Source organism: Camellia sinensis, chromosome 12 (assembly GCF_055761805.1).
Source record: "Camellia sinensis isolate YWXY chromosome 12, ASM5576180v1, whole genome shotgun sequence".
In the NCBI taxonomy this organism is placed as follows: domain Eukaryota; kingdom Viridiplantae; phylum Streptophyta; class Magnoliopsida; order Ericales; family Theaceae; genus Camellia; species Camellia sinensis.
In genome coordinates, this window is record NC_138972.1 from 132,573,631 (window position 1) to 132,645,719 (window position 72,089).

General features: G+C 37.2%; 2 pseudogenes; one reads left to right on the forward strand and one right to left on the reverse strand.

Annotated features, from left to right (window-relative positions):
* Positions 1-1,498: 1,498 nt before the first annotated feature.
* LOC114264811 (kinesin-like protein KIN-14I) lies at positions 1,499-10,221 on the reverse strand (annotated as a pseudogene).
* A 6,581-nt stretch (positions 10,222-16,802) lies between these two features.
* On the forward strand, positions 16,803-28,020 carry LOC114264838 (putative indole-3-acetic acid-amido synthetase GH3.1; annotated as a pseudogene).
* The last annotated feature ends 44,069 nt before the right edge of the window (positions 28,021-72,089 follow it).

Here is a 72,089-nt window from a genome sequence, read left to right on the forward strand (position 1 = left end):
GTTAAATATTTATTTATTTTTGTCCTTTTTATAATATTAATATAGTATTTCATAGTAACTAAGGTTTATTTTGATAATTAAAAAAAATAGCTTTGGTCCAGCCAACTCTTTATTCAAAACGACCTTTGGTCCAATTCAAACATATCAAACGGCCTCAAGCCCAATTCGAATATATCAGGCGTATCAAACGGCCTCAGGCCCATTCTCTTTATATTCATATCCATGCGTATTTCATATTCATGATCACGATCCCTTTCATTCAAACGGCCCTTGGCCCATCACGGTATTCAAACATATCAAATGACATATTCAAACGGCCTTTAGCCCATCTTTGCATTCAGGTTTAACGGCCTTTGGCCCAATCGTTCATATCCGACGGCCGTTGGCCCAATCATTCATGTCAAACGGCCTTAGGCCCAATTCAAATATATCAAGCATATCAATGGCAAATGGCAAACTGTCTTATACAAAATTGCACATATAGAATACTCATTCATATTTCAAATCAACAAATCCATGAAGCTTATACAGAAGTAGCATTCGGAAAGTAACATACTTGAAAATATCTTTACTAAGATATTACTCACAATGATCTGACGGTGGATTTGCTCTCGTGCTTGACCCTACACATTTCATGAACATAATGGGTCACAAACGATTCAATCCGTTCTTAATTCATACATCCCTCTTAGGCTTCTTTCTTCTTCTTTTAACTCATTTACAACGCTTAATATATGCCTAAGAGTACTTAGAAATGAAAGAGAACGGAAAATGAAACACAAAACATCCTTACAAATTTTCTGAAATAGGGCTCCCCGCTCGAGTGTGGATTTCGCCGCTCGAGCGGACCCCCATGGTCTGCAAAAGTACTGGTTGCCTTATTTTCACGCTCGAGCTTGAATTCGGGGCTCGAGCTAAAAATCACACTACATGGCTCCCCGCTCGAGCGTGAATCTCCCTGCTCGAGCGGACATCCATGTCTACAAAAGTTCTGGGAACTAGCATTTCACGCTCGAGCGGCGCTTTCCCCGCTCGAGCGGACATGACAATTTCTGGGTTTTCCAGAATCGTTCTTCAAGTGCAACCTTGATATTCAAAGGTCCAGCATTCATGTTTTTGGTCCAAAAACGTGGAAACACAATATATAGCATAAGGATGCAAGCAATATGAGGCCAATTATTCAGAATCCATAATCATACTCTCAAATTAATCAACATTTCTCTTGTATGGTTGAAACCCATGCATTCAAACTTCATATAATCTTCATATCTCCATTAATCAAACATGCATGTCAATTTTAACTCCAATTCTAGTACAAATGGCACTTATAATCATGAAACTCATGTAGATTATGCATGCATGAGAGATTTGATGCCCAATTCTCCTTGTTTAACATGATTCATGCTCAAATATGCAAATTCATAGCAATTCTTTGCATGCATGTACATAAAAGCTTCCAATTCTTCAATTTCATCTCAATTTATGTTCTTGACCACCATCAAACCTTGAATTCACAATATTACAAAATTAATTCATAAATCTTTGCTCAAATACTCACCTATGAGCTTTAATTCTTCCAAATTATAGCAAATTCTTGAGCCTAGCCTCTCAAAACTTGAGCTCCTTATCAAGATCTTCAAGATTTGCCCTTCTCTCTCTCTAAACTCGGTTCTCTCTCTCTCTCTCTTAGGTGTGATTTCAGCCAAATGAGTTCAAAGAGAGGAACTAAGTGTATATAAGCCTATTTATAGGCTCTCTTAATCACACTTCATTAACACTAATTAATTGAGCACCATTTCATCAATTTAATCTAATTAATCTGATCCAAATCAATTTTCAATTAAATTTCACCGTAAGCTCTAAAAATTACGCTAATCACAATGGCGTAATCAATTTCGGATTCTGTGGCCGATAGGGCCTTCAATTTAAATTCTAAAGCAGATAATCAAACAGATTTTCCTACGGTGAATAGATAGAAATTCAAAATCACATATATTCATATAAATGGCACTCAAAATCATATCAAACACATAATCACAATCATAATCAAGATTAATTAGCATAACATGGACCAGGGTTATCACAGAAGGTTGTGGTAAATGCATTTGTCTAGGCTTATCAAGTGAGTCTTGGAGCAATTGTGTGAGTTTACTGTTCCTGTAAGGGACGTGTGAATTCTTCTGAGCAAGGGAAGAGATCACATCACCCAAAGTAGAAAGAGATTTGTTTATATGTTGCGCCTCTTTTAGTCTGTCTCCTGTATCTTCAGATTTGTCTACCCTCTCACTTCCTACCAAATCAACTAAATGCATACAGCCACGACGAATAGTTCCAGATGTCAAGTCCCTTCCTTGGACATGAACACTCAAGCAACTGCAAATTGATTAGCAGTAAAAGTCAGCAATATCAAAAGAGATATGCTTAGAGACATGCATAAGAGGAATTAATCCATACACACCTATGAAAGCGACTACTACGATCATTGAGGGCTGTTACACCCACCGCATGATTCTTTTGTCCTCATCAAATCAATAACATCAGATGTTGATGTCACTCGAAAAAAGCTTGCATCTGGTAAATTGAGTCTAGTTTGAGAACTGTTGCGGATTTTTAATGTGTTAATACATTAAGTAAATCCTATGAGGTGCAGACAATGGTGTGGAAAGACTAAAAGAAAATCCGAGTCTTAAATGCTAGTTAATTTTTTTAATATCAATAGTTTATTTTAAAGGATATCTTTTGTCAAGATTCATACGTTTGAATGACAATCTAAAAATGCATAGAACAAAACCAATATTAAAGGATATCTTTTGTTAAGACCATCAGTAATGAGTAGATCTCTAACTTGCTCATTATATCTCTCAATCATCTGAACAGAAACATCATAGCTAACGATGTTCTTTCTTTGTTCTACCAGAAGAAACAAATCGCCTAATGTCCTATAATTTACACCTTGATTTTGCTCTGTAAGATATGTGGGTCCACTCTGTGTATTAAAAAAAGAAACCATCAATTATTTGTTTCGCTACACAAATATCTCATGATATAGATGTTTCAGAAATAATTGTTAGCATATCTTACCATTGTGTAAGTTTTTCCTAATCCAATTTGGCAATATGCAAATATACATACATTATATCCATCAAGAACAGATCGAATCAGTGGTTCGGTACCTGAAAAAACCTCCACTGAAATACAAGGCAAAGGGATAGAGTTAAAGAAATTCTAAAAAGTAAGGATCTATAAAAGCCCAAAGTCAAAACCTCACAAACCTTGGGCTGCAGATGGCCCAAAAACTTTGTTAAAGTTGAAAGACCTATGCTCTTTTCTGTACTTTGATGGTGTAGTAACAGTAATTGTTCTCTCTTTTATATGTTCCACAGTACTTAAATTGTAGCACTTGGGAAGTGTATTTGAATCTTTTATTTTGTCTTAGAAATCCTTGGTATAACGATCCCGGGTTTACCCTTGTTGTACAGTGATCCGGACATGTGTCCGTGGATGTTGGCAGTTGATTAGTATCTTATTTACATCATTTTTACTTCGTATTTGAGTTATAGGATGTGTTGGGCAGGGTTGTTACAGGTTGGTTAGGCCTTGGTTTCAATTCCTTGTCGTCCAGTTTTTAGGCGTTCCGCTCGAGCGGGTCTTCTTGCGCTCGAGCGGGTATTGCACACCTCCAGTATTTCGGGTTTCTGCAAAACTTCTGCAGACGTGATTTCTGCGCTCGAGCGGGTTTGTTTACGCTCGAGCGGTGGCGCTCGAGCGGGTCATTTGGCGCTCGAGCGGGTAGTACTTTCTGGGTGTAAGTTCTGGGAGGTGGAAATCTGCGCTCGAGCGGACTGGTTTTCGCGCTCGAGCGGAAGTGCTTTATTCTTGTGTCTTGGCGCTCGAGTAGGCCTTATTGCGCTCGAGCTTGTCCAGAGTTTTGTTCTTGGCGCTCGAGCGTCGTGTTCTCCGCTCGAGCGGGCCATACGTATATGAGTTATCCGCTGGGTGATTTTAAATCACTTTTTACATTTTTTTCTCTCTCTTACTTTTTCTAAAAGCTATTTTGAGAGCTCCTCTCTCTAAGATCTTGCCTTCTCTCTAGATTTTGATCTAGCTAGGGTGAGTTCCTCACCTTCGGTCTTTGTAATAGTTGTGTTGATCGTCGAGGGCGTCGTTTTAATCTGAAAATTTCAGAATTTGGAGCATTTTGGTTTTGGTCTTCATCTCCATTCGAGCTCTAACTTTGAGGTAGGGATATCCTACTCCTCTCTATGGATCTTGTCTTTAAATTTTGGTATTTTGAGATGTTGGGGTTGGTTTGGTAATTTTGTGAAAGTTTGGGGGCCTTCGGGTAATTTTACAAAAGTTGGGTTTTTATTTACAATAAACCTAGATGCATGTTTGGCATGGAGAAATGAAATAAATGTTAAATCATTGATGAAAATGGGACCTTAAGGGTTGTAATGTTAATTATGGAAAATACCCTAATTACATTGTTTGATTAATTGGGTTAATTAATCGTGAGAAATGAAGAAATGAAATGGAATTGTTGAGAATGGGAATGTATGGGGTTAAAGGGTGTAGTTGAATTACTTATCACTCACCGAAATGAAATGTTGATTGAATATCCATTTGTGCATTTATTTTCTGTTTAGAAATAACTGCTTTGGGCTATCGGTAGAGGATAGTCGTGATTGTTGTAGACAATGCATGATGATTAGGTAAACGAAAACTAATCAATGGAATGTGTCATGGAATTTGACGGTTGATAGAATACATTAACTGCATGTATTGGATGACTGTATATAGGACCAATGTGTTTGTATACGTTGTGTGTAGAGGAGGAGATGGGGGATGTACTCCGCGGTTTAGGGGAAGATGGGGGATGTACCTCTAAACCGGATAGTGTTGGGAGAAGATAGGGGATGAACTCCGTAGACACAGCTCATATGCTTGTCTAGAGAAATGAAGATAGAGCTCATATGCTTATCTTTGAGAAGTGTAGATACAGCTCTTATGCTTGTCTAGAGAAGTGGAGATAGGGCTAATATGCTTGTCTTTGTGAAATGTGGATGTAGCTTATAGGCTTATCTATGAATGTGGGATATAGTTGTTATACATATCTGTTGAAATGATGATAGAGCTATTATGCTCATCTAATGAGAAAGGGAAAATGAAAAGTAACTTGGACTCATAAGTCGTATGACATAAAACGTGATTTATGTGGATGTATCAGTGTTGGCCATCTATCAATTGCTAATCTTTTAGTCATTGTTCATGGTTGGTTTAGTATATTTCTACTGGGCTGTGGCTCACCCTATATGGGAATATCATTTTCAGGTGCAGGTAGCATGCCACCTCCAAGGACGTAGCTTGGGAGGCTAGAGGCAGGCGGATTCTTTTGTTGTTTTAATTTTGATGTATTACATGTAATCTCAAGCCAAGGGCTTAAACTGTAAATGAGTTAGTACTCTTTTGTTGTAACCAAGTGTTGACTTGGAAAGCTGTAAGCCCGTAGGGCATTTGCTTTTGTTGTTAACATGTAATACTTTTGTAAGGAACTACTCTGATGAATAGAAGAACGTTTATCTTTATTGCCAATTCATGTCTTTATTGATGAGTTTAATGTTATTATTTTGGGGGCGTTACACTTGGTATTGTTGTATCTTGATTTTGGAGGTGTACAAATTGATTTAAACTTGTTGGGATTGCTCGTTCACGCTTGTTCGTATTGAAAAGTTGTTTGGAAACTTGAAAATCATGTTCTGGGGTCGACACCGGTCTTGGTGTTGTCGACACCTTCTCTTTTAGTTGGTCGCAAGGGTCAACACCAATCTGGAAAGGGTCGACCCTTGTTCTGAAATTGTTCACTGCATTTTGGGGTCGACACCAGTCTTGAAGGTGTCGACACCTTTCTTTTGTTGTTGGCCACAAGGGTCGACACCAGTCTAGGAAGGGTTGACCCTTGTCCAGAAGTTGCTTGCTGTTTTTTGGTGTTGACACCAGCTTGGGGAAGGGTCGACACCTGCTGTGTTATTATACTTAGTGTTCCAGCTTTTCTTCATAAGGGTCGACACCTGTGTTGCAGGGGGTCGACACCTGCGATGTTTTTCCAGATTTTTTTGTCGGTTTGGGCCTACTTTTTGGGGGTTTTGACCAGATATTTTGGGTTGACTTTGGGGCTTATTTCTAACTTTACCTAGTGCTATAAATAGGCTCTCACTTAACCCTTTTCTTTATTTCTTCCTCTTTTTTCTCCCTCTAAACCGTGGGTCTCTCTCTCTCCCTCTCCAAAACCACTTTTTTGCTCAAAGATCTTTAGATCTACTCACTTGGAAGCATCTCCTTGCCTAGCTCCTTTGAGAAAGGTTGTAGATCTCATCAAGAGCTTCATCTTGATCCAAGTAGTTCGTGGTTTCGTCGCCAGTGATTTTTGGGTTGTTTTCTCCTCTTCTCTCTTGATGTAGGGATTTCTTAAGTTATATATATATATATATATATATATATGTTTTGCTATCTAAATGTTGATTTTAAAAGTGTTTTGAGACTATTGTGTTGAGTTTGATTTTTGCTACAAATGTAAATAGAGTTTTGAAAATAGGGGTTTATATCTCAACCCTTTTGCTAACCCTAGAGGGTTTCCTCTTTATTTAACTCAAGGAATATGATTTGGGTGGGTTTCACCATGAAATGGGAAACATGAGGTTTTTGATTAAAACCCTAGAAATTGGGGATTTTTGGGAAAATGTGGAAATGTTCATGGAACCTTCTTTTCTTTTGATAAAAAGATGAGAGAGCATTGATTTCATAATGTGCTTTGCAAAATATGGAAAGTTTTTGACATATTGAAATGGGTGTTTTGTTTTAAAAAACTATTGTTGAATAAATAATGGTATATAGTTGTGGAATGACAATTGTTGTGCACCATGGATAATGATTGTAGCTATGTATTAATGGCTCATGGTGATCTTGTAAAAGAACAGTGAAGAGGGGAAATGGAAATTGTGAATGTTGACATTATTGTGGAGACATTGAAAATGGAGAAATGTTATGAGACATTATGTATTGCATCATGTTCTCATTTGATTTATTATCATTGTTACACATATTGAAATGAATTGGAAAACGTTTACTTTGAAAAATATTAAGTTGTAATGAGAATTGTGAAAATGTGTTATGGGGTAAATATGGTGGTAAGTCCGGATAAGGGGTGTAGATGAGTTTGATAAGTTGGCCTGAGTGTTCATGGTGAAAGACCAGAAAACTGCGCGGATAGGTGTCGAGCCTTCCGGTTAATACCGGTAAAAATGATAGTTTGGTAGTACTCGCAGAGTCTACTTGCAAACACCAGCCTAGGGATTACCAGTGTCGTATTTACCGCCTCTATTGATTAAAATTGGAAGTTTGGAAATTAATGAGATTGCATTACATTTTTGGGAACATAGTGATTTTCAAGAAAAGCATGAGATGAAGTTTTCTTTAAAAGTGCATTGCATGGCATTGGCATTTGCATTTTACATTGAGAGCTAGCATAATTGTATATACTTTGTAAGAAATTCTCTACTGGGCTTTATGCTCACCTCTATGAGATTTGGTGTAGGTAAAGATGTGGTGACCCCGTCAAATTGAGAATGTGGTTGTGTTCTTGTGAAGAGTAGATTACTCTTTATTTTGTTGTGACTTTTTTGTAAAGCCAAGGGCTATTTTTGTATGGGTCCGAGAGGCCATTTTTGTGTAACCGGGCTTGAGCCTTGGAAGATATAAGCCCGTAAGGGCATTTTATTTATTTTGGGACTTGATGCTCTACATGCTATGGATTCATGTGTTTCTATATCCTTGAATGTATACATCGCATGTGGGACTTTTGTATAAACCTTGGAATTTATGAAGTAAAGGTTGAGGATTTGCAATGATTATGTAGCGAATGTTGATTGATGGGTTATATCTGTGTTGGATTATTTTGGGGCGTTACATAAGTACTTTGATTGCCCACCCAAGAAGGGTCTAACTCGACAATAAACCCTAATACTTCCTAAGTAATTAAAAACAAAGATGTATTCAATCCATTTGATGACTTGGATAGAATTTAAAAGTGAGTGTGATTGCTAGACTTTTAGGAAACTAGTAAAGTTACCCTTAAGGTCCTGCACTTGATTATATAGTTTGCGGTTTTCCTCAAGAACTTTGTGATATCCAAAAGCTGCATAGGCAAGGCCGTAAATGTGCAGACCTATGAATGCAAGAAATTAAAATGAGATAAAAAAAAATCCTCTGAATGTTGAAGAAACCCAACTCCACCCCTCATAAAATAAATAAATAAATAGCTAATAATCTATTAAAACCAGCGACGATCACAAGAATCAAACTAAATTCCTACCAACATTGTGGCGTGAAACTTCATTTGCATGAACTGCATACCAACTTTTGTAGTGTGAAGAGTTTGCTTTAGCTCCTACAGAAAAGCAAATTAACATTAATGCACATATATAAAAGACAATAAACAAAAACTAGTGGAAAATACAATGCAGCTAGGTCATACTATAATATCTATGTTCTGTTGTTCAAATATCATCTTCTGTTTCAGAAATTGTTTTTCTGATTCCTCATCAAGGACATGGTTTCTATGAAAGCATTCCTCTTTCTTTACTCGCATGAAACTTTTCTCTTCTACCTACAACATTCCAGAAACGAGAGAAAAAAAATCATACTATAAATTGAATTTTAATTAAAAAAATGTTAAAGAAATGCATCAAATATGTGCCCGAACAAAATAGCTAAATTTTCCGCATAAATCTGGCGATCAACAAACCTGGACATCACCAGAACCATGCTTCAAGAGGGATTTGTTGCCCAGAGAAACTATCACATCTTTTGAAGTTTTTTTCTTCTGTTAAAATACATTATACAAAAATAAATAACTAATAAATTTAATAATTAGCTAGAATTTTTTTATTTAAAACATGCTTCTAAATGGTTCTTACACACATCAATTCTATATCAATTGTTTAATGTCAATGCACAGTGTGAACATTCTTTAGAGCTGATAAACATCTCCATGAGCACTTCAATATCTTCTTTAAAACTAAAACAAGTGGTACTAATAACAACATACCAACTCGGTTTCGCTTGCAATGTGATACTCAAACTCTTCCACAACCTTACATAGCACAGACTCCACCAACTGTTGTAAGAAAAAGAGCGTTATTGTAATTTATGTGGATTGGACACTCGGCATCCCATGATGGAGCACCATAGTATAGATTATAGAAGACTATAGATAGTTGCCCCACCTCCCCAAGCCTGATTACATGATTGATTTTCTCATTAAATAATCTAATTAAGGCACTGAAGACATTAACAACTTACTGTTGGCACTTCTTCAGGCTTCTTATCTAACAGAATTGCTCGAACAAGCATACTCACAGAAGAACTACACTAAAAATAAGCACATACAAAAATAAGTCAATTCTTTTCGCTCAAACATAACAAAATAATCATGGATATATATCACTATCATCAATTCCTAACCTTATTATTAGAATTGAGGTCAGCGATTGTAGCATTCAAAGATTTTTCGCCCATTGACAAGTTCCTTGTCAAGGAACCTGTGAATGGTTATGAATTCTTTCGCATAAAATGCTTTTCAGATGTCACGGTTTTTAAATTTCCCTCAAATTTCCATACTCCATTTGCACCTGTCTGTTTCCAGTCACTATAGGATTTTAGTGGTAGAACACAAATCACAACCCTTGCAGATTTCCCTCACTGAAAAAATTAATAGAGGATATATTAATGACCAATTTCTAAGTTGTGAGATTGTTTCTTAAAACAACTATTCATGCAAGATCATAATCGCATCACTCTGATAGATAAGACACCTACTTGTTCCAGATCAAATGCCTCAAAAGTAGGAAGCCCCAACTCTTACGCAGCTACAAGAAAATTTCTTACATTTTCAAAATATTGATATGCAGACAAAGGTGCTCCATCAGGTATTAGAGTCGAATCCCAATGACTCTCATCCACCTAAATCAATTATGCAAATATAAATATAAAAGAAATTATAAAATAGGACAATTACAAAAATGCTAATTGAAACAAATTTAAAAGAGAATTAAAGATCACCTTTGGCACAGCTCCAGGTTGAACTTTACTGAGAACATTGCAAAGAATCAGACCGCTTCTCAAATCAAGCCTGAACTCTTCCTCAGAAGGGTCAAATCGAGCCATTGATAGGTAGAGTTGATACTGTTATTGCTTCATGCTACCTCCAGTTAATCATTTGTCTTGTTGTGCATTTGTGTTAATGCTATCAAAGTGTTGTTGCTTCTATGGCTTTCATGGTGCTGCTACAACTGCTTATTTGATGTAGAAAGAAGATGATGATGATGATGGTGATGGTGAAGGCTATCAAAGAATATCTCTGGAGAAAGAATTTCTCTAGAGTGGTTTAAATTTTCTCTAGATCAGGTAAGAATAAAGTAGAGAAATTTTGAATTTCTCTAGAGTGGTTTGAATTTTCTCTGGATCAGGTAAGAACAAAGCAAAGAAATTTTGAATTTTTCTGTGGAGTGCTTTGAATTTTCTCTGGATCAGGTAAGAACAAAGCAGAGAAATTTTGAATTTCTCTGGAGTGCTTTGAATTTTCCCTGAATCATATAAGAACAAAGTAAAGAAATTTTGAATTTCTCTGTCAAAAAAATTGTCTAGTTTGAATTTTCTCTGGATTGATATTAAGGGACCTTAAACATCATGAAAATATTGAATGTCCTTTATGTTATAAAATCTTAAAACTAGGGACCCTAAATAAAATCCCCTTTATTTAAATGGATACTCCATATAGAGTGATAAATATTTTAGTAAAGAATCATGGAATCAAATTACCAAATCATGTTCGTGATTTGATTTAAGTTTTCTTCCAAAGACTTCACATTTAAATTTTATTTTCAAAATCTTAAAACCATTTCATCTTGATTCATCTTATAACCAAATCATCTTCATATATGAACATTTACTGTATGACAATTTATTATTACGTGATTTTGCATATCGATAATGGCATTTTTTTTTCAAAAGGGGTGAGCTAAATAAGTCTTTTTTTTATTGACTTTTTAAAAAAATTATGTCAAGTTTTTTATTTTCCTAGTCTGTCTTGTGTAGACAAATTTAAAAAGAAAAGAAATTGACAAATTCTAAAAAAATAATTAAAAAAGCCAAAATAAGTATAAAAAAAATGCCCACCATAATTAACTTATTTTTGTCATTTTCAAACTTTAAAAAAAATTAATTTTGAAATCTAAACTCCTTTAAAAAATTTAAAAAGAGTTGACTAAAAATGAAAATATCATCAAATAAGTAAACGCAAACAAACATGTATTCAGAGCAACATTTGCATGATGAAATGTCGATTTGAGAGGGTATAGACATCCCAATTTTAACCGACCCTAATACTTGGGCGCTTTCTTTTAATTATCCGATGATGACAATTAAAATATGTTTCTCACAGATCCTCAGTAAGAGAGATAAAATTTGAACTTTAATCCCAACCTTCACCATTATAGCCCAATTGTTTTAAACTACTAAATATTTTATTAGTTTAGTATTTTGTAATTTTGCATAATTTTATGTGTTTGTTTATATTTTTGGTGTTTTCATATAAATTGGTATAAATTATATATTTTTGTTATTATATATTATATTATATATATTATAAAAGAAAAATAATAAAAAATTTATGTCGGTCAGCCCTTGCTTGCCCACATCCAAATCCAAGCACATAATGCATATATATATATATATATATATATATTCTATTAGATATTTATTATATTATATGTATATAGTTTGTTTGTGGAGAGAGTTTGGCTGGCCTGCTGGACTCAATTGCATATAGATATATATTATATAATATTTATATTATTATATTTTATTTTATTTTGTTTGTTTGTGTCCTCCTAGTTGTTGCTTATATAAAGCAATCAAAGGGAGAGGAAGGGGGGGAATCAGAGGGAGAGAAAAATGAAGTGGTGCGAGAGAGTTTGAGAGAAAAAGAATCAGAAAGAAAGAAAATTAGTTTTTTTTAGAGAGAGAGAGGGAAAATAAAATATTTTCTTTGATATTTTTATTTCCATTTCATCAATACACCATTCAAAAACCAACCACTAAAGCTGTAATTCCAAATTTTGGACTGAGAATTGAGAATACATTCCACAGACTTGAAAGTAATCAAAAGAAAGTTTGTGACTCAGAAAATTCATCATTTCCCCATAAGGTAAGTTTTCACAAATTTTCATTTAATTTTAAAATGTTTTATAATTTGTTTAAATACTTCATTTACTTCTTTTCATAACTTTTTTTTTATCGCTTTAATGGGAAGGCTGCACCACCCACATATCTACTATAATTTAAATATTGTATATAAACTATTGTAACTTATTACTTTAAATAGTTTACCCCACCGGATGAATAGTAACCTCCGACGGTGAATAGTAAAAGTGGTAGGTTTCTCTCAAATTCTTTTGGGCTGTTTTTCAACATCTAAACTATGTGATTTGAAATTGTAAAAGTGGAGGTGTTAGCCACCCTTCCTTCTACTTGTTTACTAACTTGATCCTATTTAATTTTGCTCGCTTTCTATAGCTTAATTTCAACACTATTGTATGCTATTTAGGGGGCTGTTTAATTTATTTCAACGATTTATGTTTTAAATATCAAGTTTGTTTGTACTAACCAATTAATCAACTTCGCATAATCATCTATGCAACCTCCCTCCATTCTTTGCTTATTTCGATTAAAAAGTTGTGAAAAATTAAGATTGTGGTTCAAGTATAAGAAAGGAACTCTTCTATACTTAATGGTTTAATCTCTTCGGAGGTTCATTACCAAAGGTATAAACCACTCTATGCTTAATGGTTTAATCTCTTTGGAGATTCACTACCACAAGAATAAAACGTTTTATGCTTAGGAGGTTTATTACCAAATGTATAAAATGCTCTATGCTTAATAGTTTAATCTCTTTGGAGATTCACTACTAAAGGAATAAAACGTTTTATGCTTAGGTAGTTCATTACCAAAGGTATAAAATGCTCTATGCTTAATGGTTTAATCTCTTTGGAGATTCACTACCAAAGGCACAAAACATTTTATGCTTAGGAGGTTCATTACCAAAGGTATAAAACGTTCTATACTTAATGGTTTAATCTCTTTGGAGATTCAATACCAAAAGCATAAAACGTTTTATGCTTAGGAGATTCATTACCAAAAGTATACAACATTCTATGCTTACTGATTTAACCTCTTACGGGATTTACTACCAAAAGCATAAAACGTTCTATACTTAACGGTTTAAATTCTTTGGATGTTCACTACCCCAAATGTATACATGTTCTTATCAGTGTGTTTACTTTTAAGGGACTAATTGACCCTTGGAAATCACCAAGGAAAGTGTCATTATCACTTATTATCAAGTTTGGATTTCAAGTCATTATCACTCAACTTTGGGTTTTTCTAAATCATTATCACTCTTTTGAGTTTGACTAGTCCTTGTTGCACATCTTGAGTTTGACTTGGAATCCCTTATCGCTTGTAAATAAGTTTGACTCTTCCTTTGTAATTTCCCCCGAAGAAAATAAGATTTGTTTCTCGGGTTAAGTTGATGCTTGTTTCTCTTTATTGCGTTTTGGACTTAGTGGACGTAAATATCATTTTTGCACAAACAAGAGAAAAGATAAAGAAATGGAAAAGTAATAAAAAAAAGGCTTAAAAAATTGGTTAAAATTGGATTACAACCAACATCAAGAATTAACAAGATTAATTGGACTCGATCAGACGTTATACCGAGTCTATTGTGTCAAGGCTTGTCTTACATCAATTCATGATATTTTGTTGAACCTTGAAGCGTCTCTACTTCCCTTCTTGAATTCACTTCATGATAGAAGGAAGGGGTGGTTGTTTATTCATTGCATTTATTGATCATTGTCCAAATTGTATCCGAGATCATCAAGCAATCAACTTGCTAATTGATGGTTTTGGAGATGATTCCAACCCTCTCTTGAGTATTTTTATGATAGAGAAGGGTAAAAAAAAAAAAAAAAAGGACAAACATGGCTAAGAATACCTTGTCTGCACTGTTTCACCTCGGGTACAAAACACAGATTTCCACAAGAAAACAAAGTATTGGATTTATTTGGGGCTCGACAGAGTCGCGTTTCGGGGTCGGCAAGGCTCCAATAAATTGCAAAACAATACACTTTTCGAAAGCAGTAACTAGGGGTGAAACAGAACAAATCCCAGCAAGGCAGACAGAATAATTCCTGAGGAGCATCGAGCAACCATTACATATTATTATTGTAATAAATTAGACAGCCCCTTTTCATTTATTAGTCATTCGGCTTTGTAATAATTACTTTGGACATTTGGACATTCGGACCTTCCTTCACGAGGACAAATATGTAATAAGTTGTATGTCTTCCAACCCCCATTCTTTCTCCCTTTTATTTCACTGCTTATGATGGTTAGGTTAGGGACATCATGTTTAATTAGCATTTTCCATGATTTGCATCCATTCGTTTACATGCATAAAAGTTCGGCTCATCATATTATTCAAATGTCAAATTCAAACTCCTTACTTGCATACATGTGCTATCACATGCCTTGAATTGACTCACATGCCATACTAGTAGCGGAACCTTAATTACACGTTGCATGTGTTGCATTAGTCATTAAATTAGGATCATGCATTTTTTCTAACTATTTGGTTTCTTTTTGGACTCGCCTTCGAACATTAAGGTAAGCATTTTTGTTTTAGCATATTGCATAAGTTTGAATGTTGTCATATCAAAACATACTATCATGAAGCTAACTGCTTATTTGATATACCTATTTGAATGCCTGTGGATGAAGGCTAATCACTTGAATTGGGATACTTTGATTCATGCATATATGCGATCACCATTTTCAGTGACACATATTCAAAACATTTTTTTTAAAACAAACATGAAATCAAACGTTCCAACTTTTCATGAAATTGGTCTATACTTGTATGTTACATATAGAACAAGAGCATATACTGTACATAAAAACCACATCATGATTAGTAGAGGCTGATCTTTGATCGGGTGAGTGGGGTGTTCAATTATTGACCTTCCCTTCTCATACCTAAGTTCCCGAACCAAGACACTTTGGCAACGACGGACTAATAGCCTTTGGCACGAGTCATGGGTTTCCTAAATTTTCCAAAAATAAATATTTAGGTAGCGACTCTAAAATCTGGCAAAGCAGTCCATTTTTTGGCATTTGATTCAAACATCGATTTTCCAAAAGAAATTGTCGGATTTGGACTTTTTTTGTGTTTCCATTGTTTCACATTGCACTTGTGAAATCAAAATCAGAACCAACACAAGTGGAGTCTGAACTGTAAAGGCTATTTCATTCTTCTGAAAGGGAGCGCGAAAAGCCGAGCTACAGAGGGCCCACATGCATGCCCCATATTTGAACCAACGACGTGTCAGAGGCCCACCATGTCCGAGTCCGAATCCTCGGCCGCACTTTTCTGCAGCCCTCTCTACAGCACTACAAAACAAAGTCGTTTTGTAGATTTTTTTTTTTCCTTTATTTCTTATTTTGCTTTCCCCTTTTTGTTTTTGAACCCTAGACTAGACAATCTGGACAAGAGACCGACAGAGGCGACGGTCTGGACAAGAGTCTGAGCCGACGAATGGAGAGGCAATGGACGGAGAAAAGGGTTTTCTTTGAAGGCTCTGATTCTTTAAATGAGTCTAATAAGTACCCAACATTTGTCCACCATTGACTACCCACTGTTAGTAATCCATGGAGTTACAGAGTAATCCTTAGCATTTCTTTGTAGTAATTGAATTTAGTGAGGAAGTTACAGAGTAATTGAATTTAGTGATCCATGCTCTGTTTTCACCAAAATCAACAAACATTAGCTCTCAATTTGTAAAGAAATGGGGAACCCAATAGAGTCCAATGCAAAGCAACAGCACTACATACTCAAAATTTACCAAGAAAACTACTTTACACCATACACTTGCATTTCAGAGTAATTTTTCAATGATTGGGTAAAATTTTTGGGTAGAATAGTAAGCCCAAGTGAGAAGAGGACTACATTGATTGTCCATGCTTCCTTCAGCCATTGAAAGAGAGGGGTAGAGAGAAAGAGAGAGAGAAGGGGAGATTGTTGCCATCGCATCACTGCCAGACTTGCGTCCCTTCGCCATCCTCTATCCTTCACCATCTCGTCCCTCCACCATCTCTCACAGTTCATTTCTGTGTTCGTCTTCGCCGATTATCTCTCCGTCTCTCTCTCTTTTCCAGCTACGCCTCTCTTCTCTGTTAGGGCTAACAGAGACGAAGATAAAAGTGAAAAGAAAAAAGGGAAACTCAAATTTTGGGGGGGATAAAAAACTAAACAAAATAACGTTGTTGTCGTTTTGGCAAAAATGACGTCATTTTGGCGAAGGCAGCAAGAAGGGCCGCAGAGAAGTGCGGCCGAGAATCCGGACTCCACCATGTCCCCTCCCCGCCAAACACAACTTGACAACGAAGAGTTACAAAATTGTCCACGACCCCCAATCAACTTTGCCTCCTTTTTGTCTCTCACGCCCCTTAGCCTCCACTAGGCCACAATATCACTTCATTCACGCAAAAAACATTGTTTTCTCTATATAAAGTCAATTCTCCCTTTCACAACACCACCACCACCACCACCACCTCTCCTCTGTCTTCTTCTCTAATTCTCTCTCTCTCTCTCTAAAACACAAACTATAGAGCTCTTTTACTCTCTCTCTAAAATGGCTGTTGATTCTGTATGTCCTCTCCTCTAGGACCTCCAGCTTGCGAAAAGGATGCGAAGGCACTTCGATTCATCGAAGAGATAACAAGAAATGATGATTCGGATCAAGAGAACGTGTTGTCCGAAATACTATCTCGAAACGCCCAAACGAAGTACCTCCGGCAATTCAAGCTCTCCGGAGCAACCGATCGAGACACTTTCAAATCCAAAATTCCGGTGATTACTTACGAAGATCTTCAACCTGAGATTCAGCAAATTGCCAATGGTGATCGTTCCCCAATCTTGTCTTCTCATCCGATCTCCGAGTTTCTCACTAGGTAATTAGTTGATTTTTATTTTTATTTATTTTTTTTGTAATGAAATCATTGAAAATTGAACTCGGATTAATTTTTAACTTGTGATTTTGATAATTTTCTACAGCTTTGGGACTTCAGCTGGTGAAAGAAAACTCATGCCTACGATTCATAAAAAGTTAGATCGTCGTCAGTTGCTATACAGTCTTCTTATGCCTGTCATGAACTTGTAAGTAAATATATGCATGTGTTTTTTTTGTCATTTTGTTCATTCAAATTTAAGTTTTATCAATTTACTTCACTAAAGTTTTTTTGATTTTAATCAAACTAGTGCAATTTTAATGATAGAAGGACTAGAAGGGAAGGAAGTCTTGGAAAGCATGGGAAGAAAGGTCGAGAAGAAATCGGTTAAAAATTTGGTGGAAGTGCACGTCGATGAGAATGATCTAAATAAGTTCTTTCTTTTGGGATCATCTTTGTTCAACGCCAAGCGACTTGATTATGTCAACTTTTTGGTTTCCAACATAGAGGCCTTTGCATGGACGCCTTATAATATGCCTGGCGTCGACCCTAGCTTCATTTGCCACCAGTTGAATGTCTTTTCGAATGCACGACCGGTCATTCAGAGGATGCAATGCTCAGCCTTGCACCATGCTGAGATAGTGGCAGAAGAGGTCAAGAACTTGCTAGAAATTGGGGCAATAGAAAAAGTTCAGTACCCTAGATAGATCTCTAACACGGTGGTAGTGTCGAAGAAGAACGATAAATGGCGAGTGTGCGTTGATGATAAGACGATCAACCGTGCGTGCCCAAAGGACAACTTCTCCGTCCCTAGAATCGACCAGCTGGTGGATCTAACCGCTGGTCATCAAAGGTTTAGCTTCCTGGATACATATCGCGGCTACCACCAGATAGCCATGTACAAACCAGACCAAGAGATCACTTCGTTCACCACTCCAAGAGGCTTGTATTGCTACAAGGTCATGCCGTTCATACTGAAAAATACTGAGGCAACTTTTCAATTGATGGTAACCAAAATGTTCGCCCCCCTTCTTGGCCGCACTATGGAGGCTTATATCGATGATATGGTGGTAAAGAGCACAGGCAAGTCTCAACACCTTGCCAACCTAGCAGAGATGTTCGCCATACTTAAACATCACAAGCTACGTTTAAATGCCTCCAAGTGCGCCTTCGGAGTTGGCACTGGCAAATTTCTAGGTTTTTTGGTCATGAACCGAGGAATTGAAGCTGACCCTTCCTAGATCAAAACGATACAAGAACTTGAGCGTCCAAACTCCACGAAGGACATGCAACATCTTGCTGGAATAGCAGTCGTGCTAAACCGATTTATCAGCCGGTCTTCAGATCGTTGTAGGCCCTTCTTTAAAACTTTGAAGGCCAAGTTCTTTTGGGATGACGAATGCGACCGTGCATTAGCGGATCTAAAAATGTACCTTTCCTCGACCCCAATCCTGGTCACACCGAAATCGAGCGAAGAACTATACCTCTACTTGGCAGTTTCTCAACACGTTGTGAGCGTCGTTCTCATCCGCGCTGAGGGGATCTAGCACCTCTCCATCTTCTACATAAGCAAGACGCTGCTCCCGGCTGAATCAAGATATCTGCCACTAGACAAATTGGCTCTGGCCCTCATGATGGCTTCCAGAAAGCTGGCACACTATTTTCATGCCCACACAATAGTCGTCCTAATCGAATTTCCACTTAAGGTGCTCTTTGAGAAGGAAGATTTTGCCGACAGAATTTTGAAGTGGGCCGTGGAGTTAGGACGATACGATATCAAGTTCCAGCCGCGCATTGCTATCAAAGCTCAAGCTCTTGCCAACTTCGTGGTAGAATTTTCCCCCGGGACACACCCTGTTTACCTTGTTAATTTGGTTAGCACGGATTTGGCACAGCCCACGACTCAGCCAGCAGAAACAAATGGTAGACAACAAGTGGCAGAAGGGCAAGAGAAAGCTGAGCAAGAAATGAAAAAATGGCCAGTTTGCCAAAATACAAGCTCGACAAAGATATAGAAAGAGACCAGAATGAGTCGACCAGTACCTTGGAGTTGAGGAACTCTCAAAATCCCTTCGACTATTAGAAGTTATTCATTGGCAAGCTATGGAAGCTCTTCGTTGATGGGGCCTTCAACAGACATTACGCCAGTCTAGGGGTCGTGCTGACATCCCCGGATAGGCTGACCATCGAGCACGTGATCACACTCGGTTTCCTAGCATCCAATAATGAGGCAGAATATGAAGCCCTCCTCGCCAGATTGAAGAGTGCATTGAGGATGAAAGCATCAGAACTTATGGTATTCAGCGACTCTAAGCTGGTGGTCAATTAGGTCTCTGGGAAATATGAGGCCAGAGATGAAAGGATGGCCAAGTATCAAGCGCTGGTACGCACAAAAATAAAAAAGTTTGCCGCAATAAGAATGGAACAAATTAACTGCGAAGAAAACAATGCAGCCAACCAACTGGCCGGCCTAACATCCATGCAAATGACTTTTTTCAATCCTTTGATGATAGAATTCTTACCGTCACCAAGCATTGAGGAACCAGAGGTGCCCGAAGTACTCTACGCCGACATGGGACGACCATCCTGGATGGATCCCGTTATCGCCTTCCTAAAGGATGGAATTCTACCCATTAAAAAAGAAGGAGGTCAACAAGATCAAGGCCAAATCAGAGCGGTTTTGGCTCTCCCCATCTGGCACCTTGTACAAGAAGTCTTTCACTAGGCCATACCTAAAATGCGTCGACCCCAGCAAGGTAGAAGCTTTCCTCTTCGAGATTCATGAAGGCATCTGTGAGAGTCATATTAGGGGCAGATCTTTGGCTTACCGAGCAATTTTCCAGGGTTATTGGTGGCCATGTATGCAGGCGGACGCACAGAAATACGTTCACAGGTGTAAAAAATGTCAAAATTTTGCTCACCAAATCCACCAGCCGGCCAGAGAGTTGCTCCCCCTTACAAGTCCTTGGCCATTTGCGCTTTGGAGGTTAGATATTGTAGGACCGCTTCCAACAGCTCCGGGCAATCGTAAGTTTTTCATCGCTGCTACCAACTACTTCACTAAGTGGGTAGAGGCCGAGTCGTTGGCAACCATCAAGAAAAAAGATGTAAAAAAATTTGTTTGGCAGAATTTCATCACTCGCTTCGGTATCCCAAAGGCCCTCATTTCGAATAATGGCACTCAGTTCGATGGGAAACTCTTTTGCGGATTTTGCGAAGAGTTAAAGATTGAGTTTTACAACTCCACACCGGCCTACCCTCAGTTAAATGGTCAAGCAGAAGCTTCAAACAAGACCATCCTAGACGGGCTGAAGAAGCGATTGGAGAAGGCCAAAGGGAAGTGCCTTGAAGAACTCCCCAATGTGCTATGGGCATACCTCACTACACCAAGGCGGTCAACCGGGGAAACTCCATTTGCCTTGGCCTACGGCATGGAGGCGGTCATACCATTGGAAATCGGCATGCCAACCATCCGATCTAAAAGTTTTCAGCCAGACTTGAACAATGAAGCTGTGGCCCTGGAACTTGACCTAGCTGAAGAAAAAAGGGAATGGGCTCTAATCCACATAGCAACTTACCAGCAAGAGCTCTCCAGAAAATATAACAAGACCATGAATCCTAGGCTATTCAGGATCAGAGACTGCGTGTTGAGGAAGGTAATGGGCAACACAATGATCCTTGGTGAAGGCAAATTATGAGCAAATTGGGAAGCGCCATACAAGGTAACTGGCCTTGCAGGCAAAGGGGCATACCACCTGGAAGACTTAGATGGTAAAGTTGTCCCCAGACCATGGAATGCAGCCAATCTCAAGATATTTTACTTTTGAAATGTAATCTTTTCTATTCTTTTACTTCTTGTAACTTGGCCTTTTGGCATTTGGTGTAAATCAGTGACGTGTAATGGAAGATAGCCCCATCTTTTTCTTATACTATGCGCTTCTATACAAAGATATTGCCAGAATATTAAGCTACTATAGTGCCAGGGGCAGGTAGTCAACAACGGCTTGACTTTGGCCGTGCAAACAGTTAGTGTTTTGTCCAACTTGTGTTAGGACCGAGCTAACATTACTCAACTGAACAAACAGTTGGTGTTTTGCCCAACGTGTGTTAGGACCGAGCTGACATTGCTCGCCCAAACAAACAATTGGTGTTTTGCCCAATGTGCGTTAGGGCCGAGCTGACATTGCTCGCCCATACAAACAGTTGGCGCTTTACCCAACCTGTGCTAGGACCGAGCTAACATTGCTCGCCAATGCAAACTGCGGCATTTTTCCCAGCTCGTGTTAGGGCCGAGCTGACATTGCTCGCCCGTGTAAACAGTTTGGCATTTTTTCCAACTCGAGCTAGGGCAAGCCAATTTCGTGCATAATTATCCGGGCTGATTTTTGCTCGGATTATGAGGCTGATTGTGCTCGTCATTCACAGAGCTGATTTTTGCTTGCCGATTAAAGAGAAGATTTTGCTCGTGCTCACCCGAGATGTATCTTGCTCACTAATGTTGGGCTGATTTTGATATCAAATTCGTTCAACTTATATTGTAGCCGAGCTGACATTGTGTGCCTACTTAAAATGTTGGTGTGTCTTTGCCTAGTTCTTAATAGCGTTGGTGTTATGTTCAACTAATATTTTAAACCAAAATGAGATTGCTCGTTAGACTAAGGTGATTTTATCTCGGCCAAACCGAAGAAACTGACAACCACACAAGGCAAACGAAAAATTTGCATAACATGGTGAGCAAAAAGTTGAAATTTTCATTTATCATAAAGTGTGATTACAAAAGTGGGGCCTAGCCCGGTTATATCAAAACCAAAAAAAAAAAGAGGGACAAAGTTCAATCAAGGTCAACAGTGTTTGCTTGGTCGGTCGCCCTTATCTTGGCATCTCCCTCTTGAGCGCCGACCACCGCGTCCACCTCCTATTCGGGCTCCTCAAGCTCTTGGCCTCCTTCCTCCGACAACTTAGAAGGAGGATTCTGATTGGTTAGTTACGCAAGGGAAGCTTCTGCCGCAGCCGCCAGCTTCGCTTCTTCTATTAGCTTCTTCTACACGGCACTGGCATAAGCTTGCATGTGGACCGGGATGAAGGCGGTAGGAAGGTTTTGGAACATGTCGGAGTCATGACCAAGGCCAAGTTTTTCCACGGTGGCTTTCTAACCGCACTGGAAAAAAATGTCCTTGGTCCCCTGCACCTGCCTTTCGTAAGCTTTTTCGCCCTCCACATAGTCGCGGTCTTCAGCATCATCGACCTGCTTGTCCAGCTCGGCTTCGTGGGCTTCACGGAGTTTGCGCATCTCGACAATGTATCTGGCCTTGGTCACTTTGAGGACATTTTTCTTATCCTCATCCACCCTCGCCAGCTGCTTGGCAAGCCTGTCGCGTTCGGCCAAGGCCTCTTCCTGTGCGGCCTTCAACTTTTCTAGCTCGGCGGTCTTGGCCTTGTCATCAGTGATGACCTCCCGCAGACTTTGCCACGCGGCGATCATTCGCTCGTAGGCCAAATAGTTCTTCTGCGCGGCCTACAAACAAAAGAGAAATGTCAGTACGCCAAAACCGAGCAACAAGTTCACGACAAAGAGGTTTGCCAACTTACCAGCACGATCGACCTTGCTGCCAAGCGGATAACTTTTAGGTCGGACAACTCTTCGTGTTTCTTCATGTCGGTAGGGAGAAACAATCCCTTGGTCATGTTGAAGCCAAGTGAGTAGCCCTTGTCGGCATAGACCTAGTCGACGGTAGTAACTGCCTGGCCTTTGTATTTCATCTCGGGCGACCAGACTGGTGGGGCACTGGAGCGAGCAAATGGCTCAGTGATTGGTTGATTAGTCTGCTCCCCCAGATCGGTAGTTAGATGCTCGGTGGAATCTTCGTCCACGAAATGTTGTTCGACCTGATCTTTTCTCGGCCATTTCTTAGACCGACCAGCAGCTTGTTCGTTGGCCAGAGCTAGCACCGCCCCCTTTTCTTGCACGGCCGGTGTGAAGGATTGTTCCCTAGCTATTTTTGACGGTTGAGAGTCACTCGGCTCGCCAATGATCATTGACTCGATAGCCCAAATCTTGGCCATTTCTTGCTCGGCGGTCAAAGGAACTAGTTTGATTAGAGAAAGGTTTGGATCTGGCTCTGGAAAAGGGGCTTAAAGAAAGTCGGTCACCCTGCTCCTGCGTGGCGCCGTGTAGCGGTAGCTCGGTTCAAAGTAGAGAAACTTGCGATGCTCTCGCTCCTCGGTCGGATGCCGCAATGAAATCCTTATGGCCTCTTGGTTAGCGCGGGAGTAATCTTCCGCCAAGAGTCTATAGTCTGCAACAGGAAAAAAGGTTAGATCAACAAAAACAAGAATAGTAATATAAAAAAAAAAACATGCTGAGGTGCTCACCAGCACTCCCAAAATCTTTTCTTATGTACCAGCCCGGTATGGGCGCTTCGGTGTCCTCATAATTACCAGACACCCACAGGAAATCATCATCGTTGGTCTCTTTATCCGGGTTACCTTCGATAAGTTTTGTTCGACCTTTCCTGACCTTGAGATACCAGCAAAACCCTCTTTTATTTTTGCTAAGTGTGTATTGATGGAATATCTCGGCAAGGCCGAGATTCAGACCGAATATCCTATTCAGCGCGACCACGCTATTTATTATTTTGTATGTGTTGTTGGAGACTTGGGTCGGGCACAGCCTAGTCTATCTCAAAAATTCGCAGACCAGGGTTGGATCGGGAAGCGCAGGTCGCCTTCCACAATGGATATCACCGTGAAGGGGCATTTGTCCAGTTCGCCTCAGAGAGTATCTCCTTTCTTGGCCAGCTCCAAGTGGACATCGCCTGGAATATTGTACTCTCTACGAAACTCAGCCATTGCCCCAGGCGAATTAACCATGAACCGATACTTCCCCATCTATCCCGGTTTTATTTAGTTGGATAATTTTGGTTATATCTCGGTCAAAATTTGGTGATTGTTTGCTCGGACTTTGAGCCTCACTGATAGTAATGCTGAGTAAGCTTGGTTAGTCCTACTTTGTTATGCATTATTAAAAAATAAGTCCAAGTATGAGTGCGGCATAAATTGCACGGCTCTTATAAGGAAGTGTTTAGCTCGGTAAAAGATCCTAGGGTGTTTGACCGGTTCGATCTTCCTATCTCGGTTCTAGTTCCCTACAATTTACAGCTCGATCTCAGCCTCAAGAGAGGACCCCAAACCAATTTTTGCTCGGCTAAATCCTATTTTTGGATCTAAAAGTGGGATTTTTCTTGGTCTTATCCAGGGTTTATGTTATTCATTCTAAATGTGAAGTTCATGCATTGAAACTAAGGGAAACGAGGGTCACGATGGCCCCATCCGCCTCTTCGATTCCATTTTTACCTAATGTCTGCTTACCTACCAGTTTTACCCCACAGAAGGGGCACTGGCAGGGTATCAACAGTCCCAGACAAGAACACGAAGAACATTAATGGAGAACACAAAGGAAGGACATAAAAATTTACAGGTATGAATGCCAACTTAAGACCCAGTCAACCACGACCCTATCTGAAGCCTTCGTGAGGACAGAGATAGCTAAAAACAACTCGAAAAGTAGTGACGACAGCAATGGCAGCGGTGGCAGGAGCTTGGAGGTTAGAAGCTTAGGGTTTCTGAAGAAAAGAGATGAACAGTGATAAGGGTCTTTGGGCTTCTAGTGTGTATATATGGGAGAAAATGAATGGGCGGTAACTTTTCAAATCCTTGGAATAATGTAGATAGCTGTGGGGTTACACGAAACCAATGTGGCAAAGCCACATGGCATCGAAAAGACGGTTTATCAGTACGGCTGAATAATCGATGACAAGACTACTGGCGTAATCCTCAATGACCGACCAAATCAGGTAGCTCGGTTAGAATAATAATCCCAATCACGCTCAGCTCGTATGGGATTAAGGGAAAATTGAGAGGGGGATTTGCGCTGAACAATAGGGCCGAGCAATGGTAGCGCAGGGTACGGTGTTGGGCCCTGTGAGGGCCAGAGCCTGTGTCTGACCGAACTGAACCAACATGGTTCCCCAGCCCATTACATTCAGCCGAGCAGACCATCAACCAAAATGCAAAGACACGCAGGTGCTCAACCGAGCTGTGATTCGGCCTAATATTCAGTTAGATCCGCAGTAATGTGTTAGGCTGACCCACGGACAGTCCAGATTGAATTTGGACCAAGATGCTTTACAAGGTAGCGGGGCGAGACCGAGATGTCAAACTGTGCGCCTCACGACTGGTCAGTTCAAATGGATCGATTTATTATAGTTCGGCCATCCCAATCATTGTGGTGTTTCTTCCCAAATGATAGGTCGGTTGTGATAGCCCAATTATGTGAGCCACCTAGACCAATGATATGAAGAAGAAAAAATCCACTCCTGGTATGCGTCAATACTGTTTGGCAGTTCAACAAACACTGTTTGGAGGTTTCGGTCTCTACACGTGTAAGGAAGGTAAAGGGTAGCACAGCCACCTGTCTAAGGAACGACAATAGAGATAGTCCTCCCACAATCTCTGAGACTGCATGGCTAGCCTAGAAAAGAAGGGAATAGGGGAACGTTAGAGGTATGCAACCTGAAGGAATTCACAACTCTCTCTCTCTAAAGTGCTCTATTCCCATTCTTCTTCTTCTTCTCCAAGTGTGCTGACTTGAGCATCGAAGAGTTTATCCGGCAGCACACTGCTAGGCAGCTCACCATCTTTCTGTTTTCAGGTCAAATGACGTTACGTGAAACTTGGGTTCAAGAAGTACAAAGAACTGAGGATATTTCACCCCCGTACAATTTCTAAAGTATGTGCTCCATGTTCTCTTTGTTTAAAAAATTTAATTGTCAATTTCAATTATAACCTCTCTGTATATTTTATATCTTTTCATCAATTTTATGGATAAAAACTATTAAATTAAAACTTTAGAGAACAAATTGATTTAAAATTTTTAGATCAAAGTGTGTTTTATAGTTATTATGTTAATAATTTAGACAATTTGTTTGAATTAGCGAAATTGACTTATATTTTTAAAAAAATCAAAATTTAAATTGCAATGATAAAAATAACAATATTTAAATTTGAAAACTAAATTAAAAAGGAACATATAAGAGTTTTGAGTTAATTTTGTTTGGTTGTACAATTTAACTTTTTTTCTTATAATTTTCTGTTTAAATTTTAACGGATATGTTCCGGGTTTGGACAATGGCAAAAGACCTTACTTCTTGTTTGTGAAGTCCAAAACAAAGACTCCGGGTGGGCTATTGGCCCGGCCATTTCTTACCAGTTACTACAAAAGTAAACACTTCAAGATCCAACCCTATGACCCATACAATGTTTGCACAAGTCCAAACGAAGCCATACTTTGCCCCGACTCGTTCCAAAGCATGTACACCCAAATGCTCTGCGGCTTATTAGAGCAAACAAGTCCTCTGGGTCGGAGCTGTCTTCGCCTCTGGACTAATCCGGGCCATCGGATTCCTCCAACTCAATTTAACTCTCACCCAAAATATCCGCACCAGAACTCTTAACCCGAAAATCACCGATCCATCAGTCCAGGAATGCATTAACCAAACAATAAAACCCGACCCGGTACTTACGGATCTCGTGTCGAGAGAGTGCTCAAAGGACAATTAGGAAGGAATTATTACTAGAATTTGGCCTAACACAAAGTACTTGGATGTGATTGTAATGGGTGCGATGGCCCAATACATTCCAACCCTGGACTACTACAGTGGCTTGCCCTTAGCTTGCACCATATACGCTACGTCAGAGTGTTATTTCGGACTCAATCTCAACCCGATGTCAAAACCCTCTGAAGTCTCATATACCATCATGCCAAACATGGCCTACTTCGAGTTCCTCCCCCAAGAACCCAACTCGGCCGGGTCAACCCGCAACTCGCCACCCAAACTCATTGACCTCGCTAACGTAGAAGTGGGAAAAGAATACAAACTTGTGATCACCACCTACGCCGGACTCTGCCGATACCGAGTCGACGACATCCTTCGAGTAATTGGGTTCCACAACTCAGCTTCGCAATTCCACTTTGGCTTCATTTGGGAAGCCAAAAGCCAGGCTTTTTTGGCTATTTTAGCCACAAAAAACAAATAGGCTTTTTAGCCCAATAAGACAAAACATCACACCCAACCCATCATTACATTCTTTCTCTCACAAAAAAGTCAAAAAAATCAAAAAAGTCAAAAAAATCAAAAGTCCTTCCCAAACCAGGCTTTTTAACCCCATGCCAAAAAAGCCAAAAAGCTAACCCTTTGTATGGAGAAAAAACGTGTTATTCAACATCAACTCGGACAAGACCGACGAGTCCGAGTTACAGAAAGCGGTCGAGAACGCTTTGCAACTCTTGAAAGAGTTCAACACGAATGTTGTGGAGTACACGAGTTACGCCAATACGAAGACGATTCCGAGTCACTATGTGATTTACTAGGAGCTATTAGCGAAGGATTCGGGTAACTCGCCGAGTGAGGACGTGTTGGCTCAGTGTTGTTTGGCAATGGAGGAATCGCTTAACTCGGTATACCGTTAAGGCCGAGTCACAGACAACTCAATTGGAGCTTTGGAGATCAGGGTAGTGAAGAGTGGGACCTTTAAGAAGCTAATGGATTATGCGATATCGAGAGGAGTGTTCATTAATCAGTGTAAGGTGCCGAGGTGTGTTAGCTTTACACCCATCATGGAGCTTTTGGATTCGAGAGTGTATCAGCACATTTTAGCTTGTCTTTGCCTCATTGGACTCCTGAACGCCGTCAGTGAAGTGAGAAGAAGATTCTTAAGATTTTAATTACTTTCTTGTATTTTTTTTTTTTTTAATAATCCTTCGTACTCGAAATTTCTTTGGCTCTAGTGGCTCGACTGCCCAAAACGACGTCGTTTTGGGTAGTTTTTTTTTTCTCTGATATTCTGAAATAGAGAGAAAAAGAAAAAGAAGAGAGGACAAGAGAAAGAAAAAAAGAGAGAAAAGAGAGAAAAAGGGAACAAAGATGAGAGAGAGAGGCATCACCACCATCACCGCGCCATCACCGGTGCCATCATCAACAGATCTGTGTATACACAAATAGATCTGTGTGTGTATACACAGTTTTGTTTATCTCTCCTTCTCTGTGTATGTGTATAGATCTATCTATCTATCTATCTCTCTCTCTCTCTCGTTATCTAAAAAGAAAAAAAAAAAAGCAAAGGATGTGGTGTTGTTTGTTGTTGATGATGATATGTTGTTAATGCCAAAATGTGTTGATGATGATGTGATGTTGTTTGTTGTTGTTGTCGTTGATGATGATATGTTGTTGATGATGATGATGATGATATGCTCTCTCTCTCTCTCTCACACACAGCTCCCTCTTCTCTTCTCCTCTCCTTCTGCTTCTTCATTTGCAAATAAAAAAAATTAAAAAATTAAAAAAATTAAAAAAAATTAAAATAATAATAATAATAATAATAATAATAATAATAATAATAATAATAATGATGATAATAAATAAATAAATTTGCCAAAAATGATGTCGTTTTGGGCAATTGAGCCACTCAGGTAAAAAAAAATCAAGTTACAAAACAGAATTGTTTTTTTTTTTGGGGGGGATTTTTTTTTGATAGGTTGTTTTTGTGATTAGATCTTTAATTTGTGTAGGGATTAGTCAATCTGTATTAAAATAGGGATGTAACATTTTAGTCTTAAAAGTATTTAACTTTTTTCAGGTTTATGTGTTCAATGATTTGTTAATGACATATGCTAATCAATGTGATTTGACCTAATAGATAATAATGTGACAGATATATAAAGTCAAAATAAAAAGAAAAATTAAACAAGAAAGACTATATATTCGAGATATGGATAAGAATCTTAACATTGTGTTTGGTTGAGAGATTTAAGGAGAAATTTGAAAAAGGAAAGAGAAAATGTGTGTAAAATTAAGTGAAATATAAGTATACTAGTATATTCCCGTGCCTAAAGGCACGGTGCAAATAATGATGAGATCAAAATGTAATTAAATATAAAATTATTGGGTTAAAAGGTAATTTATCCCATTTGTTGCTAAAAATTTGAAGTTAAAATATGAATGAAGGTCTGGTTAGTTTTGAAAAGATTTTTTATTAAAAAAACTTGAAAATATTTTTGGTTGTATATTTTGAAAATAAATATTTCCCAATCAACTATTTAAAGTATGGCAAATAACGCAATCATAAACATTTCATTTTTATTAAAAAAAAACTTTATGACTCTAAAGTATAAACTTCATATCAATGCTAACATTAAAAATAAAAGCACCCTTGCTATGCAAGTTAATAAAAAATTGTAAAGACAAAACTAAAACATACAAACCAAGGTATTATACATTTGTTAACACTCTATAATTCAAAAAAAAAATTACACCAAACAATGCACACCACCCAGTATTTTGCAATTCAAAAAAAAAACAAATTAAAATTAAATACCAACAAACGCACACCAGCTATTGCTCTGCAATCTAAGAAAATTAAAATTGAAATGCACACCAACCAGTGCTCTGCAATCTAAAAAAATTAATTTAAATACCAAGCAATGTACACCCGCTGATACCAAACAATGTACACCTGCTGGTGCTACTGCTGCAAATCACATTGTAATAGTTCTTTACAAATTATAAACCTGAAACTACGTGAGAAAAATCTAGGAAAAATAATAAAAATTTAACTTGCCTACAAACAATGTAACATGAGAAAAATGTACTCCCAACACAACCTGACATAAACCAAAAACCTACAAATGTTATGAAAACTTTTAGATATAACTAATTAAGTTGAGAAACAGCTAATATACCTAGGCAGTTCAATATAAAGCTAGACATTGGGTCATTGAGCAATTAGCAATATTTTTTTATTAATACTAAATCCCTTGTACATTTTTTGAGCAATACTAAATTACTTGTACATCCATGAAAATACTAAATCACTTGTACATCCATGAAAAATATTAAATCACTTGTACGAAAAATAATAACCTTACAAAAAGTAGCAACCATGCATAGCAGTCAAATGTTTTTTTCTAATTCACTTGTACATCTTTTGAGAATTTAAAATGAATAGCAAAAAGTCAACTTGTCTCTCCACTTTTCGAAATAAAACCATTGATAGCAAAATCGATAATAAAATTTAAAAATTAATAGGAAAATTGCAAATCAATAGTAAAGCTTATCAACTTTAATAATTTAAGTGATAAAGTTTCGCATGATTTTGCAATTTTTTTTGGTCTTACCACTGATTTGTAATTTTTCCTAAATTAATTCCAGTAATTAAGTGTCACGGATAGAAAATACTTAATGGGTTACAATCAAGATGCGAAGAAATAAAAATATTAAAAAAATGACTTACCCTGCAATTTTCGTATGCAATCTTGGTGAAAATTCTACAAAGATACTAAGATCTTTTTATCCCCAATCAAGCACGGGTCATTCGCTATTTTAATTCATTTTTATATAAGACAATTAGCGAATGACTTGTGCCTAAAAACATTCCAAAAGGAAAGGAAAAAAAAAATATCTAAGCATGCTTTCTAATCAATTCTTGCATATCGTATCTTATGAATTGTTTGTATGATTTCAAATAAATATATCAAATGGGTTATGAGTTCGAAAACAATTATGATTAAAAATTAATACTGTAATTGCTAAAAAAGGCAATCAATAGACTATGCTCAATTAAGCGGTCCTAAGCAAAAACAGTAATTTTCATTAGATCACTCAAACACAAATAAATAAAAATCTGCTCAACAAATAAAAGCCAATAGAAAATGAGATTAGAAGAAAACTAAGTGATGACAATGATTCCTAAATTTTCGAAATTCACAAAGCTTCACAATTCAAGTGATGACAAAACAGAGTTATATTCTTCATCCAAGTACATCATCACTTATGGTTATTTATTCAAGGCTCTAAAGCTCTAAGCAACATGATCATGATTATCACCATCTTGCTCTTGCTTCCACTGGCCTGTGAGAAATTAATTCAAATTGTGAAAGTTAGGTTAGTAACTTGGTAGACAGAAAGTAGCATGCTACATAAAAGAGAATTGATATGATACATGATTCAATGTTGAGATATCTACAACGCAATATAATAACTTCAAACTCTCTTGCAAATACCAACATCACTGTTTAAAGCAATGCACCTATTATGGTCAATTGAAACCTGTCATTCCATGTTCAAGTGAATAGACATGCATTTGTACTATTAAAGTAGATAAATGAATAGAAAGAAAACAATAGCATAGAGAGTGAAATTGAGAATGACAACAAATCATACAAACCTCCAAACTGTAGCTACCTAAAAACCTATTGTAGTGAAAACATCATGTTTGATACAATAAGAAAAAGAAAACAACCAAAGAAAAAGCAAAATTCAATACTAAAACCATGATATAAAACAAAATTTAGTTGATAGTGGAAGACAACCTTGTAAGAGAAAAATAATCCAAGTACCTACCAATCTGTGTATTTTTTCCCAATGCAAGAGTCTAGGCTATTCCTACACTCTTCTAACTCATTGAGAGTATTGTTCAATGGAAACCCAAAAAAGGAATATGAGACATGTATTTCATAGAAAATAAAAGCTACATGACTAACCAAATATTTAAAAAAAAAACGTTATAATTTTACCTTATTTATTTTTATGCCTACACATCATGACTAAACAATGGATAAGAATTTTTTAAGATTGTAAACCGACAAATAATTAAATTCAAATTTATAAAATGAGTATGAAAAAAAAAATCAAAAAAGCAATTAAAGTTTACCTTGTGTTTAATATTCATTTTTGGATGAATATGTTGCTTTGAGTTCCCATCAAGAAAACAAACCAGTTGGAAACAATGTTAATTATAAAGGTTAAAAAATACAAAATAAAAATAGAAGAGAGACGAAGGACAATATAATATTTTAATTGAGATTCAAAAATATACATGATCCTCTAGCCAGAAAATTCAAATCATATTAATAAACCCTCCAACGAAGCTTAACAATTAAATCATGAATTTACCTTTATAACTATAACTCATGCCTCAATTTGGAAATGCTCACACTGGTAAATAAAATATTATAAACTTTAAACTATTGTGAATTTTTCCAAAGAAAATGAGTATCAAAACTAACATATTCCTATAGATTCATATCCAACCAACAGTGGTAGAGTATTTAGAATGAATAAGGAAAAAGATTAAAAAAGAAAGATTACTTTAGGAACATGACATATTTCAAAAAATTATTTAGGGACATAAAGTCTAGATAGGAGTATTTAGGAACATGACATATTTTCATAATACATATCCTGAAAAAAAAAATAGAAAATTTAAAATTTACTTGGCAAAAGTGTCACCCTTCAAAAATATATAAAAACAACGCCCAAATAGTACACATTAAAATCCATGTAAACTACTAAAATAATTGTGGAACATAAAATTTTATAATATTCATGTGAGTTTACCACTTGGACGCTATTTAGGATAAAGATGAAAGAGAAATGTGTCTATTTTGTGAAATGGGCACTAAAGGTAAATGCACTTATTTCTCAACTTTCAATTTTTATGTTCAATTTTTTTAAACTTATTTAATTTATTTATGTTTTATAAGTAGAAATTGTAACAAAATACTCTCGAGTCTAGCATAAATTTTCAAAATAAAAAAGGAAAAATTATAGGTAGCCTTTTCGAAAATATTACATTTTTATATTCAACTAAGACGGAAAAAAAAAAACGAAAGACTTTTTTATTTTTAATGAACCTTTTAGAAGATTTTTTTTAATTTTTTGTTTTTTTTTTTTTTTTTTAGATCTAGTAGATTGACTTGAAAAGTAAATTTTTTCTATACAAATTTTTTTTTTTTTTAAAAATGCTAAAAGGAAAAACTCTATTTTTTTTTTTGCTAGTCCCAAACTCACCAAGGATGGATCTACATCTTGCCTCACACCTTTTGAATAACTACATTTAGAGAGTTCTAGGCAAACTAATTTCATGTGTAGCAATTATTGTTGGAGTACACATATTAGGTAAAGTTGTGAGATAAAATTAAAAAGTAAAATTATTTTATATATACTTCTGTTAAGTGAAATGCAGTGTTAGAGTTACTCTAAAAAGTAAAAAACTTTGTTGATTTACAAACCAAATTAGAACTAAACCACATCACATTCAAGCAATTTCTTCCAAAAAGAGAAACAGAGATGTAATGTGAGATGTATATAAAGCAAGTAAAAGGGAGTGAGGCAGTGCTTACCATCAAGATGTGGTTGAAGAGGAGGAAGAGCTGCGGAGGCATAGATGTTGTAGAGAGAGAAGATGAACAAAACAGAGCATAGAGAGAGAAACAGAGCCATTTGCTGATGCTGTAGTGTAGCTGTGTATTGAAATGAGGAAAGAGAAGAGAGTGAGCTATATCTATATATTAGTGTCTACACGTGCCTAATGTTAAGATCAAAACATAATTGTAATTTATACGTATCATGTTGAAATTTGTAAAATTTATGTCATTTTTTAATAAAGGTACTAAAATATATATATATATATATATATATTGAAATTTTGTATAGTTTGTGTCATTTTTTCCACTTTCTTAATTCTAGTGGTAATAGAAGGCTCCTCGAAAGGGCATAAAAATTCTATCAGTTAATTCTTTCACTTGTTAACTAAGACAATTTCTTGCCACGTAAGACAAATTCAAAAACCTTCTTTCCATATTAAGTGCCTATTTAAAAAACCTTGGTCTGAATTGGGCCTAGGCTTTTGTAAGCTATTTAAGTGCCTATTTTTGAATAGCTGAAACAAACATTAAGGGTTGATAGTGAAACCACCTTCTTCTTCACTTATGAGGTACCATTATGCATAATCATCCAATTAAAAGTATAAAGCAGGTTTAAACTGCTTCAAGCATAAAGTAAGTTTATGCCATCACTTATTACTCCAAGATGACTAACTAATAACATAGATTATAGCGACCCCGGTCTTCTCCCATTTGATTATTGTATCCGGACTTAAGTTCCGTAGATTCTGTCATTGTTGTTGTTGTTGTTGTCCCTTATTTTCTCATTTGGACTTATAGGATGTGTTGGACAGGTTTGTTTCAGGTTGGTTGGGTTTAGAAACCAAGTGTTGCTGTCCAGAATTTTGGATCTTCGCTCGAGCGAGGAGTTTGTCGCTCGAGCGAGCTGTTATTTTTGGTTCTTCGCTCGAGCCGGGGTTTGGTAGCTCGAGCGAGAGGTTGCGTCTGATTTGGACCTGTAGCTGTGCATTCTTGGCTCGAGCGAGCTTTTCTTCGCTCGAGCGTGTTAGTTCGTTCTTCGCTCGAGCGATAGTTCCTTCGCTCAAGCGTGTGTCTGGTTACAGACCTGAGGGTTTGAGTTCTTCGCTCGATCGAGTTTTCTTTCGCTCGAGCGAGCTTTTGGGTTGTTGGCTCGAGCAAGGCTTCCTTGGCTCGAGCGTAGCTTCTCTGTGTCTGGTCGCTCGAGCGACCAAGTCTTCGCTCGAGCGAGCCTGTCCAGTTTATATACACAGCAGCGGGTTTTGATCAGTCTTTTTCATCTTCTTTTGATTCCAAACCCTAGGTCCGACTTCTCTCTCTCCCTACTCACCTTCTTTCTTAGATTTGATCTATTTAGAGGGTGTTTCTACCCTAGTTGCTTTATTAAAAATATAGAGGGAGTCGAGGGCTTTCATTTAATCTGAACATTTGGCGATTTGGAGCACATTGGTATTTGGGCACTCATCTCTGTCTTCACCATTTGGGTTGTTTTCTTCGAGGTAGGGATTTCCTACTCCATTTTATAGGTTTTGTTCTAAGTTTTGGTATTTTGATATGTTGGGGATACTTTGGTAAATTTTGGGAAAAACCCTAGTTGTATTATTAAATTAATTTGTATAATTAATTCATGGAATTGGGAAAAGGTGGTTAAATTCATGGAATTGGGGAATTCATTGATTAAATGGCGTAGTTGGATAATTTGAATCATTTGTCTATTGAATTGTTGACATAGTTATTTTCAGTTTAGAAATAACTGTTTTGGGCTATCGGTGGAGGATAGTCGTGATTGTTGTAGACATTGCATGTGGATTAGGAATAACTGAAACTAATCACATTGGTTAAGTCATTAATTTTGACTATTGCATTGATACAGAAAATACGTGTATTGATTGAGCATTGCATTTGCATACATTGTTTTGTGTGGGAGGAGATAGGGGATGTACTCCACGGTTTAGGGGAAGATAGGGGATGGACCTCTAAACCGGATTTTGTTTGGGAGGAGATAGGGGATGGACTCCATTAGCATCACTTTTATGTGTGCTTATTTATATAGAAGTGTTTTATTGATACAGCACTAAAATGTGTATCAATCTGGAAGTATGAAGTGTTTTGATTTGAGCTTGAGTCTCATTTGTTTGTTGATATTGGAAGGATGTGAATATGATATATGTAATTCACTGTTGTAAGTTTGGCCAGGTTCTAAGCCATGTTGATAAAATTGGAAAGTAAAACGTGTCTTAGACAATAGTGTCATGAGACTGTAAAATGAAGTAATTGATTATCTGGTTAACCATCTGTTGAATGCTATTACTTTATTCATTGCTTATATGTGGTTTAGTATATTTCTACTGGGCTATGGCTCACCCTTTATGGGAACATCATTTTCAGGTTCAGGTGATAAGCTACCTCCAAGGACTTAGCTTGGAAGGACTTGAATTTTGAAGACTATTTTTAGTTATTTGTTTTTCATTGTTAGTACATGTAAACACTCAAGCCTAGGGCTTTATTTATATTTGAGTTAGAACTCATACTTTGTGTCCAAGTGTTGGCTTGGAAAGATGTAAGCCGGTAGGGCATTTACTTTGATGTTACATGTAATGCTTTTGTTTAGTAAGACTCTGATGGATATTATAATGAATTATTAAAGTGTTTTCTTTAAATAATGCATGTCAATGATATATAAAATGGGTATATTTTTGAGGGCGTTACAACTTGGTATCAGAGCGTACCGGGTTTGAATACTTTGGGTACGTGGGAAGTGATTAGTATCACAATGGGTTCGTCTCGTTTCATAGAGACGTAGTGTAACGTTATATGCTTATGTGATAACATGTTTATGTGATTATGTGGGTATGGAATGTAGTTTCTGGGATGATGATTGGACCCTTGAGTTTCTAGTAGTCTTGTTGGAAAGGCACTTGATCACTGCTGCTTCCAACCGGAACTATAGTAACGCATTGGGACTATCATTATCCAGGAATGAAATTCGTAGGTGCTTATGTGATTATGTGCTTACGTGGAATGAATTATTGTTGTCCAATGCATTAGGACGTGAGTGTTTAGCTTCAGCACATTTATTAATGTGCTAATGTCTTTGTTTCCTTTATTAGGATGTCAGGACGAGGACGCGGTAGGCGTGGTAGGCCGGGTAGGCAGGAGGTGCCTGTGCCAGAGGAGATTCCGGCAGTTCAGGAGGGAATTGGCCAGGCCAATGTGGCCGAGCCAGTAGGCCAGCAGGCTATGGGCGCTCTAGCCTGAGAGATAGCAGGGGCATTCAGGGAGTCAGTAGGCATTCTCAGAGCTGAGAATCAAGCTCAGGTTGTTGTTGCGGATGCAGGACCTTCCTTTCTGAAGAGGGAGTTCTTCCGGTCTAACCCGGATGAATTTGTGGGTGATCCTAAAGAGCCGCTTAAGGCAGATGAATGGCTCGAACAGACAACGAAGACGTTTGAGATGCTTGGCATCGAAGACGAGGGGTTGAAAGTGACCTTGTCATCTTTCCAGTTGAAGGGGGATGCGGGTCAGTGGTGGAAGTTTACTAAGGGTCGTATAGGAGGTACATGGGAGGCTTTTGTGAATGCTTTCCAGGAGAAGTTCTTATCTCCAGCAGTCAGGGAGAAGCTGAGAGACCAGTTTTGTCAGCTTAAGCAGTCGAGTTCTTCAGTGGCCGAGTTTGAGGCTGCATTTACTAGTTTGTCCAGGTTTGCACCTGAGTTGGTGGCGTCTGAGGAACGCCGTTGTATTGAGTTTGAGAAGAAGTTGAGGCGTGGCCTCAAGTTGAGAGTTGGGGGAACTATGATTCGGGATTATGGGCGTATGGTTGATGCTGCAGCCCACATGGAAATTATGATGCAGGAGGAGGAGGAAGGACAGAAGGGCTCCAAAAGGAGTCAGGATGGTCAGAGTGATGGTAGGAGACAGAAGGGTTTTAATCCTCAGCAGTCTCAGGGTAGCTTTTCTAGATCGACTTTTCCTGTGCCGAGTGCCAGTTCGGGAAAAGGCAGTCAGGGAGACATTACCTGTTTCAAGTGTGGCCAGCTGGGCCACAAGTCTCCAGTTTGTCCTCAGAGGGGAGGAGTGCAGAGAGCAGCATCATCTTCGACTCAATCTCAGAGCCAGAGTCAGGGTAGAGGCCAGCCACTCTCGTGTTATCAATGTGGTCAGCCAGGGCATATGAAGAGGTATTGCCCGCAGTTGGGTGGTACACCTGGTGCATCTGGTTTGAGGCAGATTCAGGGTCAGCAGCCAGCTCAGTCGGGTCAGGCCTCGAGGGCCAATCAGGGGGCTTCATCGTCCCAGTCAGTGCAGCAATCTTATGCTCCTAGGGGTGAGCAGGTTGATCAGAGGTCGTCTGGGCGGGTGTACGCTGTTACCGCGCAGGATCTTGTACCGGCACCATCAATTGTGAGGGGTACCTTCTTGTTTTGCAACTCGGTTGCTAATGTTTTGATTGATACGGGTGCATCTCATTCCTTTGTGTCTGCTGCATTTGCATCTGTTTTGCAGTTGGAGTTAGCACAGTTAGCATCTCCTATTTGTGTAGTGTCACCTCTTGGGGGTGAATTGATTTTGAAACACGGTGTTAGGGGTTATGATATAGAGGTTGATTACCATAGAATCCCATTTTCCTTTGTTGTTATGCCTATGAGAGGTTTCGATGTTATTTTGGGTATGGACTGGTTATCGTCATACCGGGCAGTTATTGATTGCTACCGCCAGAGGGTCACTTGTTGTACCGTGAGCGGAGATTATTTTCATTTTCTGGGGGACCGGGTGGGTAATGTGTTGCCACCGGGGTATGTTCCGCGAGGACGGAGTGAGCTTAGTGGTCTACTTGCTAACCTTTCGATTAGTGAGGATGATGAGTCTCAGATTCTGTTGCCAAGGGTGGTTTGTGAGTACTCGGACGTCTTTCCCGAGGATCTTGTTGGTTTGCCACCGCATCGAGAGATTGAGTTCTCTATTGACCTAGTGCCCGGCACGGCGCCGATTTCTATGGCACCTTATCGTTTTGCCCCAGCCGAGTTAGTTGAGTTGAAGATTCAGCTCCAGGAGTTGCTAGATAAGGGCTTTATACGTCCTAGTGTTTCGCCGTGGGGAGCACCGGCCCTCTTTGTTAAAAAGAAATGTGGTGCTTTGAGACTTTGTATAGATTACCGAAAATTGAATCGGGCTACGGTTAAGAATAAGTACCCTATGCCTCGTATAGATGATCTGTTTGACCAGTTGAAGGGTTCCCGTTGTTTCTCTAAGATAGACTTGAGATCGGGTTACCACCAGTTGAGGGTCAGGGAGGAGGATATTCCGAAGACGGCATTCCGTACACGGTATGGCCACTATGAGTTTCTGGTGATGCCATTTGGGCTCACCAATGCACAGGCAGTTTTTATGGATTTGATAAACCGGATCTTCCGGAAATTCTTGGATCGGTTTGTAGTCGTTTTTGTGGATGATATCCTTATCTATTCGCCTTCTGAGGAGGAGCACGAGGAACACTTGAGAGTGGTGCTTGAGTTACTTAGAGCCCATAGGCTGTATGCCAAGTTTGGGAAGTGTGGGTTCTGGCTGAGGGAAGTCAAATTCTTAGGCCACGTGGTATCCGGGGAAGGGGTGTCTGTTGATGCATCCAAGGTTGAGGCAGTGCAGGATTGGGCACAGCCTAAGAGTGTGTTTGAGATCCGCAGTTTTCTGGGATTAGCTGGGTATTACCGTCGGTTTGTGAAAGATTTCTCCAGGTTAGCGTCACCGTTGACTAGACTGACTCGGAAGGGAGTCAAATTTGTATGGGGTGAGACTTGTGAAAAGTCGTTCCAGGAGTTAAAAGTTAGACTGACCACCGCTCCAGTATTGATTATTCCAGAGAGAGGGTTGGGTTATGCAGTCTATTGTGATGCCTCGCGAGAGGGTCTGGGTTGTGTGTTAATGCAAGAAGGGAAAGTAGTTGCCTATGGCTCACGTCAGTTGAAAATTCATGAGCAGAATTACCCTACGCATGATCTAGAGTTAGCAGCTGTGATATTTGCCTTGAAGATTTGGAGGCATTATCTTTATGGTGAGAGGTTCGAGGTGTTCTCGGATCATAAGAGTCTGAAATATTTGTTTACACAGAAAGATTTGAACTTGAGGCAGAGGAGGTGGATGGAATTTATAGAGGATTATGACTTTGAGTTGCATTATCATCCGGGAAAGGCCAATGTGGTGGCCGATGCCCTTAGCAGAAAACCTGTTGGTGTCATAGCTAGTATAGCCATCCGAGAATGGGAGATGTTGGGTACACTTGGGGAGTTTGACTTACTTCTGGGCGAATCCGTAGAGGCTGCGGCCTTGTTTTCTGTTGTTGTACAGCCTACACTCGTGACTCGAGTGTTAGAGGCTCAGAGGGGTGACCTTGAGGTAGAAACCCTCCGTGAGAAGATTTCTGGTGGGAAGGTTGAGAAGGGTTTGGCAGTGTATCCCGACCTCAGTGTGAGATACCGAGACCGTCTGTTTGTGCCGGAGTCTTGTCGAGAGGAGGTACTCCAAGATTTTCATCATTCACGCCTTGCGGTGCATCCGGGAGGCACTAAGAAGTATCGGGATTTGGGTCGCCAGTTCTGGTGGCGGGGTATGAAGAGAGATGTGGCAGCTTTCGTATCTAAGTGCCTTACTTGTCAGCAAGTGAAGGCCGAACATCAGAGGCCAGCGGGTTTGTTGCAACCCTTGCCTATTGCCGAGTGGAAGTGGGAACACGTCACTATGGACTTCGTTGTGGGTCTTCCGAGGACTCAGTGGGGTAGTGATGCTATTTGGGTGGTTGTAGACCGGTTGACTAAGTCGGCGCACTTCATTCCTATGCGCGTGAGAGATTCGGTAGATCATCTTGCCGACTTGTACATTCGGGACATAGTGAGGTTACACGGGGTTCCAGTGATGATCATCTCAGATAGAGATCCTCGTTTTACTGCCAGGTTGTGGCAGAGTTTGCAGAGTGCCTTAGGCACTAAGTTGACCTTTAGTACGGCTTGTCATCCTCAGACTGACGGGCAGTCCGAGCATACTATTCAGATCCTTGAGGATATGCTGCGGGGTTGTGTTCTACACTTTAGTGGGTCGTGGGAGAGGCACTTGCCGTTGGTAGAGTTTGCCTACAACAACAGCTTCCAGTCTAGTATCGGTATGGCACCATTTGAGGCCTTGTATGGCCGACCGTGTAGATCTCCTGTTTGTTGGGCCGAGGTGGGTGATGCACCTCTGTTGGGTCCGGAGTTGGTGAGGGAAACAACGGAGAAAGTTGAGCTTATCCGTAAGAGACTTGTTACAGCACAGAGTCGTCAGAAATCTTATGCCGACTGTAGGAGGAGATCTTTGGTGTTTGAGGTGGGTGATCATGTCTTTCTGAAGATATCACCTAGACGGGGTTTGATGAGATTTGGGAAAAGCGGGAAGTTGTCCCCTCGGTTCATTGGTCCGTTTGAGATCCTTGAGAGGATTGGCGAGGCTGCTTATCGTTTAGCTTTACCACCGCAGTTGTCCGGAGTGCATGACGTGTTTCATGTGAGTATGCTTCGGAAGTATGAGCCGGATCCATCACATGTGTTGGATTGGACTGATTTAGTGATTGATGAGGATGTTTCGTATGAGGAGAGACCGGTTCGGGTCTTGGATAGGCGGGATCAAGTTTTGCAAGGCAAAACCATCCCTTTGGTCAAAGTTTTGTGGAAACACCACGGAGTGGAGGAAGCCACTTGGGAACGTGAATTGGAAGTCTGCCAGAAATATCCGGACATGTTTGTTGATTTGTAATCTTATAATTAGATTCTGTTATATTGTTGAACTTAAGAGCTTTATATATGTCTTAAGTTGTAAAACATTGAGTTTGTATTGGTAAATGGGTGTATCTTGAAACTTGCTTCATTATAGAAGTTTAGTGTAATATTGCATCTGTTGAGTACATTGTTGAATGGGTTGTATATATCATGCGATTGAATATGATATGGGAATTGTTAACATTGAAAGGAATAATGCATAATAATGATACAGGTTGAGATATATGTTGTGTTATATATTTAATATGAGATGCCTCTTGATAAAGAGATGAAATGACCAGTTTTGGGTCAATATGTTTACTAATGAATTGTCAAAAAAAAAAAAAAATCTGTTTTCAAAAACTTATGCTTAATTTCGGGGACGAAATTCTTTGAAGGGGGGGAGGTTATAGCGACCCCGGTCTTCTCCCATTTGATTATTGTATCCGGACTTAGGTTCCGTAGATTCTGTCATTGTTGTTGTTGTTGTTGTCCCTTATTTTCTCATTTGGACTTATAGGATGTGTTGGACAGGTTTGTTTCAGGTTGGTTGGGTTTAGAAACCAAGTGTTGCTGTCCAGAATTTTGGATCTTCGCTCGAGCGAGGAGTTTGTCGCTCGAGCGAGCTGTTATTTTTGGTTCTTCGCTCGAGCCGGGGTTTGGTAGCTCGAGCGAGAGGTTGCGTCTGATTTGGACCTGTAGCTGTGCATTCTTGGCTCGAGCGAGCTTTTCTTCGCTCGAGCGTGTTAGTTCGTTCTTCGCTCGAGCGATAGTTCCTTCGCTCGAGCATGTGTCTGGTTACAGACCTGAGGGTTTGAGTTCTTCGCTCGATCGAGTTTTCTTTCGCTCGAGCGAGCTTTTGGGTTGTTGGCTCGAGCAAGGCTTCCTTGGCTCGAGCGTAGCTTCTCTGTGTCTGGTTGCTCGAGCGACCAAGTCTTCGCTCGAGCGAGCCTGTCCAGTTTATATACACAGCAGCGGGTTTTGATCAGTCTTTTTCATCTTCTTTTGATTCCAAACCCTAGGTCCGACTTCTCTCTCTCCCTACTCACCTTCTTTCTTAGATTTGATCTATTTAGAGGGTGTTTCTACCCTAGTTGCTTTATTAAAAATATAGAGGGAGTCGAGGGCTTTCATTTAATCTGAACATTTGGCGATTTGGAGCACATTGGTATTTGGGCACTCATTTCTGTCTTCACCATTTGGGTTGTTTTCTTCGAGGTAGGGATTTCCTACTCCATTTTATAGGTTTTGTTCTAAGTTTTGGTATTTTGATATGTTGGGGATACTTTGGTAAATTTTGGGAAAAACCCTAGTTGTATTATTAAATTAATTTGTATAATTAATTCATGGAATTGGGAAAAGATGGTTAAATTCATGGAATTGGGGAATTCATTGATTAAATGGCGTAGTTGGATAATTTGAATCATTTGTCTATTGAATTGTTGACATAGTTATTTTCAGTTTAGAAATAACTGTTTTGGGCTATCAGTGGAGGATAGTCGTGATTGTTGTAGACATTGCATGTGGATTAGGAATAACTGAAACTAATCACATTGGTTAAGTCATTAATTTTGACTATTGCATTGATACAGAAAATACGTGTATTGATTGAGCATTGCATTTGCATACATTGTTTTGTGTGGGAGGAGATAGGGGATGTACTCCACGGTTTAGGGGAAGATAGGGGATGGACTTCTAAACCGGATTTTGTTTGGGAGGAGATAGGGGATGGACTCCATTAGCATCACTTTTATGTGTGCTTATTTATATAGAAGTGTTTTATTGATACAGCACTAAAATGTGTATCAATCTGGAAGTATGAAGTGTTTTGATTTGAGCTTGAGTCTCATTTGTTTGTTGATATTGGAAGGATGTGAATATGATATATGTAATTCACTGTTGTAAGTTTGGCCAGGTTCTAAGCCATGTTGATAAAATTGGAAAGTAAAACATGTCTTAGACAATAGTGTCATGAGACTGTAAAATGAAGTAATTGATTATCTGGTTAACCATCTGTTGAATGCTATTGCTTTATTAATTGCTTATATGTGGTTTAGTATATTTCTACTGGGCTGTGGCTCACCCTTTATGGGAACATCATTTTCAGGTTCAGGTGATAAGCTACCTCCAAGGACTTAGCTTGGAAGGACTTGAATTTTGAAGACTATTTTTAGTTATTTGTTTTTCATTGTTAGTACATGTAAACCCTCAAGCCTAGGGCTTTATTTATATTTGAGTCAGAACTCATACTTTGTGTCCAAGTGTTGGCTTGGAAAGATGTAAGCCGGTAGGGCATTTACTTTGATGTTACATGTAATGCTTTTGTTTAGTAAGACTCTGATGGATATTATAATGAATTATTAAAGTGTTTTCTTTAAATAATGCATGTCAATGATATATAAAATGGGTATATTTTTGAGGGCGTTACATAGATAGTCTACTGAATTAATGTAGTTTCAAAACCAAATATTTGAAGAAAAATCAAAACGGCCAATTGGCTTAAAACTAACTTTTGTTACTCTAGACCTCTTTACTGTTTTTTTTTCTTTTTACAAATTCTTTCTAGAACTCATTGAGCCAATCTCAGCATTGTTTAACTGGCAAAGCTGAAAGTATAATTTGTTTTATTTTTGATCAGAACTTACAATCCTCACTCTGAAAGTAAAATAAAAAATGAGAGGAAAAAAAAAAGGAAATAATAGGCTTAGCTCCTGTAAAAAATAACAGACGGTTTTCACCCAATGAAACAAAAATATATTGAGTTAAGAGTCACAGGAGTAAAGGGAAGAAGAAGAAGAAGAAAAATTGACTCTAACCCATCCAATCAAAATTTTAATTTATTATAACCACATTTTTTTGTCACATCTATTTTAAAATGAATATACAATTGTGCCTACAGTGTCTAAGTTTTAAAATTAAAATTTTAATTGATTATAAGCACTGGTAGAGTTATAGGATGTGAAAAAAGTAATAGGCAAAGTTATTCTATTGAATCAATATAATCTAAATTTCTCTTCCACCCCCAAAATCACCTATCAAGAAGAAAAATTCCAATAAAAAGAAACTCAATAAATAAACTTCTAAAATTGTGAAGAAAAAAAAAAGGCTCACTTGTTAAATGGGTTGTTGTGCCATTATTCTCCATTTTAATCTTACCAAATATCCAAGGCATGTATCATTCACTGTTTGGGGGGAATGTAGAATAAACTATGATGGATTCACTCACTATTTTTTTTTTTTTTTTTTTGTGTGCGGGGGAGGGGGGATGTAGAATAAACTATAAGATAACTTTGATCAATTAGGACATTCACATTACCAGCACTAAGTGCATTCAAGCATGGTTAATCAAACTCTCTGTAGGAAAGGTTGTTTAGCCATTTACTTGGCTTGATAGATTTACTCACTATTTGAACAACAAAAAAGTATAATTATATAAGAAAGTAAACTATTTTAACTGAGGCATTTTACAGAACATCCAAAATTTGACTATAGCGATCCCGGTTGTTCCTTTACTGTTCTGTTGTATTCCGGACTCGGTTCCGTGGAGTTGGTAGTTGTATCTATCTTGTTGTCGTCCTTTAATTCCATTTGTTTGAGTTTTAGGATGTGTTGGGCATATTTCGAACAGGTGGGTTGAACCTTGGTCTGAAATCTTGTTACCAGGTTTTTGGTCGTTCCGCTCGAGCGGGCCTTGTTGCACTCGAGCGGAGATTGTGCACTCTCAGTATTTTGTGCCCCTGCAAAACTTCTGCAGGTGTGATTTCTACGCTCGAGCGGGTACTCTGGTGCTCGAGCGGGTAGTACTTTTTGGTGTAAGTTCTGGGAGGGGGAAATCTACGCTCGAGCGGATGTACTTTATTCTTGTGTCTTAGCGCTCGAGCGGGCCTTATTGCGCTCGAGCGGACCTAGTTTTTTGTTCTTGACGCTCGAGCGTTGTGTTCTCCGCTCGAGCGGGAATGTCGTATATCAGTTGGCAGCTGGGCATTTTAAAATCACTTTTTACATTCTCTCTCTCTCTTACTTTCTAAAAATTTATTTTGAGAGCTCCTCTCTCTAGAAACTCCCTTCTCTCTAGGGTTTGATCTAGTTAGAGTGTCTCACTATCCTCCGGCCTTTGTAAAAAGTGTGTGGATCGTCGAGGACTCCATTTTGATCTGTGGATCTTTGAGTTTGGAGCATTTTGGTTTTCTTCAACTTCCTCGTTTGAGCTCTAACTTCGAGGTAGGGATATCCTACTCCTTCTCATGAGTTTTGTCTTTGAATTTTAGTATTTTGATGAGTTGGGGGTTGTTGGGTAATTTTGAGAAAATTTGGGCCATTGTGTAATTTTACAAAAGTTGGGGTTTGTTTATATAAACTCATATGCATGTTTGGCATAGAGAAATGAGATCAATATTGGTTTATTGATGAAAATGGAACCTTAGGGTTGTGATGTTAATTATGGGAAATGCCCTAATTACATTGATAAATTAATTGGTATAATTAATTTGAAGAAAAGAAGAATTAAATTGAGAATGTTGAAATTGGATGTGTATGAGATTAAAGGGTGTAGTTTGATTCGTTCATCGCTCACCTAGTTGAAATGTTGATTATATATCCATTTGGTGCATTTATTTTCAGTATAGAAATAACTGCTTTGGGCTAATCATCATGCATTGATTATGTTGTAAACTAACTTCACATCTCTAATGCATTGATTATGTTGTAAACTAACTTCATCATGCATTGATTAGTTTGCCTAATCATCTTGATTGTTGTAAACAATGCATGATGATTAGGCAAACTAAAACTAATCGATTGAGTACGCTATTAAATATAGCGGTTGGAATAATACATCGACTTTATGTATTGATTGTTTGTGTATATGATCTATGTTTATATACATTGTGTGTGTGGGAGGAGATAGGGGATGTACTCCACAGTTTAGGGGAAGATAGGGGATGGACCTCTAAACCAGATATTGGTGTGACATTGATACAGCACTACAATGTGTATCAAGTGTTGATTATGGAAGTGTTTGAATTGATTTGATATAGCACTAAAATGTATATTGTTATCAATTGTAAAGTATAGAAGTGATTCTATGTTATGTTTATACAGCACCGAAATGTGTATCTTTCGAAAAGTGTGGAAATGGTTTATGTGTTATTGATACAGCATTAAAATGTGTATCCCTCAGAAATTTTGAAAGTGTTTTAAAGATGAGTCTAAATCTCATTAAGTTATTTGGCTAGGTGTTGAGCCTTGTTTTCAAACTCATACTTGGAAAAGACATGGGAAATGAAATGTAACATGGACTTAATGTCATGAAATCGAAATGTGATATATGTGGATATATCTGTGTTAACCATCTATCAACTGCTAATCTTTTAGTCATTGTTCATGGCTGGTTTAGTGTATTTCTACTGGGCTGTGGCTCATCCTTTATGGGACATCATTTTCAGGTGCAGGTAGCATGCCACCTCCAAGGACATAGCTTGGGAGGCTAGAGGCAGACAGACTGCTTTGTTATTTGCTTTCTTTTGATGTATTACATGTAAATTCAAGCCAAGGGCTTAATATCTATTGAGTTAGTACTCTCCTTTTTGTAGCCAAGTGTTAACTTGGAAAGCTGTAAGCCCGTAGGGCATTTGCTTTTGTTGTTAACATGTAATACTTTTGTAAAGAACTACTCTGATGAATAGAAGAATATTTATCTTTTACACCAATGCTTGTCTAAGTTGATGGGTTTTAATGTTATTACTTTGAGGGCGTTACATTGACCATCAAAAACAACCGCCACAATTTTCTAGCAAAATTTGCAATTAGTTACCTGACCAAAGGTAATGTTGAAGAAGATAACCAACAATTCTATAGCAAAATTGAATGCTTATGTGTCATGAAAATTTTATAGGTGTTAGAAAAGTGAATCTGAAAGGTATAGAATTTAGAAAAGTGAATTTGAAAGGTTCAGCTAAATGCAAGTAAAGAAATTATGTCTATTCCTAACAAAGAAAAAATATACACAGCATCATTGCAACTTAAGCCTAAACTCAAAAAACCCACATAGAAAAATAACCACATAAAAAAATCAAGAGAAGAATAATATTGGTAGTTGGATGATTCCCATTGTCCAAAAGCAAGTTAAAAAATTATTGGGATGATTCCCAATTCTCCACAAAATCAAACCGAAAACAAAAAGTGCCTACTAAATTCCATCAACTAGATTTAGAGGATACCATCAACTGGATTTAGAGGATGATTCTCATTATCCTTTTAGTATTTAAAGCATCGAATTTGTTGAATAATTCCATTTTTAAAAATTTAATATTATTCTATTATGGCTGGTTATGGCTGGTGGGTTATTGCTCCGCCGTGACTATAATGGGGCCGTGCATATTATATTAAATTAATTTAATGGAATAAAAAGGGTGACGCAACAATACCTTCTAAACAACATAAAATTTACCCAAATATCTTTTTGCAAGTGCAACATCATGAGTTGATTCAATTGCATTAACACTTAACTTGTGCCCTCCATATCTTTAACTTCAATTTTACCATAGATTTGAGAGGGCTTTCCCCTTTTGGCATGTTGTCACACAATCCAATACCATCTCCTTCAACTGTTTCTCAACATCTTCAATGGGTAAGCTAGCATCTATGGTTTGCAAGTGAGTGCAATGAATCAATTCACCATACACTTAAAAGCTGAATGAAACTGTATCTGCAGTTATGATATCTTAAGCTAGTAAACTGGATAAATGTAAATTAAACACACATACACACGCACACTAATTGTTTGGCTAACAAAATATATATAAATGAAAATAAAAAACCATCACCGAAATCAACAAAACCCAAGTTTGGTTTGTGCTAAAACATCATTTAATGCCATCAAAAAAAAATTTCTTCCCCACTAAAATTGGATATGAAAACCAACATACATCTTGAAAATATACTGCAAAACCATAATTTGTTGTTGACGCCAAAAAAGATCATGATAAAATCTGAGAGGGCATCTATAGGATGGCATTATAAGGGGTCAAACAAAATAGTTTTCTGGTGAGAGTAACAACACCGGACTATTTTCCATTGGCATTAAAAATAGAAAAAAAAAATAGCTATTACCTTCCATGAGGCGTCATGGAGCATCTGATGGGAACGGGCAACTTTTTTTTGAAACTCAAGCTACTCATATCTCGCCTCCATAGCCTCCTCTTTCAGCAACTTTCTGGCAATTTCAAATTAACCTTTCAGTTACCCTAACAACAGTTTTAAATGGTGGACATACACACAGAGGAAACTGATAAACAGTTTCTCTTCATTTACACCATATCATACAACAAAAACATAACAACTCATGGGCAAATCAAGTATTTTTCATCATGACATTCAGTTCACTAATAGTTTGTTATAAGGCTGAAATGAGTCTTAAATAATAAAGCACCCTTGAGTAAACTAACTTCACATCTCTAAATAAAAATTGAGTAAATTATCAAACATTGAATGGTTATCAAATTGAATGGTTATCAACTTCACATCTCCAGACCCACCCAACAATACTGACATCTTTTGAGATTTTTTGTGTGTAAATTGAATGGTTATCAAACATTTTATCCCAATAATTCCAGTTGATGGAATTTAGAGGATAATGGGAATCATCCAAGAAACATTTTAGAGGAATATTAATTTAGAGGATACCATCAACAGGATTTAGAGAATAATTCCAGTTGTGTGCCTACTAATTCCATTGAAACATTTTATCAAACACTTAATAAGCAAGGAATATAGAATGGTTATCAAATGATAGTAAATGGGTTGATTTTGCAAAACCCAAACCCAAAATCAAAATCAAATTCGTGAAACCCAACCAACTCTTCATAAAAAGTGTAAGAAAAATCAAATTCTTGTGGCTGGTATGTGAAGGTCGCCGATTTGCAAGCCAAAAAAAATCTGTGATCAATATAAGGTCGGCTGGTATGTAATCAATATAAGGTCGGCTGGTATGTGAACCTCATGAGGAATGAACAAATATAGTCAAGATTTTGAAGAACCTCACCGATTTGCTATGTATGTCACCGATCTGCTGGTATGTCGTCGATCTGCTGGTATGTCGCCGATCTGCTATGTATTAAGAGTGAGCTCTGAGAGTGAGAGATGAGGGAGAAAACTCAATTTTAAATTTTGAAGAGAGAGACAGAGATGGAAACCCCATTGTAAACTCACCGTAGGATTGAATCACCATTGTTCACCATTGTAAATCCATCATTGAAATATAATTTGTTTCTTGGACATTTTTTAACCGTTGGATTGAATCAATCCAACGGTTCACATTTTGACAAAGGGACAACAGTCCCATCAGATTTCAAAAACCACTCTCCCTTATTATATAGATTTTATTCACATTTCACTTACTTTTTATATTTTCTTTTTTAAATCATTTTTTAAATCTCTGAACTAAACACAGTATAACTAAATTTGTTGATGAATTTGTTAAGTTTTTGTTTTTTTCCCCCAAGTGTTAAATCACTAAGGACTTCAAATGCAAATTATAACTTTAAGCATTGCACTATGAGGTTTTATCCTAGAATGTTTGACTAGGTAAATCTCTGGGCAGTTCTTTTGTTTTTGGTTTTTTAGATTCAAACATCCATTAGGCAAGCTTGTTTATTGATCCAACGTTTTTGTTCAATTCAACAATCAATTTCTTTAATAATTACTTTCTTAAGGTTATGATGTTATGCGTCGCTCTCTTAAAAGGGGGGGGATAAAGCAAGACGAGCTAGATTTAAGTCAAGTTTATGTTGGATTAATCATCTATGTAAAATAAATAACTTGAAATCAAATCAAATAAATAAAAATAAATTATTTACAGAATTTATTTACCAAAATGAATAAGTACAAAATTATATCAAGTCGAGTGTGTGACACTCTGTCCTTAAGACAGATTTGCCTCGCTTCAGTGCTTGCGGATGAATAACGTCTATCTATCAGGATACAATGATCTTCACAGATTGTAGTAGCACTCCAAACTGTCTGTACGGTGAACAAAACCTATGTTGTATACTCTCTAAATTTTCTCATAAAAATAATATGAAGAATAATGCAAGCAGAGTGCAAAAATGGAAGAAACAATTTTCTGAATCTGTAAAAATGCTAGAAGCATGTCTGCTTTATAGGCAGATTGGTGACCATTGAACAGATCCAAACAGGTTCAATTTTGAAATGAACAGGTGCAATTTTGAATTGAACAGATACAATTCAAATTTAAACAAATCTGTAGCAGTTGGAATTATATAACTACTGGCAGTTTTAAAACTGTTAAAACCAGTTTAATCTATTAGAAAATTTCGGACTGAATGAGGCAACTTTTGGATAAAAAATTAAATTCAAAATTGGCGCAAATTTTGAATTAATTTCGTTCAGAAAAATTAATTTTTCCAGCAAAAATTTCTGAAAAAATATTCAAATAAATTTTGTCCAAAAAATTACTATTAGACCCGACCCACACCTGCATACGGACGACGGCTGTGGCGCATGTGGTGGTTTGGGCTAAGGCCTACTTTGTCCATAACTTCTTCTTCTACAAACTTGAGGTGCCCCTTGGAACCCAACCCAAGTATTCACACCTAGAGCTTATAAACATATACAAGCTCTCTTCAAGTTTCAATGTGGGACAATTCATTTCAAGGAAACCCACTTTTAACTCTTTAATTGTCCATTCCACGATTTCGAAAATGACGTCAACTTCTCATTTACTCATAAATGGTTTTGACAAACCATTTTTACTGTGTGACTTGCCATGCGACAAGGAACGTGTCACCTTTTTGGACCCACTCTAAAAGGCGTATGGACCCCACTCAAATTTGGGCTTAAAGTTGGCTCAAAATAAGCCTATAAAAACCATGAATTCCAACAATTTAGAATACATAATAGTTCATATATATTATTTTAAGCTTGGTTCAATTTGACATTGGGCCTAATCTAATCATATCAAGCTTTGTAGTACTTCTAAATTTTATGTAGTATTTGGTTTACCTTTCAAAATTTAATTTTGTTTTTAAATCATGATTGGGATGAAACATGTTAACCAAATATATTTTTAAAGAACAACTCAAAATTAATTTCAAAACTCGTCGCTTATCTTTTTTTTAATTATTATTATTCAATCAATCAATCACTTTTCCTCTCTCATCTCTCTTCTCTCATCTCATATTCTATATATCAATTAATCAAAAAAAAAATTATAAATCATCCTAAAATTATTTTCAAAATTCATAATCAAACAAATTTTATGTTTTCAAATCATGATTAAAAAACTGAAAATTCAAAATACAACTCCATACTCAAATCATAACTTTAAAACTAAACCAAATAGATCCCTAAACTTGTCCACTTAACTCAACATATATGAGTTGTTATTATTATTATTAAGATAAATTACAAACACACCCTTGAGGTTTACTTAAATTACAAATTACCCCCTGTGGTTCTACCAATTACATTATGCCCCATAAGATTTCTAATTTCATAACAAATAAGTCCTTTTATTAATATATCATCAAGTTAATTTACAGTTTTTAATAATGTTAAAATTTTATTTCAATTAATAATTCAGATAATTTTATTATTGTATAGGTGAACAGTTAGAAATTTCACTTTTTTCAACTAATTCTGTTAAATAAAAAATTCTGACAAGTAGGTATTTGTAACTTTCCAAACCATAAGGGGCAATTCGTATTTTAAGCAAACCTCAAGGAATGTATTTGTAATTCACCCTTCTTATTATTATTTGGATATTGAAAATTTATTAAATTAATTGGACCTTTTTAATAATTAATTGAATTTAGTTCATTAACAAAATCTAACAAATTTAAAAACCTTTTAAGAAATATTTGGCCCAGTAGCTTGAGGTTAGAGGTGACAAATGGGCAAAATTTAAATGGGTCAAAATATGTAATGTTTTAAAAGGGTATTAACTTGAAATCATCGATTTGGCAAATGGATCGGGTATTCTGAGTTATTCACAAACTATACTAGAACAAGAAGACCTGATTCGAATCATTTAAACCCATTTAGGATTAACAAGTGTTTTTGGCAACCCGATTACAACTCATTTACATAAAATGGCAACCAAAACTCATTTATTGTGGGTAGATCGTGGATTCGGGCTTAAATTGCCACTTTTACTTGAGCAACACTTGTCTAGTTCATTCAAGGTGACAAGCTTTATGTTTGCCTAAGATCTTACCTCTGCTTTGTTTTGAATTAATCCAAGCGTGAAGAATTCTTTGCTAATTAAGGTAGGTTTTAATGTGATTTATGATTTTTAATAATGTTAGGATAATTTTATATATATATATATATATGTGATGACCGGCCTTCTTTTCCCCTTTCTTCTTTCCTTCTACGCTTCGTTCTCTTTTATTTCTCGTCGAATTGAAATGTCCGGAGATTGTTTCTTATCCACTTTTTCTTAGTGTTGAATTTCGATCATTCCGGAAGGTGTGTGGGTGAACCCAAGGTGCCGGAAGTGAAGTGGGAGTTGTGAGCTGTGGGCCAGGGCCGCACGTGCCGGGCCCTAGGCCGCACGTGCGGAAGTGGGCCACTCAAGCGGTGGGAGGAGCCGCTCGAGCGGAAAGGCTTGGCATCCAAAAATTTTGCTACTGTCTAGAGCTCACGACCGGAGAAAATGGGCCGCACGAGCGGTCAAGGTGGGCCGCTCAAGCGGTGGGGAAGGCTGCACGAGCGGCAGTCGGGCAGTCCAGACCCCTATTTTTAAATACCCTTTTTAGCCGAAGTGTATCTCGTTTGGGGCTTATTTTTCTCACTTGAAAACCTAATTTCTCTCCTCCTTCTCTCTAGAAATCATCTCCAAAACATTAGAAACTCCTTGCTTCTCGTAATTCCTTGGGTTTAGATCACCATCCTTATCCTCTAATCTTGAAGATCAAAGCTAGGGCTTCCTTGGTGTAAGAGAAAGTGAAGGAATCCTCCCTCTTGAGGCTAGGGTTTCATCTCTATTTCATCATCAACCTTTAAGGTAGGGTTTCCTTTGAGTTATATGTGTATTTATGCAAGTTTTTGTTGATTTTTGTGAAACCCTCTATGTATTTCGAAAATAGAGTCTAGGGCTCACGAAATTGTTGATTTTCCTTAAAGAAAAACTCATCTTATCTTCTTTTAAAGAATATTTGAGAAGTGTGGAACCTTGTAGATTGAGATTGATATGTATGGAGAGAGTTCATAAAGAAGATGAAAAATGTTTAGATTTTGTGAAAACCTAGAAATTGGGGCTTTTTGTGAAAACATAGAAATCCATGGAGTAAACATCTTTTCTTGTGTTTAAATGGGTGTGTGAGTGTAGAGTTTACATTTTGGTAAGAAAAATGATAATTTCCTTGATATATGAAAATGAGGAATTTACTTTCAAGATTGTTGCTAGTGGCATGGAAAAATAATTTATTGTGAGAAGATAGTTATTGAACGCCATTGACTTTGAGAATTGAAAACTTGGAGGTTGATATTGAAAGTCTCACATGATCATGGAATGACTAGAATGTTATGAAATATGTATAATGATGAGCTAATGCTACGTGTTAATTGACACCGATGGAACATGTGATTAATTATGTGATGGTATTGGAGGAAGGTAAAGGAAGAAATGCTATGGAATGTCATCGTTGCATCATATCTTCATGTAAATTTTGTCATTTCTATACATCATGGCATGAGTTTTGGAAAACATTTACATTGAGAAAGGTTACATTGTAATGAAAATTATGAGAATGTTAAAGGGGTAAATACGTGATAAGTCCAGATAGGGGGTGTAGTTGTATTTGATAAGATGGCCTGAGTGTCCTTGGTGAAAGACCAGAAAACCGCGCGGATAGGTGTCGAGCCTTTCGGTTAATACCGGTAAAAATGACAGTTTGGTAGTACTCATAGAGTCTACTTGCAGACACCAGCTTAGGGATTACCAGTGATGTATTTACCGCCCCTCCCCCCCTTATGATTTAAAATTGGAAGTGTGCGAATTAATGAGGTTGCATAAATGTTGACTGAAAGCATGGTGATTTTCAAGAAAAGCATAATATGAGTTTTCCTTCAAATGGCATGGTACATATGCATTTACATAAAATATTGTGAATCTTGCATAAATGTAGATACTTTGTTAAGGATTTCTCTACTAGGCTATATGCTCACCCCTACGGGTTTTGGTGCAGGTAAAGATGTGGTGATCCCCCCGAATTGAGGGCGTGGAAATATTTGAGAAGAGTAGTGAGCTCTTCATTTTTGTTGTGATTCTCTGTAAAGGCATCTTATTTAATTTTTGGGAACTATATACTTCACATGCTATAGATTCATGTAATTCATTTATCATTGAATGTATACCCGCATGTGAACCTTTGTTTAAAACTCTCTTATTTATTGCGTTATGATGAAAGGTCTATTGTTATGGACTAGTGAATGTTATTTAAGGTAGTTCATGTTGAAATATTTCGGGGTGTTACAATATATATATTAGGGAAAACTGTATTTAGTGGAGAAATAATTGTATTTTCATGATGATATAAGTGTCCTGTATGCATGGTATAAATCAATTCCTATACTTGATGCAAGTATTTCCTATTTATCATAATTGCATCGAAAATTATTCTTACTTGTAGTGCAATTATTTTGTGATTATTCCATTTATTTATAATTCCCCCTCCCTTTTTTTAATTGTGTTTATGATTTTATATTGTTAACAATGATACTCTTTAATGTCATTAAAAATATTTATGATAGAGTTGATTGAAACTTCAAAAATTGCCTTTGTCAATGGAAGTGACCACATAATTTGTTAAAACCTCTGTCATCTTCTCTTCTATTAGGAGGGCAATGTAATCAACCGTATGAGCAATTAGTTTATTTTAGGAAAACGTTTGAGATTCTTAAAATAAGAATCATAAATTTACTTATATGGATTGATTGGTTTAAAAATTAACAACTTTACGTCATTAGATATGAATTTAGGGGTCTCTAGCTTTTCTCTCTCTTCTATTTTTTATTTATTTTTTATTCAATTATATTTTGTCCAAGTTTTTTAATTATCCATTCTAACCCCTTTTTCGGTCCAAACTGTCTCCCGTCCAGATCTGGGATAGTCCAGTTCAGTTTGGCCCATTGGGCCCACTTTTGAACCCTTTTTCGATAATCAGAACCATTCATTTTTTAGAATTTGTTAAATACATTATTCCTGTAAAAAATCATGTCAATTGGATAACGAATACTATGTATTCGAATCACTTTTGTCTGGGAAAAAATGGACAGTCAGAAAATTAACGGTTCATAAAAAAGTGATTCGAATGCATAGTGTCCGTTATCCAATCGACATAATTTTTTACAAGGATAATGTACTCAACAAATTCTAAAATGTGAACGGTTCAAATTATCGAAAAGGGTCCCAAAAATGGGCTCAATGGGCTAGACTGGATCCTTCAATCCAAATGGTGGGCTGGAGGCAAGCCCAGCCCATTTTTTCATAGTCATAGAGGAACAATTCCTTAAATTAAAAACAAAAAAACTTGGAAGCAAACCTGCATAATTTGTATATAATTAATAAATAATAATATTATATTATTATGTTTTTTCCTTCCTTTTTTGATAGGGAGGTGCTCGCCACCTCTTAATCTCATCCATTCTTAAGGATAGTGAACCCCACAATTATGGGTTTTACTTTCTCTTGCAACCAGTGGGCTTGATGGTGCATTGCACTAAATAAAAGTCATTCTCAAACCGTTATTCGTTAGCTTAATTTCCTATTTTTTAGCACCATAATTATAATTGATGAGTCCCATATATATATATATATATATGTTATATTTTAAAAGATTGTTACTAAGAGGCGTATTGGTAAAACAAATGTTAAAAATTGAGTGTTACTATTAGCATTCTATAAATTATTTTGGACTTCTCCATTTTTAACTCTTTTTTTATTACAATATTAACCTCAAATAAAATTACCATAAAGGACATCATTAATTTTGGGACACTCTATCTCACAATTAAACTTACACACTCACTATATCATGAATTAAGATTTATGAGAGCACCCACCTCCATCACCATCCATCCATCTTTCCCAAATCCCACCTTCAAAACTTAACCACCCTTAAAATCTTGAAAACCCTTTGGCGGCAATATTTCGGCGGTAACAGTGGCAACCATTTGACTACCTACTGTAGACGCGCCCGCGTGGGCCTCACGCTACTACAGTTCGGACTCGACTTTTGTCACGGTTCTTAATCTGAACCAAAGAGTCCAAATCTGGCAAATCGTTTTGAGAAACAGATTTTTGAAAAAGTAGTGCCAAACATGGACTGCTTTGCCAGATACAGAGTCGCCACCTAAATATTTTTGAAATGGGAAATTTAGGAAACCCTGACTCGGTGCCGAAGGCCACATGTCCGTCATCACCGGAGTTGTCTCGGCTCGGGAGCTTGGGTACGATCGGGGAAGGTCAGCTATGAGCACCCCCTTTCGCCCGGTCCGAAGACCGGCCTCTACTAACCGTGATATCCGTTTTTGAAAACTTTACGTGTTCTTATTCCAATTATTAGCCTAGAATTACTATGTTATGCGCACAGCATACAAGTATAGACTAGATTGCCTAATTTGGAAATAAACATTGCATATCCGTTTGGTTTGAAAATGCTTTGGAATTTGCTACTCGCAAGTAGGCTAAAATACGGATTTCAACGAGTTTTTCCAACTCAAACAATCCGGCCTTCACCCACAGGCATTCAAAACAGTTTAACACATAAGCATCTAGCCACATGTTAAGCATGCTGTCATGGTAACATTCACACTCATGCGATATGCTAAAGCGGAAATACTTACATAGTACTCCGTGCCAAAACAAAGAACTTGTTAGCAAACATGCATGATCCAAGTCCATGTGAAGTGCCTAATGCAACACATGCAAAGATGCAATCTAAACAGGCTCGGCTAACCCTAAAATGGCATATGAAATGCTACAGGTAACATGTATTCAATTTGGAATTGAAAAGTACAATGTAGTTTGTATGATGTACCGAGCCCGGTGCATGTCAACAAATGCATGAATGCACGCATGCATAGCATAAGGTATGCTAAAATAAATGTGCCCTAATCTACCATCATAAGCAGGTAAATAAAAGGGAGAAAGAAGTGGGGGTTGGAAGACATACACACACGCACCCACACTTATTACAAGTTTGCCCTCGCTCGGAGGAACCGAATAAATATTACAAATTAATTAACTACGCAAGCTAATTAAATATTACAAATTGCTTAATTAATTGATCAAATTAACTAAACTAAGAAAAGCAGTAAACGCCTCGGGAAACGCGCCACCATGCGCAAGCTACCTCTGTTTTCCTTCCTTTCTTCCTCTGGAGGCTGTCAAAGCCTCAGGACTGCATCCTTGGACAGAGGGGGTCATCACCGGCTGATTGAAATTTCCACCGGCAGTGTTGTATGGCCATCGGCACAAAGTTGAAGCTGTCGGCAGAGAAAATGGTGCCGGTCGGCACATTACACTGCCGGTCGGCAGAGTATTCCTGCAGAACCTGCAACTCACAGCAACAGAGGGCAAAACAAGGCATGGCAGCATATTTCAAGGCATGTATGCATCAACCATGTCTCTTATCATTGTGATAACTCAAAGGGACATGTGCCTCGGTTCTCGGACCACCAATCACGCATTTCTATGCATGATGGCCCAAAGAACCAAGTATGCAACTTTGGTTTCAAATGCAATGCAAACCAATCAAACAAAACTCCCAATCCCTATCACCCAAGTCAAGGGACAAGGAATGCATGCAAGATGCAATGCAACCTAGGCATAAAAGCTAAGGATGCAACATGGCATGGCAAAGCACTTATGCAATCATGCAAGCATACATATGGCAATGCAAATGGATGGCAAAGATGGACTTAAACATGAATTAGGCGACTCTAAAATAGGCCTAAAACAGTAGCCATTGTGCTAAAAGGTGAGGGCTAAATGGCATGCACACACACATGCACATAAGGACCAACACTTAAGCATAAATCAAACAACATTCAAGCACACTTGAAAGAAGGAAACATGGACAAATTAGCATGCATTATAAGCTCTAAAATCATGCTAACACATGGTGCCAAACCAAGCAACAAATCAAGCCAAGCATGCACCAAAAGGCCTAAATGTTCAAAGTTCAAAGCAAATCAATGAGGCATTGAACTACACTTTAACAAGACCAAACATGGCATGCATTAAACAACTAAAAACAGATTTTTAGCATGTTAAAACAAGGCCAAAGGACTCCTTAGATGGCATCTAAGTGGCCCAAATTCAAAGGCATACACCATGGCCAAAACATGGAGCATTGCAACACATGCTTTCAAAGCATTAAAGAGGCATGCAAGGCAATCAAACAAGCATGGAAATGGGACTGAAATAGCATGTAGGATGATTCCAAATCACCAAAACAATGCAAAGATGGCATGCTACACATGCACATACTCAAGGCCAACAAGCCCAAATATAAAGGAGCTATATAATGCATGCAAAGATCGACCCAAACGATTATGGACAGAGCTAAAACATGGCAAAATAAGCACATAATCTTCACAAATGCAAGCCTAAAACATGCTCCAACAAAGGCTAACAACCTAGAACATGTTAAGGCACAAATAAGGCATTACATGGCAACTATGCTAAACATGCATGAAGTTCCAAAACCAACTTGAAATCATGTTATATTATAGATATATAAGCATGAAAAACAAACCAAACATGCTCAACACACACTCAAGCATAGGCCTCCTTAAGAGGTCAAAATATGCCCTTTTCAAGGACAACAAGGAGAGGGGGTGGCCCTCTCCTTCTTGGGACTTTAAAGCATCATCTTCACCACTGAAATCCCTCAAGATTTCAGTGGTGAAGAGACCTCAACACCAAAATCCCGGAGCTAGCACAAAATGGCTCAAAATGAGGCCTTTTGAGGCCTAAGGGTGGTCAACAACCCTCAAACAACAAAACACTCTTAATAAACAACAAAGAGGGCTTAAAAACAGAACTTTTTTATGTTATACAATAATCACAAAAACAGCTCTAAGACTAGTAGAAAATCAATGCAAAAATGGGGGAAAAAGGGACTAGTTTCTCACCCTTGTAGTCCTCTTCAACAATGGTGCTCCAATGGCCTTCTTGAGCTTGAATCTAACACCAAAATCTCAAAACACACTCTTTGGAACCCCAGCTCCAAGAGGAAGGTGAAACACTAGGTGTTTGTGTGTAATAGTAAGGCACAAAACACCTAGTGAACAAAATGAGAGGGAAAGAGAGATAGGTTGTGTATGTCTAACCCTAACCCTAGAAAACCAGAGCTCTCCTCTGTATTTTCTCTCTCAAAAATGTCTAAAGCCTCCTCTTTTATGCCTTAGAGAGGGCTTCTCTCTATATGCCTCTTGTAAAGCTTACAAGACAAGCTTTGCAAGAGGGAGATCCCTCCATACACGTGTATGGAGGGGAGCAAAAGCAATACAGCTGTCCAAAAATATCTGCAAAAGCAGATGAACAGCAATCGGCCGGCAAAAAATGCCATCTTGGCCAAAAAGAGTGCCGACCGGCACAAAAGAGTGCCGACCGGCAACAAAGAGTGCCGGCCGGCAAACTATATTGCCGGTGGCAGCAAAAACCAGCCGGTGGCCTCTAGCCAATGCCGGTGGTGGGTGGGGATGGTCTACAAGCCTCACCCTGCCTTTCCAAGGCAAAACACAAGTGTTTGGTGCAAAACCAGACACTAAACGGTCGAGTTCGGAGATCCTGAGGCAAGGCATGCGAGCCGAGGCTTCCGGGAACTCCAAACGAACACAAACATGGATAATCACCGAGTGTTTAAACGGTGACGTCCAAGTCTTGAGGACGGTCAAAAATGGGGTGTCTACACCTACACTTCTCCAGTAATGACAATGAGTGGAAGATTTTCTGGAAACCACAACTCTATAAGACGAGAGGAGTGCAACAATAAAAGCTCAAAGGAGATTCATAGCCTTGATATTGTTTTTAATTCAGAGAAGATTGGCCTTGTAAGGGTAAGTTTCTTAAAAAAAAAATAGCGAAAATAATAAAATATGTTCGTCATTTTTTTTAGATTGAACTCCCAAACATATAATCGAAATTTGAGAACACGGGCCCAAACATTGTTTATTTGTTCGGGAAGGCATTCTCAAACAAATAAGTAATGTTCGGAAATGCAGGTCAGAACATAGAAATTTCTTAACACATTGAACGGTCAAAATTATTAACGCTTGAAGAAGTTTTCATTTTTTCAAGTTTGGGAATACAAGCCCGAACATTACTTATTTGTTCGGGAAGACATTCCCGAACAAATAAGCAATGTTCGGAAATACAGATCCGAACATGAAAATTTCTTAACATATTGAACGGTCAAAATTGTTAACGCTTGTAAAAGTTTTCATTTTTTCAAGTTCGAGAATACAGGCCCGAACATGGAAATTTCTTAACACATTGATTGGTTAAAATTTTTAACACTTGCAAAAGTTACCAAAAATAGCCCAAATCCATTATCAGGTTGAAAAGTTATTCCTTCATCGCGTAACTTTGATAATATTGTTGCGTAATTCTCTGTTGAATTCACAATTTTATATTATCTACCAACAAAACCAACCAAACCAATTATTATAATTTTTTTTCTGCAAGAGAAGAAATTATTATGAAAAAAACTAAGAAATTATGTACACTACAAGAATTTTCACTTTTGGCGACTAAATTTTTAGTCGCCAAATGGTTTTAGCGACTTAATTATTTGGTCGCTAAAGTAGTCGCCAAAAAACTGTCTGTAAAGGTGATTAGTGACTAAAATTATTTTAGTCGCCAAATGTATACAATTCCCGACTAAAATTTTACTCGCCAAAAGGTTGGACATTAAATTAAATTAGACTCTTTTCGGCGACCAAACTTTTAGTCGCCTAAAGTCCCACATTTTTAGCTACTAAAATTTTAGTCAGCAAAGAGTTCTTCTTTTGGCAAATAAAAATTTAGTCGTCGAAAGTCTCACATCTTTGGCTACTAAATTTTTAGACGGCAAAGAGTTCCTCTTTTGGCTACTAAATATTCGGTCGCCTAAAGTTCTACATTTTTCGCTACTAAAATTTTAGTCAGCAAAAAGTGTTTTTATCCTTTAGTTTTTTGTTTTTAGCTACGAAATATTTTAGTCGCCAAATGTTTGATTTTCTTTTAGCTACCAAACTTTTAGTCGCCAAATGTCTTTTTTTTTTCTTTTTCTTTTTTTTTTCTTTGGCCACTAAACTTTTAGTTGCCAAATGTCTTTTTTTTTTTTTTTTGCTACAAAACTTTTAGTTGCCCAATGTCTTTTCCCAATTTCTTTTTAGCTACAAATTGTTTAGTCACCAAAAACATGATATTATGTTTTATCGCAAAATTATAATTTCTCCACAACCTGACTATATTCAATGCAACCTGTAATACGTATATAAACAAAATGATACATACTATCAATCATTCCACAATCTGCATCCATATACCAAAAATAAATAACTTTAAATGTCAAAGTCCATATAAATCAACTATTGTCCAAACTAAAATAATAATTCCATACAAAATATATCATACAAAAATCAAAGCCCTCCATATACAAAAAATACATTTACTACCAAGCGAAATTACCATTTGGCATGCTACAAATTACCATCGAAATCCGTACGATGACAAAAGGTGATATATGTACCACGATAAAAGTTTTCTATAGACCATGACAAAACGTCCTATATGTACGCCGACAAATTGTATATATGTACCACGACAGAAGGTGATCTATGTACCATGACAGTCATTATCTATTGATTGCCAAAAGTTTTTTTGTATCAATAACAATGAACTACACAAAAGCTGAGAACGACAAAAGTATTATATTAGATATACACAAAAGTGAAAATTTCTCTCCATACACCAATATGGATTATCCACAAGTCCATGCAACAAAGCCATCTACAAAGAAAAACAAAAAACGAAACATTAGAATTGGTTACAAAATATCAATTCAATCAGCTATATAGAACATGTTCTAACATGCATTTAAGGTAGAACAATCAAGAAATGTCTTCTTGGAAATAAAATAAAGTATATATATATTAATCATGCAATATTTATTCCAACCAACTGCACAAACAATGTAATATGTAATTTCTTCGTCTTATAAATATAAAAAGGTAATTATTAGAATATGTAGATGTTATTTTCATAAAGTTGTCGCTTTTTAAACTAAGTGTTGCGAGTTTTTCGACTAAGTGTAAGGCGTATTCGGGGCTGTTATGAATTTTTGCCCCCAGAAAGCTCTTTTTCGAGTAAGTTTAGGGTGTATTCGGCCCTAACTCCCAACCTACAGGTCTGAATTATGTTCTGTCACTTCTCATAACTTTTATTTTTCATGGAGAAACTATCCGTGTGAGCCACACAGTCGTTCGGGGGCTGTTTTGAATTTTCGCCCCCGAAACGCCCTTTTTCAACTAAGTTTAGGGCATATTCGGCTCTAACTCCCAACCTACAGGTCCGAATTACGTTCCGTCAGTTCTCACAAGTCCTATTTGTCATGGAAAAGCTATCTGTGTGAGCCATACAGTCGTTCGGGAGCTGTTTTAAATTTTCGCCCCCAAAACGTCCTTTTTCGACTAAGTTTAGGGCGTATTCAGCTCTAACTCCCAACCTACGGGTTCGGATTACATTCTGTCAGTTGTCACAAATCCTATTTGTCATGGGGGAACTGTCCGTATGAGTCACACGATGGTTCGGGGGCTGTTTAGAATTTTCACCCCCGAAACGCCTTTTTTCTACTAAGTTTAGGGCGTACTCGGCTCTAATTCACTACCTATGGGTCCAAATTACGTTCCGTCAGTTGTCATAAGTCCTATTTGTCATGGGGAAGCTGTCTGTGATAGTCACACGGTCGTTCGGTTGCTGTTTAGAATTTTTGCCCCCGAAACGCCCTTTTTCGACTAAGTTTAGGACGTACTCGGCCCTAACTCTCTACCTATGGGTCCGAATTACATTCCGTCAGTTGTCACAAGTCCTATTTGTCATGGAGAAGCTATCCATGAGATTCACACAGTCGTTCGGGGGCTGTTTAGAATTTTCATCCCCGAAACACCCTTTTTCGACTAAGTTTAGGACGTATTCGACTCTAACTCTCTACCTATGGGTCCAAATTACATTTCGTCAGTTGTCACAAGTCCTATTTGTCATGGGGAAGCTGTCTGTGATAGTCACATGTTGTTCGGGTGCTGTTTAGAATTTTCACCCCCGAAACGCCCTTTTTCGACTAAGTTTAGGACATATTCAACTCTAACTCTCTACCTATGGGTCCGAATTACGTTCTGTCAGTTGTCACATGTCCTATTTTTCATGGGGAAGCTTTCCATGATAGTCACACGATTGTTTGGGCACTGTTTAGAATTTTTTCCCCCTTAGTCCTTTTTTCGGTTAAGTTTAAAGCATTTTCGACTCTAACTCCCAACCTACACGTGCTAATTACATTATGTCAGTTGTCACAAGTCCTATTTGTCATAGGGAAGCTGTCCATGAGAGTCACACAGTGGTTCGGAGGCTGTTTAGAATTTTTGCCCCCTTAATGCCTTTTTTCGGTTAAGTTTAAAGCTTTTTCGGCTCTAACTCCTAACCTACACATGCTAATTACATTCCGTCTGCTGTCAAAGGTCCTATTTATCATGAGGAAGCTGGTTGTGAAATCCGTATGGTGGTTCGGGGGATGTTTTGCATTTTCACCTCCTTAACGCCTTTTTTCAGTTAAGTTAAAGGCGTTTTCGGCTCTAACTCCCAACCTCCACATGCTAATTACATTCCGTCTGTTGTCATAGGTCCTATTTTCCATGGGAAAACTGGTTGTGATATCCGTACGGTGATTCGGGGCCTGTTTTTCATTTTCGCCTCCTTAATGCCCTTGTTTGAATAAATTTTAATAAAAAAAAGTTACATAGGTTTGTCTCTAGGTATCCAATTCCTTTAATTTAACCTGATATCCAAGTACATTACAAAGCATTCCTATTTCTTAACAAATTTCATTTATTTTCTAGAATAGAATGGTGTGCACAATATGCCATAAAGCATTTTATTCATATTTTCTGTATAGTTCTACCGGAAAGATAGAAAAACTTCTCAACCAGTCCGAGAAAATCCTACAAGACTAAATGCCACATATATAAGGAAACTACTACATCTAACCATCACTAACAGGTAACTATCTTGTTGAATTCATAATTAATTTTCTTTTAAGGTTAATATATCAGACTAGATTGCATTGCAACATATCAATAAACCCATGTTGAAGTCTTGTTACAAAGTTTTATAGGTCTGTGAGTTGCTAAATTGATCAAATTCTGTAGATCCTAACAAGGAGGAAATGAAATTTAAGATTTGATTGATCAGAGGAACTTACTAGTGTTATCTCAAACTGTTCACCAGAGTTCCCTAAGACAAAGATGTGCTCAACTTTGGTCTCATGTTTCAACTTGAGAAAAGCCTGCAGGCAAACAAAGTTCTCAACAACCTTGATATAAGAAGGAACATTATTAAAGAGACAAACCAAAATCAAAATACAAACTTGAAGTGGTTTAAATGGATGCCCAAATAGAGTGGTCAATTGAAATGATAAACGCAGCTTTTGTAGATGGTTTTCGGTTAAGTTTAAGGCATTTCCGACACTAACCGCCATCCGATACTTCAAAACTAAGTATCCGATAGTCATGTGAATTTATATATATCTTAGACTTACTAGTCTCCATTTAAATATAATTATCTACTAAAGTTCTCCCTTTTTCCAAGACCATATCATGCATTGTAACCTTCCCACCAAACGCCTTCTGAACTACAAAGTATTAAAACAAAATTTTTCTTTTAGAATACAATTTACAATTGCTCTTGTTCAACCCTCCAAGGGCCCATCATCATTACTCTCCTAACATAACCAGGCAACTCATTTTGCAAGTCAATGATTCTTCTACCAAATCATATTCTCCTTTTACTAATACAAAATAAAAGTTCTAAATCTTTTGCTTTCAAATTTTAGCACATAAAACCTATTGCATATTTTATCTTCTTTGCCACCCAATATCTTGATATTATACTTGATTTATTATCGTGCACTAAAATCTCTCCAGGAAAAAAAAACTTCGATCACTAAATTGTCTGCTAATTTGGAAAGAATGCAATCCAAGCCTTATACCTCATTGATGTGCATGTTAAAGAAAAAAGATGTTAATTTTCACTACCTAAATCATTTGTTTACTAAAATAGATCTCAAATAAACTAAAAAATAACAATGGCTGAAAATAGCCACCTTCAACTACAATAATTTCTCTAATCAAAAAAGGAAAAAATAATTCAAGTATATGGTGGATTATGGTATCAATTCACAATAGTTGGCAGCTTCACACTATTTTGTGAAATGCAGCAAGAAAGGCATTCAAAATCAAAATTAAATTTTAAAAAGTAAAGAAACAACAAACCATGGATAAGCATCAGACTATCAAAATAGGAGAAAGTAGCAGACTCATCACCTCATTATCCAAATCATGGACTTTGGAGGCTGATCCTTCAAGCCACTGACCAATCTGGAGGCCTAATTGTGCTGTATGATCTGCAACAACAAACTGGCAAGCCTTCAAATACGAAGTTGTTGGGGACTGTCATAATGCATAAGATGAAACTCACAATATAAGAGCAAGAAAACATAATGAAAAACTTAAGAGTTAACAATAGAAGATGCATCACCAGCATCAGATCTTCTGGAAGTTCTTCATTTCCTGCAAGAAGATGAAAAAAATAATTTTCACAAACAAGCCAACATAAACATGCAAGAGCCAACAAGAATACCTTGTCTAAACATTCAAGTACACTAAGTAACTTCAATATGCATCATTATTCCTAACCAGGAAACTATGTGAGCAATTATGTAACTAAAGTTTGAACATTCTAAGATGAATGTTGGGATAGCAAATCAACTAATTTAAGAATTCAATTTGAGGGAAATTACGAGATGAGAAATGTATATAAAAGAATGACCAATTTCACCATCAAATAGAACTTTGTTTAATAAGGCAAATGATAACACTTTGTAAAGCTTTCTAAGTATTCAATTAGACATGGTATCAGGTATGACATGCACCAACAATCAGGAATAAAAGTTTTCCAAGATTTCTAAAACTAGCAGATTCACGATCCAATATTGTAACATATACCAATGTTGTCTCATCAAGATCGTTACACCATGAACCAGCAAGATACTCAAAAGTCCACATAACTAGCTGAATTGAAACAATGGATTGAAAGGTGAGGAGCAGAGTGGAGTGGTCAACTATTGCATTGACCAAGAGAGACGAATTAATCGTAAATGTCCAAGAGAACAGTCAGATCACTTATATGCTCATATATTCAGCAGGGATGTAACTGACAAATATAAACTTCAAGACTGCTTTAATCTAATAACATGGAACTACTACTTTAAAATCATTTTTGAATGTCACAATGCTATTTCTTCTCAAGCACAACTAAATAATTTTATACCAACAGAGAATGGATAAATTACACAAATACTTTACTCCTCAGTACATAAATCATGAAGTATGAACTTCCCAAACTTCAATGAGCATGCATTCATGAAGTATGAACTTCCTAAAGCAAAACAAAATATTCATGATAACTTCATCCTAAGAACCTCATTCAACACAATTCAGAGCCAATATTTACATTCCAAAAAAAAAAAAAAAAGGTGCACTGCACAAAATAGTATATGCAAAGACCTTTCTCATTGTTTCTTTCTCTATAAACTAGAAATGAGACTTCCTCCTCCCTTATCTACCCACCTCCCATTTTCATATCCAATGATCACAGTGGGGGCAGCTATCACATAATTTAATAGCTATTTGCCATCACCAAACCCATAAAGAGCATAAAGAAGTAATAAATAATATTAAAACAAAATATACCCACTTCATAAAAAAATTCAGGATACAAACTCGGTACCTTATGTAATGTAGATTGAATGATCTAGCTGTTGTTCAGTGGCAATAATTCTACTGATTGATTCACCTGCATATGTAGACAGAGCATTATATACACACACACACACAATAAGAAAGAAAATATATAATTATAGAAAAATCCATTGCATTTTCCTAAAAAAATGGAATTGCTAAATTCACCACCTTTTATACATTTGATTATGTTAAGATCCTAATATGATGAAAAACTAGTGTACTACAGTTTCCTTTTTAATCATGAATTTTTTATAAACTAGTGTACTAAAATTTCCCAAACCAGTTTATTCTGAAGAGCTATTTTTTAGCCTACTCTTATCTACATGACCTAAATCAAACAATCCTAATAAAAAGCTAGTGGTTTATGGTGTGAGAACAGACATGTTGGTCAAAAAATATAGCAAATGAAGAACAATGTTGATGATCAATGGCAAAGGAATGTGATACTATCTCTTATTTCTAATTTGAACAAGTATTAAAGTAGTGAAAAGTATACAATGGTATTAAAATATTTGAATTCCTAATGCAATACTACAGAGGAGTATTTTTTTTCTTTCATTCTCGGTGCATGGTGATAGGATGAAGGAGCATAGGGAGTTGGTTGGCCACTGCGGTGGTAGAGAAGGAGGAAGGACTATTGCAGCAGCAGCAACAACATGGAGTTGCTTTGCTACATAGTAGAAGAAAAAGAAATGAAAGAAGGGAGAAAAAAAACAAACGACGAGAAAAAAGGAAAGTGAAAAAAGAGAAAACACAAGAGTTGCTGCATCAGACAACTTTGGAAATCAATTAGGAAAAATGAAAGTTTGGGACTGCAATATTGGTGGCGTAGAAAAGACAATTAGCATTATCCAAAATGAAGAAAACTTATTAATACTCTAAACAAGCAAACTTTATGCACAAAATTAAGGTGACAAAGTTTCAAATTGGTCAAGTCAATAACCAAACAAACTTTAAATACAATATAAGGTGAAAAAAAATCAATACAAACTTCAAATTGATGTTTTATGGTCAATGGTTTGGAAGTATCATGTTCATTTCAATGTCTTTTTTGGACTAATTCCAACAGCTAACAACAAAAAGTTAAAATTGGTTGCATCATTTAAATATATAGTTACTTTAACTCACAGTTTTTGTTTTTGATGGCGGGCAAGAATAATGCTTGGAACTAATGTAAGATTTACAACCGGCAACCTTAGTTGCAGATCATTGTAATGAAGCTAATTATTGGGAATGGTTCAATTAGGTGCTGTCATAAAATGGATGTGTGGTTAAATCAAACTAAAAATATTTGTGATTTCATTTGTAGAATCATTTGCAACTATTGTGGCTGTATGCCACAGTTGGTGAAGCTAATTGCAGGGTACGGTTTTATTAAGTGGTGTGAAGTGTGTTTATCAATTTGAATCGTTACAAAAAGGAAGCATCTCGGATGGATCCTTCATATTATGAGTGGAAAATCTGAGGCTGCAATATTAATATATTTTCTTATTTCCTCCTTGTAGGTTCATATTAGTTTGAGTTTTCCAAATTTTTGAAGGGGGTTTGGGATCCCTATGCATAGATATTAATCTCCATGAGGGTTAGAAACTAGTCAAGAGTCATTTTAATGCTTTTTGAAGTTTTCTTGAAACTTGTGTATCTGAGACTTACCATTCAACCAGTTATTGTGGAAACACGGTATGCTGATCTCATATTTTTTCACATTTGGTAGAATTACGTAATGTTAGATTGGGACCTGAACTAAGCTCATTTATAACATATGAACTGATTAAGAACATTCCGAAACACATTATTGAGGTACATCCTCTGTTTCTCACACTATTGAGTCTATGACACAAAAATACCATTGAAGTACCAAAGTTTTCTAGTTAGTATAGTTACTGATAGTAATGTTAAGCCAATGTCCTTTCAATGTGAAATGTCTTGAAAGATTCAAGAGACATGCTTGGATGTACATGAGTAACTAGAAGGGTCATTTAAGTAGCTTGTATTTTTTCAGTCCCTTAGTAAGATTATGTGGTTCTCTTTTAAAAGGAAACATTAGTTGCATACTTGTGTCCCCAAGTGATTGGGTTAAGGCTTTTAAGAGCTTAGTAGTATAAGGTTTTGAGTACAGTGGGTACTGAAAAAAACCAAGTTGGTTTTCCGTGGTATTGGAACCGACATGTTGATAGTGTAACATGGTGAAATCATCACATTTGCTAGAAACAAAATAAAATTTGTTTTCATATAAAGTTATTGATTAATCTCTTTGTATCGTACTCCTTTCCTTTCTTTATTTTTTATTTTGTGTATTTTATTTGTTTTGGAGGAATGGGGATGGGAGACTCATGTCTTAAGATCCAACCAACATAAGAAATGTGCGTCGTACTCATTCAATTTTAGGGGGGGAAAATTCTCATATTCGCATAAAGTATTGTTTGCTAAACCTCCATTTAGTAGTGTCAAACTGGGAAGGCATCCTCTATCCTATTTTCTTTTCTTTGGGAAATTTGCAAGGGAGGGGGTTGTCATTTTGAACCTGCAAGAATTTCTTTGGAGTGTAATTGTGTCAAAGTTTACATATGAATCTTTTTCTATATGCTAGTTGCAATTCCCAACCCCACATTAAGACAATTGCAATATTTTCAGCTCATAGATGACAGAATCAAAAAAAATCATATGATTTGTTCATATATTAAACATCATCTTTGTAATTTTTAATAAATTACAGCCACATACATTAACTTTTGAAAAAAACCCTAAAGCAACAATGTCAAAAAAGGGGGAAACAGAGAAAGGGAGGGAGGGAGAGGGAGAAGGAGAGAGAGAGAGAGAGAGTGACAGACACAGACAGAGACTGTGAGTGAGAGAGGTCAAGCAAGACAGAGAGAGAAGCTACAATATGTGTACAAAGCATTATATATACACAGACACACACATATTAAACATCATCTTCGAAATTTTTAATCAATTACAGCCACATATTTGAATGAACCCTACAGCAACAATGTGAGAAAAAGGAGAAACAGAGAAAGATGGAGAGAGAGACAGAGACAGACAGATAGACTATGTGAGAGAGCTCGAGTGAAAGAGTGAGAGAGCTCAAGCGAGAAAGCGAGAGACAGATGCACAGACAGACCGAGAAGGAGAGCGCGAAAGCACGCGGAGAGAGAGAGAGAGAGAACCTGTGATGTACGACTGTGACGGTAGTGATTTGCATAGGTGGTGGTGGCCGTCGCAATGTCACCCGTACGGTAGGCTACGGTGAAAGGGGTGATCTCTTTGAGGTTTGGTGAGGTGTGTGTGATACACTGTAATACAAGAATTGGCGGGAGTTGAAATTTCAACCTTTAGCGACTAATTTTATTTTTGGTCGGGAAAGGAATCAATTATGCCAACTATAACTGCTTTGGTAGCCAAATATCACCCAACAGTGACCAAAATCTTAGTCGCCAAACGCCCTCTTTCGTGACTAATTTCCATTTTAGTCAAGAAAAAGCAATATTGCCGATTAAATTTATTTTTTGTAGCCTAAAATGTATGCAAATGGCGACTAATGTCCTGTTTAGTTGCTAAAAGTGTAATTTTCACTGACTAAATTTGAATTTAGTCGCCAATAATAAATATTTATCGACTAAAATATTTTAGTAGCTAGATCTTGAACCAACGCCGACTAAATTAATTTTTAGTCGCCAAAAGTAGTCGCCAAAGGTGCATTTTGTTGTAGTGGTATATGTGTATATATATATATATAGAGAGAGAGAGAGAGAGAGAGAGAAAGAGAGAGAGCATATCAACTGTCACAATAATGGATGAGGCAAAGAGAGCATATCAACTATAACAATGATGGATGAGGCAACGAAGACAGTAATCACATTAGCTCTTCTTCTTCTTGGTGGTTTTTGTTATGGTTTTTTGGAAGAAGGTTTTTTTAGGGGTATAGAGGGTATGCATTCAATGGGTGAAATGTTTTCACAAGGATAATTTTGATATTATTTTAGGGAGGAAATTTTAAGGGTTTCGAAATTTATAAGTGGGGATCCAAAAAAACGAGGGGTCCAAAATATTTCATGGGACGCTAATAGCACCACTTTAAAAATTAGCTTTCCATAATATCAAAAATAAAATTTCACATAAAAATGATAAATAAAAATGTTAAATTTGGCAATTACATTTATAACTAGTCACTATTTTACTGCAATTTAAATATTGTATGAGTTGGTTTTAGGAGACATCTCCAAACTAAAAATAAATAAATAAATAAATAATAGGATAAATTACACTGTCTTTTTTATATTTGATTACTTTCTCACTTTGATACTTAAAATTTATTTTTTCTCATTTTGATCCTTCATATTTTAAGTTTTTCTCATCTCTAAAGTTAATTTTTATTAAAAATTAGACAGAAAAAGACACATCAACAATCATGTGGCATAAAAATATTTTATTATATATAACTCATATCTATAACATAAACTTAAAATCAAATATAATAATATATTTTTTAGAGTTAATTACCTAAAAATCTTATTTATAAATGTTATGATAGCTCATATCATATCTAAGATTTTTTGAAACCAATAACTCCTATTTAGTAAAATTTATAATATTATTAATTTTACATAGTAATGTTCCAGACAATTATTTCACTAATTGATGAAAAAAAAAGAGTATGAGATTAAACGGTTTTGCCTTTTTACTTATTAGTTTGATTCAACTAGTTTTAAAACTGAGAACATTATCAGTTTTTTCATTTTAATTTTTTTTTTCAGTTTTGCACAAAAAAATTAATTTAGTTTTTTCAATTTTTTGCAAAAAAAAATATATTTACTATGTTTGTTTTCAATTTTTTGAAAACA